The sequence below is a fragment of the Dipodomys spectabilis genome, unplaced genomic scaffold (genome assembly GCF_019054845.1).
Source record: "Dipodomys spectabilis isolate Male_0828 unplaced genomic scaffold, ASM1905484v1 ptg000007l, whole genome shotgun sequence".
NCBI classification, from domain to species: Eukaryota; Metazoa; Chordata; class Mammalia; order Rodentia; family Heteromyidae; genus Dipodomys; species Dipodomys spectabilis.
Window position 1 is genome coordinate 2,701,168 of NW_024870684.1, and position 70,994 is coordinate 2,772,161.

Consider the following 70,994-nt stretch of genomic DNA (forward strand, 5'->3'; position numbering starts at 1 on the left):
TAGAAAGTGGAGGGTCCTAGCACAATCCAGGAAGGACCCCAAACATATCTCCCAGGTCATCCATGGCCAAGATGCACGAGGGGACAAGGACCAATGCACTAATGTATAAGAAATCCTGCTAGCTAACTAGCTCAGCTCATACACAAAGGCCTCAGTAAGGCCTGCCAGGGTGTCAGAGGCCCTGGCCTGGCCTAGCTGGGTAGGAAGCAGCACTGGTCCTAATGTTGGGAGCTTCCATGTCTCTGACCAGAGCTGCTCAAGACTCAGTTCACTGCACCTGCTGCTCTTAGGGAGGTGTGATTCTGGACTCTGACTGGAATGAGCTCCCCTCCCCTCCAGCATCTCTGTCTGCTTTAATGAAGCTTTCCTCCAGTCTCCCCAAGTGTCTTATGCTTTGGTTTGCCTTCTCTGCAGCCTTCAGTAGCGTGCACATCCATCAGCATCAGATTTCGATCTGGTTATGGGGTGGAATAGTTAGCAGCTGTTGCAAAGAATGAAATAGCTGTTGAGCCGGGCGCTGGTGGCTCACGCCTGTAATCCTAGCTACTTAGGAGGCTGAGATCTGAGAATCGCAGTTCAAAGCCAGCCCGGGCAGAAAAGACCGTGAGACTCCTATCTCCAATAAACCACTAGAAAGTGGCGCTGTAGCTCAAGTGGTAGAGCGCTCGCCTTGAGCTGAAGAGCTGAGGGACAGCACCCAGGCCCAGAGTTCAAGCCCCATGACCGACAAAAAAAAAAAAAAAAGAAATAGCTGTTGATCTATTGGTATGAAATACATTTGATACCAATAGCTTTTGAACAGCATGTTTTGAGCTGGGCACTGGTGGTGCTAAATAAACATGTTTAGTGCTAGTTCCTCATGAGACTGAGATGTGAGGTTCAATGTCAGCACAGGAAGACAAATCATAGAACTCTGGGAGATGCTCAGACAATTCAAGATACTCACATGCTAGCACATGGGTATAGACAGTGTTCTCCTGTGCAGACAGATGAGGCAGAATGGGAGGCAGTCTCCTTGTCTGCGTTATACAGTTCTGACATGGGATGAACTGGGGTCAGGCAGCCCCTCCCCACTCCATGTTCATTGGCACCTTTGTCAGAACGTGTCTGCTCTTCTGAACCATTTAGTCCAACTGGAGGGGCACATTGAACAGATGAAGAAATTTAGGGCCAGAACGGGAAATACCTTATCAGCATCACAAGGCTAGAGGCAAAGCAGATCTGATTTTTCCAGCTGCTTCTTGGGAGCTCCATGGAGCAGGGGTTAAATGTATTTTGTCCCCAGAATCCCGAGGCTCCTCCTTGGGCTAATGGAGCTGGAAGAGGATGGACAGAGGAGTTGTGGCTCAGTGCCCAGGTTGAAAAGGGCTGGCAAATAGGAAAAACTGCCTGCACATCTAACTGTCAGAGAACTGTCTCCCTCATGAGGCTATGGACTTGATAGAAGAGGAACCCTGACTGGGTCACCTTGGTGTTCCCAGCACCTAGCCAGAGCTTGATAGGTACCTGAAGGACTGATTAGATTAGTGCCCAGCACTGTTCTGCATGCTGGGTTACAGCAGTAAAGGTGATAGGCAGACACAGAGTGTGGAGATGGTGTCATTGGACACCAGTGCTGAGGGGAGGGGACGCACATTGTGGGCAGGGAAGGAAGAGCTGGGCTTGGACGCAGGGCAGTGTGAAAAGCTCCTTTGAGGGAGGGAGCTGAGGAAATGGGCTGTGAGGACAATGTAGTGTGGCTCCCAGGGGCAGGGCTGCCCAGCAGGAAGGCAGTAGGATGGCCAATATGGGATACAGATCTAGAGAGGTTTGAGTCTCCTCTGGGAACAGGGTGTGTGACATCAAGTCTGCAGAGTGGACACAGATTCCAGAGGGACAAGGGCAGATGGGAGGAGAGTACATCTGAGCAAGGCCTCCTAGGTGCAAGGACTGAGTCCCCAGGGCCTGTGGTGAGGGCCCTCCCAGGCCTGCTGATCTCCCTACGGGAGACACTCTTCACAGACAGGGTTAGGGTAGCCCAGGGGGAATGTGATGTGTGTCAAGAACTTTGGAGGACACTGAGCTGGGAGAGGCAGCCCTCAGCATCAGGAGGAATGCTTCATGGCCTCTGGTGCTAGAGACAGGCAGATGTGGGGAAAGCAGATGCTCAGGACAGGGAGCTATAGAGCCATAGAGAAGGGTGTGTGGAGAGGGTGCTGAGGATGGGGGCTGCTAGGATAGGACCAGGAGGGCTAAAGCACAGAGGAGCTATGAGGAAGGGAGGAGGGACAGAGGGACAGGCTAAGAGCTTCTTTCTCCCCAGGAAGTTCTGGAGACTCTCTGGGAGCAGTGGCAGTGCCCAGCTGTACCAGCAGAGGAAACCCAGTGGCCAGAGTGAGGCCCTGCAGCCTGCAGCCTGACAGGCAGGCAGGGCAGGGCCCACCTCAGCCTGGGCAGCACCTGCTCCAGCCTTCCCACCAAAGCCCACAGGGAGGTGGTAAGAGCATGGTGGTAAGAGAGGCAAAGCACACAGGAAAGGCAGGTTAGGTGTGGGGGGAGCCCAGTCAGAGGGCAGTGTGTCCCAGCAGCCTTCCTGGAGGAGGCAGCTCAACATTGTGGTCCAGCTGTAACAGGCAGCACATCCACAGAGCACAGCTGGGTCCACTTGGAGATGCTGGGATTGGGGGTGCAGGGTCGATTTTAATTTTAATATTTCAGACCAAGACAAGACAGGGCACTTCCCGAGGGTAGAGGGATTCTGGAAGCTTCTAATCAGAAGAGAGGCTTGACTAGCTTTCTGCTATACATACTCATTCACACTCATGCATGAACTTCTCTAAGCTCAACACAGTTTGGGGGCCTCTCCCTGTTCCTGTCCTCCTGTTCTTGTCCCAGAAGCTCCTTGCAGGCACCTGTGAGGAGAAGATGGAGCCAGGGTCTTCACTCCCCATTTCCTGCTCACCTCTGAGCCTGTCCAAAAGTAAAGTGACCACAACAACCACTGCACGAGTCACAGACACTAGGTTGCATCAGCGAGCAAGGTAGATAGGGTCTCCTCTCCAGGTAGCCCCTACTCTTGAGGAGAGAACTGGTTTATAAACCAGTGCAGCAATGGTGCTCACTAGATACTATGTTGACATGAACTATGCACTTTGTGAGTGGGATGGGAGGGAAAAGTGAGAGAGGAGGGAAGGGTGACAATGTACAAACGAAATTTAGTTTCAGACAGCAAGGTCACTTCCTCCAGGCAGGCCTTCCGGACACTTCCTCAAGACTTAGACATGGTTGTGTTCCCCTCCCGCCATCTTCACTCCCTTCCATGCGGCTGTGGACAGGGTGGTTTCAGATCCCTAAAGAGGCTTCTGTGCTAAGGAAAAGTGACAGCTAGATGATGAGGGACATTTGTAGAGGGCTGCGGAGTCAGCAGAAAGGCCTTGGAACCTGTGTATGTATGTGTGTGTCTGTATCTATGTGTGTGTGTGGGTGTGTGTGTGTGTCTATGTGTGTGTGCGTGTGTGTGTGCATGTGTGTGTGTGTGCATGCGTGTGTGTCTATGTCTGTGTGTGTGCGTGTGTCTCTGTGTGTGTGTGCATGTGTGTGTGTGCACGTGTGTGTGTGTGACTGTCTGTGTGTCTGTATCTATGTGTGTGTGTGCATGTGTGTGTGTGTGTCTATGTCTGTGTGTGCGTGTGTCTCTGTGAGTGTGCATGCGTGCATGCGTGTGTGTGTGCATGTGTGTGTGTGTGTCTGTCTGTTTGTCTGTGTGTCTGTATCTATGTGTGTATGTGTGTGTGTGTGTGCGCGCGCATGCTGTGGCATGACTTTTCACTTAAGGCTGTGCTCTACCTCGTGAGCTACATGTCTACTTCCTAGAACAGTGGAAGGAACAGACATTGGATGAAATCTGCCTCTTCCCAGCCCTGCTGGCTGGGGTGATCCTTGCTGCCCATTTGCCTGCCATCCCAGGCTGCCCTTCCCTGGGTGACAGGATGCTCAGGTAGCTTATAACTAGGAACACTTTCAGCTGTGGGGCCTGTTACCTACCCCAGGGCTTCCCATTTCCAGGCCATTTGTCCCTCACTTGCTGTCATCCTAGATTGGAACTGAATTGAGCATTTTCAGGCTACCTGGCAGAGTCTCATGACAGCTGCTCAGCAGGATCCACCAAACCACACTTGGCAACTTCATGCGAGGATGCTGACCCGAGGTTAAGCTAGCTTGTCAGCTCTGGGTTTGATCCACACAGCTTCAGCTCAGCAATGATGAGGATAATGGTGACTGCGGGTCATTAGGGCTGGCTGGGCACTGTCTTCAGGCTGCACACCCAACACATATATCCTGTCTGATCTTCATAGCATGGACACCTTATACGAATCCATCTTCCATCCTTCCTTCCTTCCTTCCTTCCTTCTTTCCTTCCTTCCTTCCTTCCTTTCTTTCTTTCGTTCTTCTTTCCTTCCTTCCTTCCTTCTTTCCTTCCTTCCTTTCTTTCCTTCCTTCCTTCCTTCCTTCCTTTCCTTCCTTCCTTCTTTCTTTTTTTTTGCTGGATCTGGGGCTTGAACTCTGGTCCTGGGCATTGTCCCTGAGTTTTATTTTTATTCAAGGCTAGCATTCTACCACTTGAGCCACAACTCCACTTCTGTTTTTTCCCCAAATAGTTTATTGGAGATAAGAGTCCCATGGACTTTCTTGCCCAGGCTGGCTTTGAAACATGATCTCAGGTCTCAGCCTCCTGAGTTTCTACCAGTACCACTAGTGCCCGGGTCACATTTTCTTCCTTCCTTCCTTCCTTCCTTCCTTCCTTTGTTTATTCATGCCATCATACCATCACCCACTCTCAGGCCACACACTGTCATACTATCTTACTATCATACTGTCACACTACACACTGTCATACTATATATCACCACAGTGTATACCAACACACCACTGTACCATCACACCATACAATGTCACACTGCATACTCTAACATCACACACCATCACACCATAAACCTTTATAATATCACACCATTATACTGTCACACTGTACACATAACCATGAAACCAAGACACCACCACACCATCACACTAACACACTGTTACTCCACCACACCATCACACCATCATAACACCACACCATCACACCACCACACCATCACACCATCACACCATCACACCACCACACCATCACACCACCACACCATCACACCACCACACCATCACACAACCACACCATTACATCATCACACGACCACACCATCACACGGCCATACCATCACACCACCACACCATTACACCAGCACACCAGCACACCACCACACCTTCACACAACCATACCATCACACCACCACACCATTACACCAGCACACCACCACACCACCACACCATCACACCACCACACCATCACACCACCACACCATTACACCACCACACCATTACATCATCACACGACCACACCATCACACGGCCATACCATCACACCACCACACCATTACACCAGCACACCAGCACACCACCACACCTTCACACAACCATACCATCACACCACCACACCATTACACCAGCACACCAGCACACCACCACACCTTCACACAACCATACCATCACACCACCACACCATCACACCACCACACCATCACACCACCACACCATTACATCATCACACGACCACACCATCACACGGCCATACCATCACACCACCATACCATCACACCATTACACCATTACACCACCACACCATCACACTACCACACCATCACACCACCATACAATCACACCACCATACAATCACACCACCACACCATTACATCATCACACCACCACACAATCACACCACCATACCACCACACAATCACAACACCATACCACCACACGACCATACAAACAATCACACCACCATACAATCACACCATCATACCATCATACCACCATGCCATCACATCACCATACAATCACACCACCACACCATCACACGACCACACCATCACACTACCATACAAACAATCACACCACTATACCATCACATCATAACACCATATCATCACAGCACCACAGCCACACCATCACACCATCACACCTTACACCATCCCATTGCATATTGTCATCATATCACATACCTTTATACATCACACCTTCACACCACATAGCATCACGCTATACACTGTCAAACCACACTCCTACGCCACTACATTGTCATATCATACCATACACTGTCATAGTACATACCATAACACTGTCACAAAGTACCCTGTCACACTGAAGATGTTACATCACACAGTCATACCATTGTTCTCACACCATCGCAGGTCACACCATACACTGTCATCCTACACACTATCCCACCATCACACCACACAGTCACATCATAAAGCCATCACACCACACTCCATCACACCACACACTGTCACACATGACACCATCACAATACACACAGTCGTACCATCACACTTCACACCATACACTTCACACCACCACCACCCATACACCATCAGAGGACATACCATACACTGTCACACCACACACCATCACACTGGCATACCACTGTGGCTGTGGCTGCTGCCTCACAGGCATGCTGCCCTGAGAGCATGGGTGTTTCACAGAAAATAACTTGCAGTAAATAAAGGCGACTCTTTCCCTGTTGGCAAGGATTTCATTTCAGGCCTTGGAGCGGGCCTTCTCTGATGGGGTCACAGGTGCCCCACCTTGGCCAGCAGAGCACAGGAACAGGCTGCACCTCCCCTCACCATGACCTGGGCATGAGCAGGAACGTCCACCCTGGGTCTCATCAGTACAGAGGAGGCGCTGACCACAGCCACTGCAGAGGTAGAAATGGCCCGGGGAGAGGAAGGTGTGATCTAGGGGTCACAGGTCCTTTTGGACATATTACAGGGCATCTCCCTCCCTTGGTGGGGGCCCCATCCTCCATGCAGAGGCCCAGCCCAGGTAAAGGGCTCCACTCTGAGGCAGCCAGGGCAGAATGCTGAGTGTGCAGACCTGCTATGGGTCAGCAGCACCAGGCCCAGCTCAGGGCTGGCTGCCCAGGGCTTTGCCCAGTCCACAGGAAGCAGGGGCACTGGAAGGCCATGGACAGTGACAGTAAGACCTGCACCAGCTGCTCAGGCTCTTTGACCCCTCAATGACCCCAAGCATACGTGGTCTCAGGGAAGCTGTGATGTTGTCCTGAAGCCTTCTTGCCTGGCTTTGGGATGTCTGCAGGCCATTGAGTAATGTTAACATTCAGTCAGGTTCTGATGGCTCATAAATGTGATCCTAACTACTCAGAAGGCTGAGATCTGAGGGTCAAGGTTCAAAGCCAGCCTGAAAAGACATTTCTATGTGACACTTATCTCCAATTAACCAGAAAACTATTGATGTGGAGATGTGGCTCAAGTAGAAGCTATGAATGAAAAAGCCAAGTGAGGGCTGGGAAGGTGGCTCAGTGGTAGAGCGCTTGCCTTGCATGCATGAGGCCCTGGGTTCGATTCCTCAGCACCACATAAGCAAAAAGAAAGAAAAAAGCCGGAAGTGGCGCTGTGGCTCAAGTGGTAGAGCACCAGCCTTGACCTGAAGAGCTGAGGGACAGCGCCCAGGCCCAGAGTTCAGGCCCTACTACTGGACCCCCCCCCCCCCAAAAAAAAAGCCAAGTGAGAGCACAAGGTTCTGAGTTCAATCTTGTTACCAGCAAAAAAATAAAAAGGAAGGAAGAAAGGAAGGAAAGAGGAAAGTAAGGAGAAAGCAAAAAGAAAGAAAGAAGAAAACAAAGGAAGGAACAAAAGAAAGAAAGAAAGAGAGAGAAAGTAAGAAAGAGAGAACGAAATAGAGAGATGAGAGAAGGAAGGAGGGAGGAAAGGAAGGAAGGAAAGAAAGGAAAAAAGGAGAAGGAGGGAGGGAGGAAAGGAGAGAGGGAGGAAAACAGACAGGAAGGAAGGAAGGAGGGAAAGGAAGAAAGAAGGAAGAAAATATGAGACAAGACCTGTGTCTATAATCCTAGCAACTCAGGAGGCTGAGGTATGAGGATCATGGTTCAAAGCCAGCCCGTGCAGGAAAGTCTGTGAGACTTTTATCTCTAATTAACCACCAGAAAACTGCAAGTGGAGCTGTGGTTCAAAGTGGTAGAACTCTACATTGAGCAGAAAATTCAGGCAAAGGGCCCAGGCCCTGAATTCAAGCACTGCAAAAGACCAAAGAAAAATGAAAGGTGAATGCGGAGAGTCAAGGGGCTGTGAGTATAAAATTTGGGAACTCAAGGGGGTGGCATTGTCTGAGGGGTCTGGTGTGTTCTACACAAGTTCAGGGGCCACCTACACTAGGACTCTGGAACTCTGGAGACTGAGGTAAGTAAGGCTGAGGTGGCACCCTAGAGCAAGAGGCAGGAGGCAAGCCACAGTGAGAAACGGGCCTGTCCCCAGGGGAACTCAAGAAGTGAGGACTCCCTTATTCGAGGAAGCTGGGATACCAGAAATGCCTGGAGAGTGATCTCTGCCACTACTGGAAAAATGACATCTTGATAGAGAAGGGCAGCTAGGCCAGGGCATGGACAGCAGAATAAGGATAGAATGTTGTAGAATGAGTGTGTGTGTGTGGATTGGGGAGCGGGTTGTCCAAGGATGAAGTCGAGAGTCTGCAGAGGTCAGTCATGCATCCCAGTAGAGGATCATGGGAGCCCCAGAAGGGACAGGACCAGGAGGAAATGCAGTCAGCTCTGAGTGGGATGGATCACACCACCCACCACAGGATTGAAACGGATTAAGAGGGACCCTGTGAGGCCTTCATGAGGGACCAGGCCCTGATAGCACCACAGAGGGGACCCATCACAGGCCATCTTCAAGGAGACTAGAAAGGGTTTCTGAGAATTCAGCTGCTGAAAAATCTCAGAAAATCTCATTGGACCTTCAAGAGTGTGGAGGAAGAAGCTAACAACTGGAAGAGCAATGGTCCCCGAAGAGTCGAAGTCCCCCCAGCCCCGCCCCATGGAATCCTTTACAGTTCACAGAATTCTCCAGCCCATCATCTGTCTCCTTTGACCCTCCATCCATTCCCACTTGGCACATTGGGAAACTGAGGCTCTGTCAGGTCACTTAGGGTTAGCAGAGCTACCAGGCTGGAAATGGGGGAGCAGGATCACTGTAGCCCCATGTGTCAGGCTCAGAGCCACACTCCTTGTCAAAATGGGGGTTCTCCAGGCTGTCTGGCGGCCCATAGTACAAGTCTTCCTCTTGCTCCTCAGGCTCTAAGGGCATCCTTCTTCTCCTTTGTCCTCAGAGATGGCTGCTAGATTTGGAGTCAGGCTACATCCTGAACCTGCTTCTCTGGGACTGTGTCATCCAAGGTGGGGGTGTCATCGATTAGGGCAAAGTCATGGAAGCAGTACAGTAAGCCCATGTGGGCCTAGGACCACTGTGGCCCAGGGCACGGCTCCTCATCCTCATCCTTCATCAGCTGGAGATGAAGGAACTCTGCTGACTTCTCTGAAGTCAATGTCTAGGACATCTTTGAAGGAGGCCAAGGCTGCAGGGGCCAAGGGACAGGCCGGGGGGCTACAAAGGCAAAAAACAAGGAGGTCAAGAGCCCTGAGTCAGATTGCCTGGGTCCTGATTACAGCCACTAGCTGCAAGGCCTGAGGAGAGAAAATTCACATCTCCAAGACACAGTTCCCTTCCCCGGAAGGTGAGGAAAAATAAGTATATGCACTGCTGAGCCTGTTTCTGAGAGTCATAGCTGATAACAATGTGCAAAGCACATTGCACAATGCCCGGCATGTGGTAGGTGCTCACAACAGAGCTGTTAGATTACTGTGCACACTATACCTCCAGTCATCCATATCTCCAGCCATCCACCTTCTCTGGTCCCTCACAACACTTGTCACCCCAAAATCCCTCTGTAATCTCCTCTGTTTGCCTCCACAAGACTAGAGTCCCCAAAGCTTGGAGGCCAGGCGAGACTATAAGGGTTCTAACAGTGGAATGAGCAAACAAGTGGATGAGTCAGGAGCTCAGTCACAAGCAAGCAGACACAGGCGTGCAGGGGGACAGCCTGGCCTGTGGTCACTGGGAGGTTGACAGCAGTGGACTCACGTCCTCTGCTTCCTTGTCCTCAGCACTCATGACAAACATCCAGAGAAAGCAAGAACCTACTGTGTGCCAGGCATCAGACATGTATTGCCCCAAGCTTCACAACACAGCTGGGTATGTGGGAATGACTATTCTGCTGGGGAAACTGAGGCTCCAGAGAGTAAGAGAATTGCCAAGTTGACACAGCCAAAGAGCTGGTTTTGCAGCCAGGCCCCTCTGACCCATGAGTATGCTCATGTGTTTGCTGCTGCCTTCATGTCTCACATCCCCTGCTGCCTGCTCCTCACTCCCAAGTGCCTCTGACCCTCGGTGACCCAACAGGCCTCCCCTCCTTTGCACACTCACCTACCTTGAGTTTGAGTTCCTTCCGTTCCTTCTTGTCCAAACTCCTGTGGACAGCCATGGCAGCCTCCATTCAGCTCTGAGCATCGTGAGGGCCACACTCTCCTCCACCCCTGACTCCCAACTTCAGCTCAGGGGTCAGCAACGGGCGGGGTCTTCTCTGTAGCCCATGACCTTCATCTGGATGTGACCGAAGTTGGGTAGGCACTGGTCATAGGTTGCTTCCTCCCACAGCCCGACTTAGTGGGATGGGGGCAGAGGGCCAGGCTGGGCGGGTGGGGGTGGGGGGAGGACGGGAAAGAGGAGAGAAGAGAAGGGAATAGAAGAGAAGGGAAGGGAAGGGAAGAGAAGGGACAAGAGGGGAGGAGAGGGGAGGAGGGGGAGGAGAGGGGAGGAGAGGAGGGGAGAGGAGGGGAGGGGAGAGGAGGGGAGGGGAGTGGAGGGGAGGGAAGGGGAGGGGAAGAGAAGAGAGGAGAGGAGGGGAGAGGAGGGGAGGGGAGAGGAGGGGAGGGGAGTGGAGGGGAGGGAAGGGGAGGGGAAGAGAGGAGAGGAGAGGAGAGGAGGGGAGAGGAGGGGAGGGGAGGGGAGGGGAGGGGAGGGAAGGGAAGGCAAGGCAAGGCAAGGCAAGGGAAGGCAAGTGGGCCTCAATCCACTCAGCCACCTCAGTGTCCTCCCCTGGGCAGTGTGCCCTGGGTCTGCCCATGCATCTCACCAAGAGCCCTTCAGGGCATCTCCCTCTACCCATTCATAGAGAACAAGGCGGAGCTCTCACACCATAAATTCAGTAGCAGAGCTGGGGTCCAACCCCAAGTCTGTCTCTCAGTCCTGTGTTCCCTTCACTTTATGTCTAAAAAGGAAGCACAGGGTGTGAGGGCAAAATGGAGACCACTTCCATGGAGGGGCACAGGGTCTCAGACTCGTAAGCTGACCCTGACTCTAAGCTGAGGCTCCAGGCAAGCATTACCATTTTCCGTGTACACCTGGGCCATCCTGGTGGTCACTCCTCAGTTATTGTGGACTCCTGGCCTGCCAGGCTCCCCATGATGCCAGGAGGCATGGTGGGGAGACCTCGCCTCAGGGACTACAACTGGCCTGTTTTCATTACCTTTTAAGAGACATAGATTAAATGATTAGATGTGGACATATAGAACACAGATAAGGGACTTGGTGTAGAAAATCTCTCCCTTCATTTTCACTATAATAACCTTAATTTCTTGTTCTTTGCCTCAGGGATCAGAATTTCCCATGATGACTAATGAATTAAGAAATGGCCTTGATGATGTTGACCCTTAGAAGTCTGTGCCTAGATCCTGACAACACTGGGTGCTTAGCACCTCAAGAAACCAGAATCTCATCCTCAAAGCCCTTAGAGGAACCTGGAGAGCTGGGAAAGTGTGACTCTGGAGGGCCATGTGCTCTGAAGGAAAGCTTTCTTTGGCCCCTAAAGGGTTGGCAGATATCGGCAGACAAACTCCAGCAAGTGGACCTGAGTCCCGCATGTGGATTGACACTTGTGTGGAGACTAAGGAAACAGAGCTGCTGCCAAGCTCGTGTCCCATGAGCACACAAGAGAGGGGTAAGCGGTGGCTTTGTCTTCATTGCCACAAAAGAAACTCCTTTGTTTTTATATTTTATGGGAGAAAGACGAACTGCCTTTTGATGTGTAAGGAAAATCTTAATGTTCCAGTAATATTGAGTAGGACTATCCCATTTAAAATGATGTAAAGATATGTGGAAAAAATCCTTTTCACTGTAAAGTAGTGGCTGAAGAATTGCGTTTACATGGACCTTTGTATTTAATATGTTTCTCTCTCTCCATATACGTTGCCCATGGGTCTGGTTGAGATCTGGGCTTATTCTTGAACCTTGAGGAAAAGCTATCAGGATCAAAATTGGAATGTTTACTTTACTCTTGAAGGTATTTTCTGTAAACCCCATCCCAGAAAACCACACAGACACACCTACGATAAGGAGAACCAGTTTATTGCCAGCTGATGCTGACAAGGCCCCTCTCCCATGGGAGAGCAGAAAATGGAGCCTGTCCTTTGTTCAGGGCCAAATTTATAGTCAGGAGTTAGGGGTTGGAAGTCCTCTGCATGAGCTAAAGGTGAATGTTCTGAATTCTAAAGACGGCACAAAGTTTGGGTGGGGCAAGGTAACTGTAACAGTTACAGTTAGATGACAGGAAATATAATAGACCTCTCTACAGTAACCATAACTATCAATGGACTCAATCCACCAACCAAAAGAAAAAGAACAGTGGTGCTGTGGCTCAAGTGGTAGAGTGCTAGCCTTGAGTTGAAGAGCTGAGGGACAGCGCCCAGGCCCAGAGTTCAAGACCCATGACTGACAAAAGAAAAAAGAAAAAAGAACTGCAGATTGGATCAGAAAACAAGATCCATCAATTTGCTGTCTTCAAGAGACCTACCTAACAACCAAAGATAAAAGCAAACTCCAAGTGAAGGGATGGAGGAAGATCTACCGTGCAAATGCCCCCAGCAAGAAGGCAGGAGCTGCCATTATGATATCTGATAAAATAAACTTTACACTAAAATCACTAGGAAAAGACAAAGAAGGTCACTATATAATAATACAGGGAACAACCCAAGAAGAGCACATCACCATTGTCAATCTATACACCCCAAACAGTGGTGCACCCAAATATGTTAAGCAAATACTCTCCGATTTACAGGAAATGATGGATCCAAATACAATAATACCAGTAGACTTAAATACTCCACTCTCACCAAAGGACAGGACCACCAACCAAAGAACTGGCAAATAAGCCTCTGAATTAAATAAACTCATAGCTCAAACAGACTTAACTGACATATACCGCGTTTTCTGCCCAACAATAACTCAGTACACATTCTTCTCAGCAGCCCATGGAACTTTTTCTAAAATAGATCATATCTTACTTCATACAAAGAATTTCAGCAAATACAAGAAGATCCACATAATCCCCTGTATTTTATCTGACCATAGTGGAACCAAACTAGTTCTCAATAACCAGGCATTCAGTAGAAAAAACTCAAACACATGGAAATTAAATAGCACACTGCTGAGCAACACATGGGTCCCAGAAGAAATTAAAAAGTTCCTACAATTCAATGCAAATGAAGACACATCACAAAGAAACCTATGGGACACAGCGAAAGCAGTCCTGAGGGGCAAGTTTATTGCTCTGTGTGCACATCAAGAAAACAGAGACAGACCAAATAAACAATTTCGTGATGCAACTAAAACTGCTACAGACACAAGAAAAACTTGAACCTAAGGTCACTAGACGAGCGAGATAACCAAAATAAGAGCTGAAATTAATGAGACAGAGACTAAGAAAAGTGTAAATAAAATTAATAAAACAAAAACCTGGTTTTTTTTTTAAAGAAAAACAAGAAAATTGATGGACCACTGGCAAGATTAACTAAAAAAAGAAGAGACCCAAATCAATAAGATCAAAGATGCCACAGGAAAAATTACAACAAACATCCAAGACATCCAAACAATAATAAAGAAATATTTCCAGACTCTATACTCACAAAGGAAGGAAAACCTAGCAGAAATGGATGTATTCTTAGAGAAATACAAATTGCCCAAACTGAACCAAGAAGAAATAAATCAATTAAATATGCCAATAACCTACAACAAGATAGAGGAAGCAATCAGAAATCTTCCAACAAGGAAAAGCCCAGGACCAGATGGATTCACTACGGAATTCTACAAGACCTTTAAAGAGGAGCTAATACTCATACTCCTCAAGCTCTTCAGAGAATTAGAAGCAGAGGGAATAATCCCGAACTCATACTATGAAGCCATTATCACACTCATTCCCAAACCAGGCAAAGACCCAACAAAAAATAGAACTACAGACCAATCTCTTTGGTGAACATTTTCAAAGCTCCAAAATAAAATTCTAGCAAACAGAATCCAGAAACATATCAAAAAATTATACATTATGACCAAGTAGGCTTCATCCCAGAGATGCAGGGATGGTTTAACATACATAAGTCAATAAACATAATCCATCACATCAACAGATCCAAGGTCAAGAACTACATGATTATCTCCATTGACACAGAAAAGGCTTTTGATAAAATTCAACATTCATTTCTGTTAAAAGCTCTGGAAAAAATTGGAATAGAAGAAACATTCCTTAAAACAATAAAAGCTTTAAATGACAGACCAACAGCCAATATCATACTTAATGGGGAAAAACTACAACCAGTTCCCCTAAAAACAGGAACAAGGCAAGGATGCCCACTCCCTCCACTCCTATTCAATATAGTTCTGGAATCCTGAGCCAGAGCAATAAGGCAGGAAAAACACATTAAAGGGATCTGCATAGGAGAGGAAGAATTAAACTATCTCTTTTTGCAGATGACATGATTTGATACCTTAACGATCCCAAAGGCTCCATCCCCAAACTCTTTGAGCTTATAAACCACTTTGGCAAAGTAGCAGGATACAAATCTAACTCACAAAAATCAGGTGCCTTTCTGTACACCAACAATGTACAAGTAGAAAGGGAAATCAAGGAAACAACAACATTCCCAATAACCTCAAAACACAAAAAATAAAGTGTCTAAGAATTAACCTAACCAAAGATGTAAAGGATCTATTTCGTGAAAAGTATAAAAGTCCAAATAAAGGAATCCTAGAGGATACCAGGAAATGAAAAGATCTCCCATGTTCCTGGATAGGCAGAATTAACATAGTGAAAAGGCCACACTGCCAAAATTGATATACAGGTTCAATGTAATTCCCATTAAAATCCCAATGACATACTTTACTGAAATAGAGAAACCAGTCCAAAAGGTCATATGGAACAACAAAAGACCTAGAATAGCCAAAGCAATTCTAGGCAACAGAAACAATGAAGGAGGGATCACGATACCAGATTTCAAGCTCTACCACAGATCCATAATAATAAAGACAGCTTGGTGCTGGTACAAAAAGAGACCCGAAGACCAATGGAACAGACTAGAGGACCCAGAAATAAAGCCGCATATGTACAGTCAGCTGATATTTGACAAAGGAGCCAAAGACATACAGTGGAAGAATCATAACCTCTTCAACTACTGGTGCTGGGAAAACTGGATGGCCACCTGCAGAAAAATGAAAGTGGACCCTAGCCTATTACCATGCACTAACACAAACTCAAAATGTATTAAAGACCTTAACATCAAACCTGATACTCTGAAACTACTGCAGGACAGAGTAGGAGAGACACTTGAACTTAAAGGAACAGGCAGAAACTTCCTGAACAGACTCCCAGGGTCACAACAAATTGGAGAGACACTGAACAAATGGGACTACCTTAAAATAAAGTTTCTGCACACATAAAGAAATAACAACCAAACTAGAAAGACAGCCAACTCATTAGGAAAAAATATTTACCAGCAAAATATCAGACAAAGGTCTAATCTCCACTATATACAGGGAACTCAAGAAACTAACCCCTCACAAATCTAACAAACCAATCATGAAATGGGCAAGGGAACTAAAGAGAGACTTCTCAGAAGAAGAGCTAAAAATGGCAAAGAACAACAGGAACCAGGATACAAAGACACATGCACCTCCATGTTTATTGCAGCACTGTTCACAATAGCCAAGATTTGGAAACAAACCGGATGCCCCACTACTGATGAGTGGATCCAAAACTTGTCGTACCTATGTACAATGGAATATTACCCAGCCATTAGAAAGGACAAAATAATGGCATTTGCAGGGAAACGGATGGAACTAGAACAGATTATTTTGAGCGAAGTAATCCAAGAACAAAGAGACAAATGGCACATGGTCTCCCTGATATGTGGCTGCTAAAGCCAAAATACAAGAAGATATGGCAAAGTAACAGGACTCAAGAAACAAAGGACAGCCACCCATTTTGTCATAGCTTTGCTAAATGACTCCATGTTCTAGACCATCTAGATGGTAGATATAGGCATGCAACAGAGGGAAGCCAAGAGGGGGAATAGAATAAGTAGGAACAGCCTACACTAAGCTAAAGGAAAGAAATGTAAACATCCCCTGAAAAAAGAACTTGTATTGTCAAAGCTCATAGAAGTCACAAACTGTATAGACCATGATCATGGCAATTTGCCTCATGAAAGTCAAAATGTGTTTGTGACTCTAAGTATCACTATTCCACAACACTGTGAAATATGTGACATTTATGTAACCCCCTAATCTCAATTAAAGAAAAAAAGTGAGAGAAGGCATGGGTGAAGAAAAATGGGTGACAATGTTGTCCGACACTTTGTACTCATATACTGTTTTGTAGAATGGGAACTTCTTTGTAAAACTACTTAAAGATCATTTTAAAAAGTTACAGTTAGGTAGCATTCTCCTGATGCAGCTGGTTCAGAGGCCCAGGGCGGTAGGGAAGGAGTGGACACAGACTTTTCCTGTATTGTGTGCCTTTTGTGTGTTGAATGGCTCAGTTTCTGCCCTCTTTCAGCTTTAGATGCATGCTCTGCCATATTTCCCACTCACTGTGGGCAGAGCTCGGGAGCCTTGGGAAGTGCCAGATTACCACTTTCAGCCACAGTTGCCAAGGCAAAGAGGCCCAACCAGTCTCAAAGTGCCTTTCTGGTTGTTTAACATCTGTGGGGTCACAGGACAGAGGTGACAACTTCCCAGCTGTGCACTTAGAATAGCCCTTAGAATAGGAGACAGTGGGTCCCCTGCAAAAGTCCCTTGTGGTCCATGGGCTCTAGTTTAATTGTGTAAGCCCACACCCAGGGGATGGAAGACTAGCATTGAAGAGAACTATACCTCCAAAGCACACAGAGGAGGGAAGGATTTGGTGTGGTTCCAATGTTCTCATACTTTTGAATGTGACATTCTAAAGTTGATTTTGAATTCCTGAAGGCTCCATGCTCTCTACTATATCCCCCCGATCCCCGCCACTTCTCTGCACACCCATTTTTGCTGAAAGATTGTGTGAGACCATGCATTGAAATGCTGGTGATGGTATGTGTTGGGATATAGTTGCCAGCAACTGCACTCAGGAGCCAAATTCAGGAGTGAAATGGCCACTTCTAGTCCCTTATTTCCTATGGAAACGATGATGCCCTCCACCCCTGTACCCGCCGTCTCTCCACTTGGGAAGCTACACCAGGATCCGTATCCACTCTATGCTTTGATTCATTGTTATGTTGTTGCTGCAATGAGCATCATTTCTGCTTTACCAGCAACCACCCCATTTCCTGTGGCTGCAGTCAACAAACCTGCTGAGGACTGTTTTTAATGTCTTACCACAAAGTGGTAATTGTGACAGGCTTGCCTTGGAAGAGTTGTCATTTTTACTGCCAATTTTTTGGATGACGTTTTTATAATCTTTCACAAAGTCTGCAAATCAAGCAGGAATTGCACAACATACTCGAGAAGCGCCCTGAGTCCAGGCTGTTCGTGGGACCTGCAGGTACCGTGGGACAGATGAGCAAGCACCCTGGGAGCAGCTTGCGCACTGCTCTCCTGGCAGACTGGTGTGGCCACTGACAAAAGTTGAAAGACCTAGAGCAGGAGCCATCAGGCGCATGTGGCTCACTCTTCCCTCCCTGCGGACATGGAGGCCTGTGCAGACCTCTGAGCTTCTGAACCAGCAGACTGGAATTTTCCTCTGCTACCTCTGTGTATATAAGTCCAAAAGAAAGTAGTAAACTAAGGAGGAATCTTAATTCTAAGCTTCACTCATGTGAACAAGAGATCTTAGCTTGTAAGAGCATAAAATAAATTTTCCAAACCTGAGTGAGTTAGTCTCACAGACATTTTTCTCCAAATACCACAATAGGAGCATGTAGGGAGCCGGATCACAAGGGTCTGAGGCACGGCCTAGGTGGCGCTATGCTCCCTTCCCACACTCTGCTCTGGCTGGTGGTCAGGGCCACTCTGCAGTAAGGATCTGTGGGTGTCCTGGCCCCTCTGAGATCTTTCCTCTACCCCGAACTCCTTTATAAAGCTCGGGCAAGGATGCCAAACTCAGGCTAATCGTCTATAGACATCCTCCTGGAGCTTTGGCTCTCCCAAGGAGTTCACTACCCAGTAAAAATCCTGTCTTCCCCATTGCTTGCTCCTACAAAGTCTTCCTTCTGTTCTCATTCCTTGTGTCCTGGGTTGCTCACATGAGTCCTCTCCCTAGTGTTATTCGAGATCTTCCTTTCCCTGCAGGCCAGGCACTTCCTCCTGACTCATGGTGACCAAGTCTCTGTAGGAAGCTATTTCGGCACAGGTATCAAGCCACCTGGCTTGGGGTCATTCCTGGGCCTCCAAGAACAAGCAAGCAGAGGTGACAGTGGAACTGGAAGTAGAGATCTCACATTGGAGCCATGATTACCCCTTGACTATTGAGCACTTCCCACCTTTGGCTCTGAATTTTCAGAAGAGAGGTTGGGAGGAGTTTTGCACCATCATTTATACATTGGTTGAGTAGAGGTAGACATTGTCTAAAAACAGTGACACTTGCCAAAACTCGCTAGAGACAGGAGTTCCTACGCTGAATGTGATAACTATATCTTGTAAAATGGATAAAGATACCATGTGCTACAGGAATTCTATGAGGAGGCCTAGCAGAAGGGTTCTTCCAAACTACATAGAACCCACTGCCCAATAATAACTCAATTCCAGCTGAAATGAGTAGAATGAGTTTTGTAAGGCATCCCTTACACAGCAGTAGATAATTGTAGGGATTGTATTTCCCCAGCCTCTCCTAAACTCTTCTCACCTGGAGTCTCCCAAAAGCCAGAAACTTTCCTTTCCTCTAACTGGAAAGCTCTTAACTCATATGGCTCTAGATCTGGTGCAGAAACCTGCCTGAGAGTGCCACCTACTGCCAGAAGAGATCACTGCAGGCTAAAATAGAAGACATCCAGGAAGTTAGGTTTATCATGATTAGTCCTTGTTCTTCTCTGGGATCTTGTGGACCTGGCAGATACCATCCCACCATTGGCAGGGGACTTGTGCTGCAGTGTGGCACCAAGAGTAACTTCATGCCAGCATGATGGTTGGAAAGCTAGTCACATGCCAAGCTTGGTTCAAGTCAAGAACCGTAATCATGCAGGTACCCTGACTCAGAAGCATCTGCAGGTTTGTGAGCAGCAGTGCCATGACCATTCCCTGTGCTAGGCCCAGTGCTCTTGATGGGGCCTGGCATGGGAAAAGGGTTGGGAACTTGGGCTAGGAAGAGGCACCACAATTGTGTGTAGGTCTTGAGCTGGCTACATATCGACATTCACTGTGCTCCTGTAAGATGAGCACCAGAGGGAATTCCTGGTCTCCCTGCCACTCCCAGCGGAGCCAAGCATTCATCTTGTCACTCAAATACAACTAAAAATAAAAATGTTTACAAAACCTAGAGTAAATACCAAGTCACAAAAGCAAAACAGGTCAGAAAATTAATTTGCTATAAAAGGGCAACAGAAAACAGGGTGCCAATGGCTCATGCTTCTAAGCCTAGCTACTTAAGAGGCTGAGATCTGAGGATCTCAGTTCCAGCCCAGGCAGGAAGGTCTGTGAGACTCATATCTTTACTCAACTAGCTGGAACTAGAGCTGTGGCTCAAGGGGTAGAGTACGAGCCTTGAGTAAAAGAAAGGCTCAGGAACAGTGCTCAGGCCCTGAGTTCAAGCCCCAGAACTGACACACAAAGCCAACAGAGACCCAAAGGATAGACAAGTGTTGGTTCATTCTGATATTTATTCACATGTGGGCGGCTGATCCTTACACAGGCCCCCTGCACCCCTCACATATTCCCCCCAGACCCCAGGAGTGAGACCACCACAGGAGAAGGCCCATGCCCCCAGGGAGCAGCCCTAGAGCAAGTAGGCTCTGGCTGCCTTCACACCCTGCTCCCCGCAGAAATAAGGTGCCCAACCTGCCACCTCCCTTTATATCACCTCCCTTCCCACTGTATGCCTGCAGGCCCTCCCCTCTCTCGCCCTGTATCTTGCTCCATAAAGTATGGGTAACCAGTGCATATAGTGTAGAGCAGAACAGGGGTCAGGAGAAGTAGGGATGGGGATATGATCTGTCAGCCTCTACTGCAGGTGCTCCCATTCAGAGACATAGCTGGAGGTGGAGTACAGCAAGGATAGCAAGGAGAAATTGAGGCATGGCCCTATGGTCACCTGAGACACGCTTGTCCTAGCTGGGCTGGCTCTCTCAATCAGTAATTCCTAAGGAGTTTCTACAAAGTGAGAAGACCATGAGGGGTCCCCAGCACCAGTCCCCCTCATTTGTTCCTGCTAACACTGGCTCCTCTCCATCCAAGTGCCTCCTGCAGACTGGTATCAACTCCTGGAGGCAAATGCACATGAAAGGTGACTTTGCTCATAAGTCTGCCAGGAACCACGCTTGCTGTCAAACCACCCTTCCTTGCTCCTAATGGGAGCCCTTTCTGTAACTCTGGCAGGGAAGGGCACTCAGGTGAGAACAAGTTCTCTCAGGGCAAGAGTCTCCACTCCAGTCCTGCCCTGGTCAGCATCATCTGGCAGGTTGAGGTCTTTCCATCCACTCTATGCTTCTCCTGAAGGCTGGATGCGGCAGCAGATGGCGATGACTATTACAAACTCCTCACTGGTCCTTCCTGTTTCGTCAGGATCCTGGTGCTTCGCCACACATGTGTTGTCCACAGGGAAAGCTCCCAGGGTGACTGAGGTCTCAGGATGGGCATTGCAGCTGGTCAGGGTCCAGCCTGCGTCACAGCTCACGGTGACCTGCCAGAGTCCAGAGAGGACAAGTAAGGACAGGTCCAGCATCCATGGTCAGGTCTCTAAGCCAGCTGCTACACTGTCCCTCCCAGCAACCCTCAGTGGGGACCAAACTGTCAACACCTGGCTTGGTTCTGCCGCTCACACCCCAAAGGGGCTGTGTCCAACGCTGCCCACCACTCCCTCAGGGTGCTTCAGCCCCAGCCTACCAGGACACTGGGGTCCAGACAGACATCTTAACAAACCAAAGCCCCTCCCACTTCCCACTTCCCTACAAGCCACCCCTCCCACAGCCTTCCCCACCCAGTGATGGCAACTCCATCCCCCCAGCAGCTCCACAAGACCTTACAACAGCCCTCCACTCCTTGTTGCAGCTCATCCCAGACCAGAGCCACCACCCTCAGGTCCCAAACTCCTCCTGCCATGGCCTCTAGAGGCTAGCTCTCAGACTCCAAGAGGCCAAGTGTGACCTGCCCTCCCTTCAGGGATCTTCCTTCTCCTCCAACCTTCCATGGTTGCTCAGCCATTCCAGCCCTGAACAACTCCCACTCGCTGTGTTAAGTGCACAGGTGATAATGTGTGTGTGTGTGTGTGTGTGTGTGTGTGTGTGTGTGTAAGAGAGAGAGACAGAAAGAGAGAGAGACAGAGAGACAGAGACAGAGAGACAGAGACAGAGCAACAGATAGACAGAGAGACAGGGAGACAGGAGACAGGGGGAGAGAGAGAGAGAGAGAGAGAGAGAGAGAGAGCGCAAGCTGCTAGTCCAATTGTACCAGCATACGCAGCTTAATTGTTTAGACATTATTTCTCTACTTTTTGTCCAGGTGGGTCTCAAACTGAGATCCTACTTCTTCCTTAAAAGTAGCAGGTATAACAAGCACAGCATTACATTACTGTTTTGAGACTCAGCAATGCATTTCTTGTTTCTCAGTCTCTCTGTCTCTCTCTGTCTTTCTGTTTACCTCTGTCTCTGTCTCTGTCTCTCTGTCCCTCTCTCTCTCTCTCTCTCTCTCTCTCTCTCTGTCTCTGTCTGTGTGTCTGTGTGTCTGTCTGTGTGTCTATCTGTCTCTCTCTCTCTCTGCCAATCCTGGGGCTTGAATTTAGGGCCTGGGCACTGTCCTTGAGCTTCTTTTCCTCAAGACTCTACCACTTGAGCGATAGCACCACTTTTGGCTTTTTCTGTTTACCTTGTACTGAGAAAATTGAAACCAGAACTTCGTGTGTGCGAGGCAAGCACTCTACCACTGAGCCACATTCTCAGCCCAGCACTGCATTTCTTTATGCCCTGTTTATGTGTGCTATCCTTAAAGTGGGACAGAGCACCTGGAGAGCAAACCTTACCAATCTGGACAGAAACAAAATCAAGCCACAACACTCACACACACATACACACAGCACAGGTGCATAGATCCTCCACTGTGCACTGACCACCCCAAGAGGATACAGCCCCAGCCATCTCCACCCCACCTCCCACAATCTCAACCCTTCACCTTCTCCAAGGGGCTTAAAGGCCTGTACTTCTTCGTTGTACACTGCAGGCCCGGAGCATGGCAGCAGGAAGCATGGACACTGGCCTCCTTGTGTCCCGCACACCGTCTGGGCAGATTAGTACCTCTCTTAGGTGTGGTATGTGGGAAGACACCAAGATTCTCCACCTCCCAATGGGAGCTGCAGCCTGGAACAGAAGAGGGCCAGCTCACACACTGGGATGCCGGACACGCTTTCCCTCAATCACGTACTTTATTTTTAGATCCAAACCCAGGGAAACCCAGGAGCAGCTCTGAGTAGAAGAGACATTGCCTGAGCAGCAGGACTTTTGGCTTAGCTCTGACTTGTAGGACCTTGGGAGAGCAGCTCAACTGCTCTGAGCCATAGGTTCCTGGGAGTCACATGGTCTCCTCTCCACCAAAGAAGGGGAGCCCTGGGACAGGATCTCCAGGCCAGAAATGTTCAGCTACCTCTCACCACAACCCCCCTCCCACCTCAGGTCCCTTCCCCATCCATCACCAGCTAGAAGATCAGCCTGAGCTTGGATCTGTGGGCTTGGAAATCAGGGGCACCTGGTTGTAAAATTGTGGATGCCTTGATGGAATTCATCAAGGCTCAGTTTCCCTATTTGCTAAAACAGCCAGAGCAATACCATCGACTCACAGAGTTCCTGCTTAGCTGAAGCAGGAAATGCCTGGGAAGTCCCCGTACTGCCCATGCAGGACCCGGGCTCTGCCCACATTAGCGTTATGGTAGCCAGGACCAGAGCCCCTCGCCCGGCTGCGTGGCTTTAAGAAATGAATTCAGCCACTTTACCTGCAAATGGAACTTGGCAAAGGCTACTTAGTGAGTGCCTGTGGCTCTGTCAGCTTTGCCAAAGGCCAGGCTTCCTGCCAGGCCAGCAGCCACATGGAGCTTTTGTCCTGGACAAGGCTCTAGCCACTGGGCTCATCTGACTGCTGTGAATCCTAATCCAGCCAGCTTTTAACCCCACCTGACCCTTACTATTCCAGAGCCTTTAGACTCCCCTGTGCTTAGCTGCCAAGGTCAGCTCCTGACTTAGTGATTCAAGATAATTCCTAGAGCCCCTGAAGCCCCACCTGGTACCAAGCACCTTCTGAGCATGGCTGTAGCCCAAGATCCACAGTGCCCAGCTCCTAAGTCCAGCCCTCACCCATGACGTCCAGACACATTCCTGGGCAAGTTTTGACAGAAGGTCCTTAGCCCAAAGAAAGGACTTTAGAGTGATAGCTGATAACCGTGGCCACCAGAAAGCATACTGTCCCAGGATTAGAGCTGAGCATTCACGATGAGGACACTAGGGCACAGGGCTGAGAAGGAACTTGCCAGCTACTGAGTGGCAGTTGGAATCAACCTGAGCTGTGCCCCACTTCTGACAGGCCTGAACTATGGCTCCCCACCACACAGCTGGTAAACAGCTCCCAGTGCCCAAGCCGGAGCCCATCTGCCATCCCTCTCATCGCTACCACTGAGGCAGGGGAGGAAGAGAGAGGTAAACAGAGCGAGAGGTGAACCTACCCAAGGCCACATGGCATGCAAGTTGCACATCTGGCTTAGCTATGAATCCTGAGGCTCCTAAATCTGCTGCTCACACTCATGGGGACCAAGTGTGGGACAAGGCTCCTGACCAGCAGGAGGTAGTGCCTCTGACTCACCCTGGCGGGACCAGCCCCTACCTGTGAGGACTTGGTCAGGATCCGGGCAGTGGGTGTAGGTCTTCAGCCCCACCAAGGCTGGAGGAGCTGTGTGGACGCTGCAGTTGGCTCGGGGGAGCAGGCAGCATCTGGCCACCGCAGAAACCTGACTATCTCCAAATGCCAGGCAAACGCGTCTGTTTCCTAGGATCTGAGAGTCCAAGAGAAGAATGGGAACTTGTTGTGAAGAGGTTTGGGGACTGGGGAATCTGGTCTGAGAGGGACCCAGTCTGCAAGTTCTGGTTCCTGAATCCTCAGCACTGGTTGGGCCTAGGCAGTCTCTGCTGCCATGTGCAGCTCAGATGAATCTTCCCAACACTGAGAATGGCTTCCAAGTGGAGACAAGGTGACCTGAGACCGCAGCGCAGGGCCTGTGGGCTCCCTGACGCACCAGGCCTCTCCTGAGAAACCTCCCTAACATTGACTTCTGCACAGAAATGTTCACCCACCTCGCCTTCATGGCCCGCTACCCTTCCCAGGGCCACCTAGGGTCTGGGAACTCCATCAGCTACTTCTGCACCTATGAAGTCTCAGCTCACAGAGCCTCTGTCATCCCAACCTGGGGGTCCTGGTTGTGGATGTTCTTGGTTGGCAAGGAGAAGGAAGGGGTGTGTCAGTACTGGGACTTGAACTCAGGGCCTAGGTGCTGTCCCTCAGCTTTATTATGCAAGCCTGGCACTCTACCAGCAGAGCTGCAAGTCCCATTCACGCTTCATTGGAAATAAGAACCACATGACATTTCCTGACTGGGCTGGCTTTTGAACCACAATCCTCAGAGCTAAGCCTCCTGAGTCATTAGAACAACAGGCATGAGAAAAAAACACCCAGCACAGAGATGGCTTTAGGCAAGGCAGAGAGCCGAAGCCACCGCTGTCCTTTCCCTCCTGTGCCCATGAGGGTGCTGTCTGTCCCGAGTCCCCCAGGAGCACCTGGCCCTGCCCAGGCCTTTGAAGTCGAGACAGGGATTGGAATCCAGAGGACAGAGGACTGGACACACAGAGTGTGCAGCTCACCCTCACACGCTCGCCCTGCCGCTTCCCACTCTGGGAGAAACTGGAGCAGCCCAGCAGCTCCTCCTCCGGGTCACAGTGAGCCTCAGCAGCGTGTGTCAGCCTGAAGTCCCAGGGTTCTGACCACACAGTCCTGCAGAACAGCTGCCCACCTGCAACAAGAACAGGATAAGGAGGCTCTTGGGAGACTCCAGAAAAAGCTTCAACCCGAGGTGAGGGAGAGAAACTAAGACACCACATGAAACTTTGAGGTAAACTATAGAGTTACAACAATGCCGTGGAGCCTGGAGTCCTATCTGAGGAGGACAGTCCTTCTGTCAACCAGGTTGGGGACTGTCACCATCTCATGGGCCTCTCACACCCCAGGTTGGCCTCTGCCTACCCACCTGCCCTGCTCACCTGTTTCCTGGGTGCTTGGGGGCAGTGCAGCCACCAGGTTGGGGGTCTTGACTCGCTGGTCTACAGGGAACCAGGTGTCATTGATAGCATTTCTGATAGAGTAGTGGATCAGCCTCTGCCTCAGCTCAGCCACAGTGAGGTTTGGCTGGGCAGTGAGCATCAGGGCTGCAATGCCTGATGGGGAAGGGAGAGGTCAGACAAGGTGATGGGCTGGCCTCTGACCTAGCTGGGAACTCCTTTTAGGACACAAATGCACACACATGCACACATCATGTGCTCTTCCCAAAATGAAGCCACCTGCAATCCCTTGCTTAGTGAAAGCTTGTCCTATTACCTCCAGGCCTTGGTACTGGCGATTTTGTTCACCAGGTGAGCTCCTGTTTACCCTCCAAACCCCCGCGATGCAAAGTGCACCATCACCATCAGGTCTGCCCATTTGGTCCTCCTGCGCAGAGCCTGGTATATGGAGGATCTGGCCAAAGGGGCCACTGGAATCCTGGTGGCCAAGACAGTGGCGTAGTGGCTCACCAGTCACATGTGCAGCCGCCTGTGCGGTCCCACTCTCTCTTACATAACAAATGGTACAGTCTTTGTTAGCACTGACAATGCTTTTCCCAGGAGCAAAGATGTCCACACAGGATCCATAGTTGGTCCCCAGAGGTCCCTGGGTGAAAGGCTGGTCCTGGGAATCGACAGCTCCAACAGTGATGACCTGGAATGTGGCAAAGAGTTGAGGAAGAGGCTTCATGGGCACATGGATCGACTCCTATACTACCTGTTTAAGCCCCATGCACATGTCCCCTTCGGAGAAAAATCTGGCTCATGAGCACAGCTGATACCCTGTCCTGTTCCGGGACTTCCACAGGATATAGAAAGTGCTCCCCATGCTTAATGTACATAATAGGGAGACAAGTACTAAACATATAATGTTGTCATCAAGAAGGCAGAGTGCTGTGGGGCAACCCCTAATCAGCCAGGCTGGGTACAGGTGGTTTTAAGTTCAGCACCTCTGTAGCCCTGTTGGGCCAGTCTCAGGGGAAGAGGGAGAGTGAAGCAGCTTCCCCACATTTCAGGGCCCAGAAATCTGGGAAGTGGGACAGGTGTCCTCCTCCTGGTACTGCCAGACAAGCCCCACACAAGGCAAGGGCTCTGCAAATGTCAATCAGGAGGAGAGGCATGACACAGGTGGAGGATTCCATGCGGGGGGCGGGGTTAATGTAGGGATGTGGTTTAAAGGAAGGGCAGGACTAGCCCCAACCCTTGTCACACTGGGGGTGGAGGCTGGGCCTCTGACAACCTGCAAGGCAGGACATGAGCAGGAAGCCCTGCTGGCACCTACCTCAGGAGAGGATGCTGGAGAGTAGGCACAGGCATTGCTCTGAAAGTTGCCCGCAGCGGCCACCAGCACTGCTCCAGCCCTTGCCAGGCGCTTGCAGGCATCGTTGATGCTCTGACTGTACCCACTCACCATTGGCAGCAGCACTACCATGCGCTTAGAGGGATTGGAGACCAGCTGTTTCCAAAGAAACTCCAAGCCTGACAGAACAAAGCCAAGATGACTGTCTGGAGAGGGATACGCTTCCTTCCTCCAACCCCTTCCCTACAAAACAGCAGTGATGCTCATTATTGACAACTCGATGATCCTGTGTTATGTGAAATGCATCTTAGTGTGTGTGTGTACACACACACACACACACACAACACACACACATGACATGGTTAACATCTATATCCATTATTCTTTTTGTTGTAATGACTTATGTTAAGGTAGTGAGCCTTGCTCACTGTGATGGCTCAATCACATGATGGCTCAAAGGAAGCAGGAATTCTGCCTGCACACAACCTTCTGACTCAAGACTGCAGGCATTTCTGGGGCTGGGAAGGTGGCTCAGTGGTAGAGCGCTTGTCTTCCATGCCTGAGGCCCTGGGTTTGATTTCTCAGCACCACATAAACAAAAAGAAATAAAAAAAGCTGGAAGTGGCACTGTGGCTCCAGTGGTAGAGCACTAGCCTTGAGCTGAAGAGCTGACAGACAGCACCCAGGCCCAGAGTTCAGGCCCCACAACTGGACCCAAAAAAAACCTACAGGCATTTCTAGCCTGCCTGGCCTGGCCTGCAGATTGGAGGCTCAACCACCAGATGGCAAGAGTCAGTCCTCAGATCTTGACCACACACACACACACACACACACACACACACACACACACACACACACACACACACGAACACACACACACATTTCCCATGTGTACACATGGGAGTCATTAATCACGACTGCAGCTGCAAACTGGCCAGTCCCCAGGACTTCCCCTGCTCACCTCTCTAGGTGACTGGTTTACAAGATGCTCACAACAACCTGTCCTTACACTTTTCCAGGACACAGGTCTTGAGGTGGAAGCTTGGTGTTCTGAGAATGAAGGCAGACTTCACGATCACTCACCACACTCTAGGCCTGGCTCCAGTGTCTCTTAGAGCATCCCACCCACAGGAACCTGAGCCTGTCCTGGCTGCCTGCTGCCAGCTGTCAACCCCATTATAAAACAGGCACAGTACTCTGGAGGTCTCCAGGGTTCCAAGGGCAGCTGGCTGCCATCCTAGGGAAATGGGGCTCCCTCACAACTATGATCTGCCTCTGGCCATTCAGCATGACCTGGAGTCCTGGTCTAAACCTGCCTAGGGCAGGCACCTGCAGCAAACAACCCTATATGCTTAGCTCCTGGCAACACACTAGTGTCCCTACACTGACCCCTCAACCACTCCTGGATCTGGGCCTCGGTGGCCAAGGGAGGAGTTGGAATCTTACTGCCACGTGCCTAGAGGACAGCCGCTGAGGAGGGAGGGGGAGGGGCATGGCAGTGGGGGTGGCAAGTGCAGTCACAGCTGTAGTTATTAGACCGCTGCGGTGTGCAAAGCTCTGTGCTCAGTCACACCTCATTCCAGTCACTGTGCACAGAGGAACTGCTGATTGCGGTGGAGGTGACAGCTCCTATGTGTGAGCCCTGCTCTGGCCAGGTGATGCCATGACTGAGACCCCAAAGAGGGTTGCTGTTCCCTGGGCCAGGCCCAGCATCAAAGCCTTCCCTCCACTCATCACCTTTGGGAATCAAAGGTCAAGGCCAAGGTCAATCAGCAGAGGCATGAGGCAGGCACAGGGGTCACTGTGATGAGCCAGGGTCTCTTGATCCCTGCCTGCAATGGAACACAAAGCTGGAGCCTCTGTGAATAAGATTTGGGGCAGTGTGTAAATCTGGACTCCATGCAGTTGAGCATCGACCAGGGACCTGGGCTCTTGGGGAAGGTCAGTCAGCCTCCACCCAGTATCTTCTCTGTGAGCCAGTTTCTTCTCTGTGAGCCTGGACAAGTCGCCCTCTCTAGCTGGCTTCACTAACTGTTAATGGATGTCACCTGCCAGCCCCAGGTGTGGCGTCCAGAGCCCTTGGTTCAGCCTTTGGCCACCGCAGCTCTGTGCAGAGCTCCCTCCTTGTTCCCTGTCCATGGCCACGACAGGCCTGGCTCTCAGCAGGACCTCTCAGACCCGGGCCCCACCTCTCCTATCCATGCAGTGGATGAAGAAACCTGGGACAGTCTGGACAAGGGGTTGCCGGTTCCTCCACCAAGTCTGCTCAGCCAAGGTGACACATGGAGCCAAACTAAGAGAAATGAGCCCCACCATGATTGGAGGGGAAACTGGCTTTCTCTCTGTCTCCTGGGTCTGTGGAGATCTAAATCCACATGACAAATGACACAGAATTCTGAAAGCACAGAGCACATGGAATGGAGAAGGAGCATGGAACAGGGGTTCACTTGGGCTGGGTCTCTGCTCCCTTGAGCCCAGCACTGGCAACTTTGAAGGTTCTGCCGCTCCACTACTGGTACTCTGTGGCAGAGGCTACCATGCCCTCTTGAGTCTGGAGACATTGCTCCTCCCTGGCTGAAGCCCCTGCCCCCACGGCCAGATGGAAAGACAACAGAATGGGAGCTGCCACTCACCCATGACGATGCCGCTGACGGTGCCCATCTCTTGGCAGTTGAGCACACGCAGGCTGTGTATCTTGATGTCCTTGGCCACGCCAACAATCTGGCCGCTGACCAGAGCTGCCAGGTGGGTACCATGGCCTACACAATTGACCTCCTGCTCCACCAAAACAAAGACCAGATGAGAAAGCCATCTACCCCATGATTTCCCAACAGACCCCGGATGGACTGCAATGCCCACCCTCCCTGCCTACAGCTGAGGACTGGGGATGGACCGTGATGGCTGGGGAGGGTGGCCATGATGCTCCAGGTCTGGTGGTCCTCATCTTCCTCTGGGATAGGCTGGGGAAGGATGGCTCACCTGTGTCCTGGGCGCACTGGTGCTCTGCCACTCCTCCTCAGGCACTCTCTCAAAGTTAGAGATGATGATCCTGCCCTTAATTTCCAGGTGATTAGGCTGGATGCTAGTGCCCAAGAGATACACCTCCACGGGGTTGTCCCTCTCTTCCCACAGTGACAGTTGTGCGAGATGAGGAAAAGGAGAACCGGAAGGATGATGTTACAGGTGGTCATGTGTATCAATGATGGCATGCTCTGCTTACCAATTATGCACACTGTTTCAAGGACTGTACATGAACTTAATCTTCGAAAATTCCTCCCACTCCCTCCTATTGGGAATATTTTACTGACCAGGCCAGTGAGACAAGAGATGTGCAAGCCATTATGTTGGAAACGAACTTTACAACTTTGATGGGATGGGGAGGATTGGGTGGGGGATGGGATGGGGGAAGTATGTGAAGGCATGGGAAGGGGAAACAAAGGAGGAGGCTATAATGCTTGATAAGAAATGTACTCATTATCTTGCCCATGTAATTGTAACCCCTCTGTACAGTATTTTCACAATAAAAAAAGAGATAGGAAACTGTCCAAAACCATGTAGGTGGCCAATTCGAGAGAATCAGGAAACTCCCCAATAGCATGCTGCCTGGGTCTTGTTATCAACTCAAATGGCCCAGCTCCACCTTGAGCTCTGTCATTGGCTGGGAGCAGCCAGGAGGCAGGGCCTCAGGGACCTGCTCTTACTACTGGTTCTCTTGAGGCAGGATTACAGCAGCACAAGCTCTATGGTTGTCCTGCTGACCAACTCCAACTACAGTTTGTGAAACCAGAAATTCAAGATAAAATGATCAGCCATGCCACTCTCCCTCTGAAGCTTCTGAATAACAAGCCTCCATGACCTTGTCCTCTTTTTTCTGCTGGTTGCTGGCTTTCCATGATTTAGAGCCACCTCACTCCAAGTTCTACACATCTCCACAGAACCTCCTCCTCTAATCTCCATTCTCTTACAAGGTTTAGGTTTGAGAATAACAAACAGGCTGGTCACTTGTGCTCTTGGTCTCTCTATTAATGAAGGACAGCACTGATACTCCCAGCCTACATTATAGCTGACCATATGGTACTTCCCCTATCCTGTCCCAGCCCAACCGCTTCTAAATGGCCTCTTCTAGCCAAGTCCTTGAGAAGACTCTAGAAGACTCTAGCCCTGTGCCCCACTCCTCCAGGGAGGGACAAGGTCATCATGGGCATCCCTAGGGGACAGGAAACAGACTGTCTACTCCAATCCTGCAGGAGAGGTGGTCACTAGTGGCCCCAGAACAGATCATTTTAGACCTATCTGGAGGCTAGAGGTGTAGCTCAGTGGTAACCTCATAAATGTGAGGCCCTGGATTCTAATTCCAGTACCACCACCAGACCTTTTCTGGATAAGAGATCTTTCCAGTAAAAGATCATCCAGGATGAACCAGTGGCCCTACATTCAATTCAAAGTGGACTCACACAAGAAGGAAGGGAAGGCTCAGCATAGTGGCTCACATCAATAATACCTGCTTTCTGTGAGTCAGAGACCAGTGCATCAAGGTACAAGGCCACCCCAGACAAATAGTTCCCAAGACCTCATCTCAACCGATGGCTAGCAGTTACTCAGCAACCAAACCAAGGAGGATTGTGGCATAGGTCTCATATTTCTCGCCTAAACATGAGAACTTATCTGAAAATAACTACTATGTGAATGGCTCAACTGGTAAAGGACCTGCCTCCCCAGCAGGAGGCCCTGAGTGTAAACTCCAAGACTGTAAAGGAGGAAATAAATTAATAAAGTTGGGCAGCAGTGTCTCAAGCCTCTTATGTACTTGGGAAGGTGAGATCTAGGACATTAAAGGTCAGCCTGGGCAGACACGTCCTCTAGACTCCATCTCCAATTATCTAGCAAAGTCGTTTCCAAGCATCTGTGTCAGGCTTGTCTAACACTGAAGAGTCCAGTCAGAACCTCTGATCCTCTCCCAAGCAGGTGCCCTTACTGCCTTCCCCAGCTCAGTGTCACTGGGACGCCACACCCACCCCCCATACAGTTATTTTCCTGGTCTCCTCCTCTGCCTCTCTCTGCACAGGCAGAAGGAAATGTGGGCAGAGAGGCCTGGAGGCCGGGGGAGACCAGAGACCTACATGGGGGAAGCTCTGGAGATCTGGTCTTATTTTGAGGACTGAAAGCTATAGAGATTAGAGACTGTAAGTCACAGTCAATCCAGCCTCTTCCTTTGGCAAGAGTGGCCTGCAGGAGAGAAGATGAGAGAAGGAATTATGAAGGTGGTTATTCAGGCACCAGTGGCTCAGGCCTGTAATCCTAGCTACTCAGGAAGCTGAGATCTGAGGGTGGCAGTTCAAAACCTACCCTACAGAAAAGTCTGTGAGGTTGTTATCTCTAATTAACCACCAAAAAGTTGGAAGTAGAGGTGTGACTCTCGTGGTAGAGCACTACCTTTGAGCTGAAAAAAAAAATGAAGGAACATCACCCAGGCCCTGAGTTCAAGGCCCCAAATTTTACAAAATTCAGGTACAATAAGAATCTTGTGCACTGAGTACCAGCAGGGGGCGCAGTCCCAAGTGGGGTTTGGAGAGGACAGAGAGAAAACAGGCAGGGGGCCAGGTGCCAGGACAGGGAGGAGATGTGGGCCATGGCAGCTGTGGTCTTACTGCTGTGGTTGAAGCTATGAGACTGGTTCCACTCAGGAGAAATCCGCCGCAGGTTACACAGGATGCTCCGAATGTGGTTCCGGTGACAGAGTATCAGATGCGGGGTCCACAGGAGGCTCTGTGCAAAGGCAAAGGAATCCTCCTCGATGAACTTGACCTGCCTCAGACTCAGGACCTGCGGATGCCAAGGACACAGGATCTCAATTTCATGAGTCACTTAGCCAGCAGCACCCAGCACTTGCCGCACCTGATCCCACCAGTGCCCCCAGCATGGCCACCCACAGTCCCCCTCCCACTGACCTGAAGACAAACCAGGGTCCTCACTGCTCTCCTAAACTTGGGAGTGGAGGAAGCTGGGACCATGCCCCCACAACTGATAGCTGAGCCCACATGAGTGGCAGGAGGGTTTCAGCTTCCACATCTCATCAGGGAGCCAGGCAGTGCCAGTTCTAGGCAGGCTGGACAGTGGGGGAAATCCCTTGGGCCAGGACTTCATGTGCACATCAGGAAGTCAGCGCTGGCCATCCTGGGTGTCACTCCCTTCCCCTGTATTTCCTTCTTTAGACCACAGTGTTATGAACCCTAATGGTGGCAACTGGGTGCTGAGCCAATGCGGAAGGTGGGGGATATGGGAGAGGGTAGAGACACCAGCAGGAATTGAGGGCATAGTGTGAGTGTGTGTGTGTGTGTGTGTGTGTGTGTGTGTGTGTGTGTTCATCCCTCTCCCTGCTCTGGAGCATACCCCACTTGCACACCCTCCTGGGCTCTCCCTAACCTTTCTCTCACCTTAGCTGCGGGCACAGGCTGCAATGCACCAACACAAAGACAATGGCCAGGTGAGCCAGAAGCTGAGGGTCCAGCTCTACCCTCTGAGGCCATATGGTCCCTCTGCACTGAGATCCCTCCTGCTTTGATGAGGGTGAATGGACAAAGTACTATTAGGGTAATTGGCCAGGTTAACAAAGAAGCTGCCTGAGGAGGCTGGCATCACCTGCATCACTGAACTAGAGATGCACCAGTACTCAATAAGTGTCTGCAGTCTCCTGAGTGTCCACCAGAGGGTGAGTGCAGGCCTTCCCCCCCACCCCCATGCAGAGGGAAGTGCATGCCTGAGCAGGGACTCACCAGGTCCAGTGCGCTCACTTTGTCAGATTTCATCAGGATGCCAGGAAAGAGGTCTTTGAAGATATGCAGCACTTTGAACATAAAGCCCTGGCTGGCAGCCTTGCTCTGAAGGTGGTGGACAATACTCTCCATCTGCTGCCTCTCGGATTCTGTGAACACCACCAGGTAGGTGTTGGGCACCTTCCAAGCACTCTGGCCCCAAGAGAGGAAAAGGAGCATGAGGACATCAAAAGAAAGACCCCGTCCCTGTCTACAGATCAACGTAGAGCCCAAGAGACCAGGGACATAGAGAGACTACAGATACCAGCTGACTCGGTGAGGCTTAACCCTCTCCACAACACAAACAGTGACATCACCCACAAACAGACCCACACACTTCTAAACAAGGCATCCATTTCCTAGTGAAACCGTAGGCCACCCGTCAGCCCAGTGTCCCAACCTCTTTCACAGTCTAACATATCTCCATTTCTCCCCACCAGAAGCAGCCCAAGAAGCCTCACATATTTCAGAGCCAGGAAAATATGGATCTGAGCCCCTACCACGCCCAACAGTTATTGGTCAAGAGCAAGCCACTTAACTATCATGTGCCTCAGAGTCTCTGTATTCCAGAGACTACACTACCCACATCACACCAAGTGCAGGGAATAAGAGCAAGGCTGCGTCCACAGGGAGAGAAGAGGCTCTGTGGGCCGTGGTTTCTCATTACTGTAATGGAAGGATAGGTTGGAAATGATTTTCCACTTGTAAAACACAAAGAAGTCTTCATTCTGGGCCAGTGTGGCCTCTCTGTGAGTGAAGGGACTGCTGTGTACCGTCCATATGGTACCTGCTCTACCCTGTCCAACAGCTCCTAATGGGCCCCATCTCAGCCAATAGGTAGACATGTAGTGGGCACCTACCATCCCAGCTCCATTGACCTTAAAGGAGAAATAGCCAGAACAAGATAGAGGCAGTAGATTGGATCCAAGCACATCGTATGCATGTATGTAAATACCACAATGAAACCCCTTTAGACAACTCATGTGTGCTAATAAGAAATTGAGAGCAACAAGGGGCTGGAGGGATGCTCAAGTGGTGGATGACTGCCTAGCAAGGACGATGCCCCCAGTTCCATCCCAACACACTTCACACATGCATTCTAAATCTGACTCCACAAAAGTGCTCATGAGATGTACATGTGGACCTGAGGACCTTCCTGGAACAAACTCCCACCAGGGATGAACACCCTCTGCTACCTGGTCTCGGTGGCTGTCCAGCCTCTGCTCCTGCACCTCTTAGGATAGGACACTCAGCCTTGTATAATAGATATGGGGGGGGGGCGACAGAAGATGTGTAGTGATGACTCGAAATGCCCTCTTTATGATCTATCTACTTATTTTAATTAATTTTTTGAGACACAGTCTCGCTTTGAAGCCAGGCTGGCCTCAAACTCACAGTCGTCCTGCCTCAGCCTTCCTAACACTGGGATGACTGGAGTGCACCACGCTGAGCTCATGGCTTATTATCTGTACCACAGCCCCACAAGATCCCTGGAAAGGTGGAAAAAGACCCAGGGATTAAGGCAAAAAGTGCTCTGAAGCAGATCAAGGGCCTGGCAGCCTGTGGCCCAGCACAGGCCCCTTGGGTCTCTCCACTCCATCCCAGAGGCCGAGCAGGTCAGGTGTGGTAGGAAGAGACAGCAGCTGCCTGACTGTGACAAACCATCTCTCTGGGGCCTTGCAAGCTGTGATCAACCAGTCTCCTTCCCCCCTTCACCCCCTCTGAGCAGCCAGACACATCACCAGTACCTGCTTACACCATGCCTGCTGCTGGCGCCCACCCCGGCCACCATGCGACCGCAGCCAGACCTCAGGCAGGCGGTCTGAGTGCACTACAAGCCCTAGCCCCACCCCACCGCTCCCCGACCCTCTGCCTCCAGGCGCAGCCATGCACTGCTGCCAGTTCTGGCAGATTCTGCTAACCTATATCCCCATCTGGTGCCTACAGTTCCCGCACCGCACTAAGCAAGTGGCCAAATGAGCAAAAGGCTCTCTGCGATCTTTGCTTTAGATTTTCCCTTACACTGGGGAAACTGAGGACAGAAAAGTAATGACATCCATGCGGCTCCTCACTACCCCCGCCCTCCGCACCTCAGAGCTCCGGTATATGATGGTTGTGGGCTCATGCTGGTTCTCCAATGGTGGGGTGAGCCCCAAGCTCTCCCTGTCTCTGTCCAGCTGCTCCTGGGCTCTGGACCTCGCAGGGCTCAGCAGCAGCAGCAGGACCAGCGGCAGGGCCCGCAGCAGCCACCGCAGCCTCCCGTAGCCGTCGGTACCCATGGGGCAAGAGGAGAGATGTGCACCTGGCACTGAGGTCCAGATCCAGGACCCGAGAAGGGACAAGCACAGGGCCACGCAGGGCAGCCGGGCTGTCAGGCTCACGATGTGGGGCCCACCTGCAGCCCAGTGTCTCCAAGTCGGGGGAAAGAGACCTAGGTGCCCAGGGCTGTACACCTGGAACCCGGACGGTCCCATCTGATTAAATACTAGTGAGCCCATCCCCTTCCACACACCCCCGCAGGCCTGGAGCATCCGGTTTCAGTCTCATCCTGCCCTCCACACTCTGTCAGATGGCCCTTGCCCAAGAAGCCAGTGGGCAGGTGTCGAAAAAAAGGCCCAAATCCTAATGGAACTGGACACGAGTCCTGCCCTCAGGTCTCTGTCTCTCACCTTGAGTTGTCACCGTCCCCTCAGGGTTCCCCTCGACTGTGACTGTGGTGACTCCACTCAGTGTCATGGAGGAGTCCTCACTTCCCACCCATCTCCTCCCAGCACTCTAAACTTAGCCTGGATCCCTCTCTGCCCTCCCCCTCTTCCTTCTGTGCCCTGCATCCCAACCTACCTAGACCTCCACACAGAGAGATAGCCTGGATTCTCAGTTCCAGTCTACAGAAGCTAGATCTTAGAATCTGGGAAGATGACGCAGAGATGCAGTCACATCTCAGTGTTGCAAACAACTGAGTTTGTAAAGATTTCTTAGCACATGGCTAAGAACCCAAAGGGACAAGCATCCAGAAAGCACCAGGCAGAAGGGTGAAAGGGGGGACCGGCAGCCCAGCCCATGGGGGCTCTCCCCAGTGGCTTTAGCATGTTTGGCAGATAGAAGATTCTCAGTACTGAGCTGAGACCTTGGGGGTTCACAGCTGCTGCCCTTCCCACCTGTTTGCAGAGCCTCCGAAGAACCACAGGACCAGCACTGGACCAGCCATGGACCAGCAGGGTCCTCAGTGACATGGAGAGGAGGGAGGTGCGCTCCTTCGCTCCTTTCCATGAAGCACCACCTTTTTGTCACAAAAAGAGCAGCTGTGTTCAATTGTTGGCTAAGAGCGTCAGGTGGAAGTTCTCTTTCCTGTGGCCTGTTGGCAACTCAAGTGTGTCTGCAACTCCCCTTTGGGCAGCTTCCTCCACAAAGCTCCCTCCTCTAGCAAGAATGTCTGTGAGTGCCTGGGCAAAAAGTGATCAAGACCGCATCACAACCAGCAGGTTTGGTGGTTCACAGCTGTAATCCCAAATACATGGGAGCAATCATGTGAAGGCTCAGTGGAAATATAACTAAAGCAAAAAGGGCTGAGGTGGTGGTTCAAGGGGTCAAGCACCAGCCAAGCTTAATCCCTGAGCTTTACCTCAAGTATAGGAGAGGAGGACGAGGAGGAGGAGGAGGAGGACCAGGATGAGGCCGAGGAGGGAGAGAGCTGAGAAAAAAGGAAAGAAGGATTCTCTCTCCCTGGGAGGTTTGGCAAGGTGGGCCTGTCAGTCCTCATTGACTTGAACACAGGACTTTGAACTTGAACTTTTAGTGTTTTTTGTGCAGGTTTTCTGCCACTTGGGCTACCACATCTAGGCAGATGTCTGCTGGTTATTTTGGAAATAGAGCCTGCTGCTCAGGCTGGCTTCAAGCCATGATCCTCAGAGCCCAGCCTCCTCAGTAGATAGGGTTACAGGAGCAAGGTACTCACTAAGTTGTCTAACTACAATAACATTTTAAATGGAACTTTTCTTTAACATTTCTTTTGCCCACCAGTAGAGCTTCAAGTGTCCTGACCTGAAACACCCTGAATGCTTTGTCCCCTGCATCAGGCAGGTTTTCCCCACAATGGCCGCCCACTGCTCCAATCCCATTCATTCAGCTGCCCATCTTTACTCTTCTTAGTAGAACTGGTATTTCATTAATAAATCCTCCAAGACTTTGTGTGTATGTGTGTGCACGCATGCATGTGCACCAGTACTGAGACTTGAACACAGGAACTGGGCGTTGGCCCTCAGTTCAAAGATAGCTTTACCACTTGAGTCACAACTTCACTTCCTAGTATTTACTGATTAACTGGAGAAAAGAGTGTTATGGACTTTCCTGCCCAGACTGGATTTGAACGGGGATCCCTAGATCTCAGCCTCCTGAGAAGCTGGGATTACAGTGGTGAGCCACAAGGACCTGGCTTCTCCAAGACTTGGTATCCATTTAGAGCTCTTCATTGGGCCCTGTTAGTAGCTCTGTCAGTAACAAACTAAACATGTGTCTGCATTCACACTTAGCCATTTCATTCCCTAGGAAGTGATCCCAAAGAAATAAGCAGTCAAGGGTACAAAACAACCATTGTGATAATGCAGTGTAGAAAGTGGAGGGTCCTAGCACAATCCAGGAAGGACCCCAAACATATCTCCCAGGTCATCCATGGCCAAGATGCACGAGGGGACAAGGACCAATGCACTAATGCATAAGAAATCCTGCTAGCTAACTAGCTCAGCTCATACACAAAGGCCTCACTAAGGCCTGCCAGGGTGTCAGAGGCCCTGGCCTGGCCTGGCTGAGTAGGAAGCAGCACTGGTGTGATGTTGGGAGCTTCCATGTCTCTGGCCAGAGCTGCTCAGGACTCAGTTCACTGCACCTGCTGCTCTTAGGGAGGTGTGATTCTGGACTCTGACTGCAATGAGCTCCCCTCCCCTCCAGCATCGCTGTCTGCTTTAATGAAGCTTTCCTCCAGTTTCTCCAAGTGTCTTATACTTTCATTTGCCTTCCCTGCAGCCTTCAGTAGCCTACACATCCATCAGCATCAGATTTCGATCTGGTTATGGGGTGGAATAGTTAGCAGCTGTTGCAAAGAATGAAATAGCTGTTTATCTATTGGTATGAAATACATTTGATACCAATAGCTTTTGAACAGCATGTTTTGAGCTGGGCACTGGTGGTGCTAAATAAACATGTTTAGTGCTAGTTCCTCATGAGACTGAGATATGAGGTTCAATGTCAGCACAGGAAGACAAATCATAGAACTTTGGAGATGCTCAGACAATTCAAGATACTCACATGCTAGCACATGGGTATAGACAGTGTTCTCCTGTGCAGACAGATGAGGCAGAATGGGAGGCAGTCTCCTTGTCTGCGTTATACAGTTCTGACATGGGATGAACTGGGGTCAGGCAGCCGCTCCCCACTCCACGTTCATTGGCACCTTTGTCAGAACGTGTCTGCTCTTCTGAACCATTTAGTCCAACTGGAGGGGCACATTGAACAGATGAAGAAATTTAGGGCCAGAAAGGGAAATACCTTATCAGCATCACAAGGCTAGAGGCAAAGCAGATCTGATTTTTCCAGCTGTTTCTTGGGAGCTCCATGGGGCAGGGGTTAAATGTTGTATTTTGTCTCCAGAAGCCCGAGGCTCCTCCTTGGGCTAATGGAGCTGGAAGAGGATGCACAGAGGAGTTGTGGCTCAGTGCCCAGTTTGAAAAGGCCTGGCAAATAGGAAAAACTGCCTGCACATCTAACTGTCAGAGAATTGTCTCCCTCATGAGGCTATGGACTTGATAGAAGAGGAACCCTGACTGGGTCACCTTGGTGTGCCCAGCACCTAGCCAGAGCTTGATAGGTACCTGAAGGACTGATTAGATTAGTGCCCAGCACTGTTCTGCATGCTGGGTTACAGCAGTGAAGGTGATGGGCAGACACAGAGTGTGGAGATGGTGTCACTGGACACCAGTGCTGAGGGGAGGGGATGCGCATTGTGGGAAGGGAAAGAAGAGCTGGGCTTGGACGCAGGGCAGTGTGAAAAGCTCCTTTGAGGGAGGGAGCTGAGGAAATGGGCTGTGAGGACAATGTAGTGTGGCCCCGGGGGCAGGGCTGCCCAGCAGGAAGGCAGTAGGATGGCCAATGTGGGATACAGATCTAGAGAGGTTTGAGTCCCCTCTGGGAACAGGGTGTGTGACATCAAGTCTGCAGAGTGGACACAGGTTCCAGAGGGACAAGGGCAGATGGGAGGAGAGTGCATCTGAGCAAGGCCTCCTAGGTGCAAGGACTGAGTCTCCAGGGCCTGGGGTGAGTGCCCTCCCAGGCTTGCTGGACTCCCCAAGGGAGACAGTGGTCACAGACAGGGTTAGGGTAGCCCAGGGATAATGTGAGGTGTGTCAAGGACTTTGGAGGACACTGAGCAGGGAGAGGCAGCCCTCAGCATCAGGAGGAATGCCTCATGGCCTCCGGTGCTAGAGACAGGCAGATGTGAGGAAAGCAGATACTCAGGACATGGAGCTATAGAGCCATGGGGAAGGGTGTGTGGAGAGACGGTGCTGAGGATGGGGGCTGCTAGCATAGGATCAGGAGGGCTAGAGCACAGAGGAGCTGTGAGGAAGGGAGGAGGGACAGAGGGACAGGCTAAGAGCTTCTTTCTCCCCAGGAAGTTCTGGAGACTCTCTGGGAGCAGTGGCAGTGGCCAGCTGAACCAGCAGAGGACACCCAGTGGCCAGAGTGAGGCCCTGCAGCCTGCAGCCTGACAGGCAGGCAGGGCAGGGCCCACCTCAGCCTGGGCAATACCTGCTCCAGCCTTCCCACCAAAGCCCACAGGGAGGTGGTAAGAGCATGGTGGTAAGAGAGGCAAAGCACACAGGAAAGGCAGGTTAGGTGTGGTGGGAGCCCAGTCAGAGGGCAGTGCGTCCCAGCAGCCTTCCTGTAGGAGGCAGCTCAACATTGTGGTCCAGCTGTAACAGGCAGCACACCCACAGAGCACAGCTGGGTCCACTTGGAGATGCTGGGATTGGGGGTGCAGGGTCGATTTTAATTTTAATATTTCAGACCAAGACAAGACAGGGCACTTCCCGAGGGTAGGGGGATTCTGGAAGCTTCTAATCAGAAGAGAGGCTTGACTAGCTTTCTGCTATACATACTCATTCACACTCATGCCAGAACTTCTCTAAGCTCAACACAGTTTGGGGGCCTCTCCCTGTCCCTATCCTCCTGTTCTTGTCCCAGAAGCTCCTTGCAGACACCTGTGAGGAGAAGATGGAGCCAGGGTCTTCACTCCCCATTTCCTGCTCACCTCTGAGCCTGTCCAAAAGTAAAGTGACCACAACAACCACTGCACGAGTCACAGACACTAGGTTGCATCAGCGAGCAAGGTAGATAGGGTCTCCTCTCCAGGTAGCCCCTACTTTGAGGAGAGAACTGGTTTATAAACCAGTGCAGCAATGGTGCTCACTAGATACTATGTTGACATGAACTATGCACTTTGTGAGTGGGATGGGAGGGAAAAGTGAGAGAGGAGGGAAGGGTGACAATGTACAAACGAAATTTAGTTTCAGACAGCAAGGTCACTTCCTCCAGGCAGGCCTCTCCGGACACTTCCTCAAGACATAGACATGGTTGTGTTCCCCTCCCGCCATCTTCATTCCCTTCCATGCGGCTGTGGACAGGGTGGTTTCAGATCCCTAAAGAGGCTTCTGTGCTAAGGAAAAGTGACAGCTAGATGATGAGGGACATTTGTAGAGGGCTGCGGAGTCAGCAGACAGGCCTTGGAACCTGTGTATGTGTGTCTGTGTCTGTATCTATGTGTGTGTGTGTGTGTGTGTGTGTGTCTATGTGTGTGTGCGTGTGTGTGTGCATGTGTGTGTGTGTGCATGCGTGTGTGTCTATGTCTGTGTGTGTGCGTGTGTCTCTGTGTGTGTGTGTGCATGTGTGTGTGTGCACGTGTGTGTGTGTGTCTGTCTGTGTGTCTGTATCTATGTGTGTGTGTGCATGTGCGTGTGTGTGTCTATGTCTGTGTGTGCATGTGTCTCTGTGAGTGTGCATGCGTGCATGCGTGTGTGTGTGCATGTGTGTGTGTGTGTCTGTCTGTCTGTCTGTGTGTCTGTATCTATGTGTGTGTGTGTGTGTGTGCGCGCGCGCATGCTGTGGCATGACTTTTCACTTAAGGCTGTGCTCTACCTCGTGAGCTACATGTCTACTTCCTAGAACAGTGGAAGGAACAGACATTGGATGAAATCTGCCTCTTCCCAGCCCTGCTGGCTGGGGTGATCCTTGCTGCCCATTTGCCTGCCATCCCAGGCTGCCCTTCCCTGGGTGACAGGATGCTCAGGTAGCTTATAACTAGGAACACTTTCAGCTGTGGGGCCTGTTACCTACCCCAGGGCTTCCCATTTCCAGGCCATTTGTCCCTCACTTGCTGTCATCCTAGATTGGAACTGAATTGAGCATTTTCAGGCTACCTGGCAGAGTCTCATGACAGCTGCTCAGCAGGATCCACCAAACCACATTTGGCAACTTCATGCGAGGATGCTGACCCGAGGTCAAGCTTGCTTGTCAGCTCTGGGTTTGATCCACACAGCTTCAGCTCAGCAATGATGAGGATAATGGTGACCGCGGGTCATTAGGGCTGGCTGGGCACTGTCTTCAGGCTGCACACCCAACACATATATCCTGTCTGATCTTCATAGCATGGACACCTTATACGAATCCATCTTCCTTCCTTCCTTCCTTCCTTCTTTCCTTCCTTCCTTCCTTCCTTCCTTTCTTTGCTTCGTTCCTTCTTTCTTTTTTTTTCTGGATCTGGGGCTTGAACTCTGGTCCTGGGCATTGTCCCTGAATTTTATTTTCATTCAAGGCTAGCATTCTACCACTTGAGCCACAACTCCACTTCTGTTTTTTTCCCCAAATAGTTTATTGGAGATAAGAGTGCCATGGACTTTCTTGCCCAGGCTGGCTTTGAAACATGATCTCAGGTCTCAGCCTCCTGAGTTGCTACTAGTACCACTAGTGCCAGGTCACATTTTCTTCCTTCCTTCCTTCCTTCCTTCCTTCCTTCCTTCCTTCCTTCCTTCCTTCCTTCCTTCCTTCCTTCCTTTGTTTATTCATGCCATCATACCATCACCCACTCTCAGGCCACACACTGTCATACTATCTTACTATCATACTGTCACACTACACACTGTCATACTATATGTCATCACAGTGTATAGCAGCACACCACTGTACCATCACACCATACAATGTCACACTGCATACTCTAACATCACACACCATCACACCATAAACCTTTATAATATCACACCATTATACTGTCACACTGTACACATAACCATGAAACCATGACACCACCACACCATCACACTAACACACTGTTACTCCACCACACCATCACACCATCACACCATTACACCAGCACACCATCACACCACCACACCATCACACCACCACACCATTACATCATCACACGACCACACCATCACACGGCCATACCATCACACCACCACACCATTACACCAGCACACCATCACACCACCACACCACCACACTACCATACAGTCAATCACACCACCATACCATCACATCATAACACCATATCATCACAGCACCACAGCCACACCATCACACCATCACACCTTACACCATCCCATTGCATATTGTCACATCATATCACATACCTTTATACATCACACCTTCACACCACATAGCATCACGCTATACACTGTCAAACCACACTCCTACGCCACTACATTGTCATATCATACCATACACTGTCATAGTACATACCATAACACTGTCACAAAGTACCCTGTCACACTGAACATGTTACATCACACAGTTATACCATTGTTCTCAACCATCGCAGGTCACACCATACACTGTCATCCTACACACTATCCCACCATCACCCCACACAGTCACATCATAAAGCCATCACACCACACTCCATCACACCACACACTGTCACACATGACACCATCACAATACACACAGTCGTACCATCACACTTCACACCATACACTTCCCACCACCACCACTCATACACCATCAGAGGACATACCATACACTGTCACACCACACACCATCACACTGGCATACCACTGTGGCTGTGGCTGCTGCCTTACAGGCATGCTGCCATGAGAGCATGGGTGTTTAACAGAAAATAACTTGCAGTAAATAGCGGTGACTCTTTCCCTGTTGGCAAGGATTTCATTTCAGGCCTTGGAGCGGGCCTTCTCTGATGGGGTCACAGGTGCCCCACCTTGGCCAGCAGAGCACAGGAACAGGCTGCACCTCCCCTCACCATGACCTGGGCATGAGCAGGAACGTCCACCCTGGGTCTCATTAGTACAGAGGAGGCGCTGACCACAGCCACTGCAGAGGTAGAAATGTCCCGGGGAGGGGAGGGTGTGATCTAGGGGTCACAGGTCCTTTTGGACATATTACAGGGCATCTCCCTCCCTTGGTGGGGCCCCACCCTCCATGCAGAGGCCCAGCCCAGGTAAAGGGCTCCACTCTGAGGCAGCCAGGGCAGAATGCTGAGTGTGCAGACCTGCTATGGGTCAGCAGCACCAGGCCCAGCTCAGGGCTGGCTGCCCAGGGCTTTGCCCAGTCCACAGGAAGCAGGGGGACTGGAAGGCCATGGACAGTGACAGCAAGACCTGCACCAGCTGCTCAGGCTTTTGTCCCATCAATGGACTCAGGCATACGTGGTCTCAGGGAAGCTGTGATGTTGTCCTGAAGCCTTCTTGCCTGGCTTTGGGATGTCTGCAGGCCATTGAGTAATGTTAACATTCAGTCAGGTTCTGATGGCTCATAAATGTAATCCTAACTACTCAGAAGGCTGAAATCTGAGGGCCAAGGTTCAAAGCCAGCCTGAAAAGACATTTCTATGTGACTCTTATCTCCAATTAACCAGAAAACTATTGATGTGGAGATGTGGCTCCAGTAGAAGCTATGAATGAAAAAGCCAAGTGAGGGCTGGGAAGGTGGCTCAGTGGTAGAGCGCTTGCCTTGCATGCATGAGACCCTGGGTTCGATTCTTCAGCACCACATAAGCAAAAAGAAAGAAAAAGCCGGAAGCGGCACTGTGGCTCAAGTGGTAGAGCACTAGCCTTGAGCTGAAGAGCTGAGGGACAGCGCCCAGGCCCAGAGTTCAGGCCCCACTACCGGACCCCTCCCCCCCCCCAAAAAAAAACAAGTGAGAGCACAAGGTTCTGAGTTCAATCTTTGTTACCAGCAAAAAAATAAAAAGGAAGGAAGAAAGGAAGGAAAGAAGGAAGGAGGGAAGTAAGGAGAAAGCAAAAAGAAAGAGAGAAGAAAACAAAGGAAGGAAGGAAAGAAAGAAAGAGAGAGAGAGAGACGAGAGAAGGAGGGAGGGAGGGAAGGAAGGAAGGAAAGAAAGGAAAAAAGGAGGAAGGAAGGAGGGAGGAAAGGAGAGAGGGAGGAAAAAAGACCAGAAGGAAGGAAGAAAGGAAGGAAGGAGGTAAAGAAAGAAAGAAGGAAGAAAAATGTGAGGCAAGCCCTGGTGGCTTGTGTCTACAATCCTAGCAACTCAGGAGGCTGAGGTATGAGGATCATGGTTCAAAGCCAGCCCGTGCAGGAAAGTCTGTGAGACTTTTATCTCTAATTAACCACCAGAAAACTGCAAGTGGAGCTGTGGTTCAAAGTGGTAGAACTCTACATTGAGCAGAAAATTCAGGCAAAGGGCCCAGGCCCTGAATTCAAGCACTGCAAAAGACCAAAGAAAAATGAAAGGTGAATGCGGAGAGTCAAGGGGCTGTGAGTATAAAATTTGGGAACTCAAGGGGGTGGCATTGTCTGAGGGGTCTGGTGTGTTCTACACATGCTCAGGGGCCACCTACTCTAGGACACTGGAACTATGGAGACTGAGGTAAGTAAGGCTGAGGTGGCACCCTAGAGCAAGAGGCAGGAGGCAAGCCACAGTGAGAAACGGGCCTGTCCCCAGGGGAACTCAAGAAGTGAGGACTCCCTTATTCGAGGAAGCTGGGATACCAGAAATGCCTGGAGAGTGATCTCGGCCACTACTGGAAAAATGACATCTTGATAGAGAAGGGCAGCTAGGCCAGGGCATGGACAGCAGAATAAGGATAGAATGTTGTAGAATGAGTGTGTGTGTGTGGATTGGGGAGCGGGTTGTCCAAGGATGAAGTCGAGAGTCTGCAGAGGTCAGTCATGCATCCCAGTAGAGGATCATGGGAGCCCCAGAAGGGACAGGACCAGGAGGAAATGCAGTCAGCTCTGAGTGGGATGGATCACACCACCCACCACAGGATTGAAACGGATTAAGAGGGACCCTGTGAGGCCTTCATGAGGGACCAGGCCCTGATAGCACCACAGAGGGGACCCATCACAGGCCATCTTCAAGGAGACTAGAAAGGGTTTCTGAGAATTCAGCTGCTGAAAAATCTCAGAAAATCTCATTGGACCTTCAAGAGTGTGGAGGAAGAAGCTAACAACTGGAAGAGCAATGGTCCCCGAAGAGTCGACGTCCCCCCAGCCCCGCCCCATGGAATCCTTTACAGTTCACAGAATTCTCCAGCCCATCATCTGTCTCCTTTGACCCTCCATCCATTCCCACTTGGCACATTGGGAAACTGAGGCTCTGTCAGGTCACTTAGGGTTAGCAGAGCTACCAGGCTGGAAATGGGGGAGCAGGATCACTGTAGCCCCATGTGTCAGGCTCAGAGCCACACTCCTTGTCAAAATGGGGGTTCTCCAGGCTGTCTGGCGGCCCATAGTACAAGTCTTCCTCTTGCTCCTCAGGCTCTAAGGGGCCTGGGACTAGAGCATCCTCTTCTCCTTTGTCCTCAGAGATGGCTGCCAGATTTGGGGCCAGGCTGCATCCTGAACCTGCTTCTCTGGGACTGTGTCATCCAAGGTGGTGGTGTCATCGATTAGGGCAAAGTCATGGAAGCAGTACAGTAAGCCCATGTGGGCCTAGGACCACTGTGGCCCAGGGCACGGCTCCTCATCCTCATCCTTCAACAGCTGGAGATGAAGGAACTCTGCTGACTTCTCTGAAGTCAATGTCTAGGACATCTTTGAAGGAGGCCAAGGCTGCAGGGGCCAAGGGACAGGCCGGGGGGCTACAAAGGCAAAAAACAAGGAGGTCAAGAGCCCTGAGTCAGATTGCCTGGGTCCTGATTACAGCCACTAGCTGCAAGGCCTGAAGAGAGAAAATTCACATCTCCAAGACATAGATCCCTTCCCCGGAAGGTGAGGAAAAATAAGTATATGCACTGCTGAGCCTGTTTCTGAGAGTCATAGCTGATAACAATGTGCAAAGCACATTGCACAATGCCCGGCATGTGGTAGGTGCTCACAACAGAGCTGTTAGATTAATGTGCAGACACCACCTCCAGTCATCCATATCTCCAGCCATCCACCTTCTCTGGTCCCTCACAACACTTGTCACCCCAAGAATCCCTCTGTTATCTCCTTTGTTTGCCTCCACAAGACTAGAGTCCCCAAAGCTTGGAGCCCAGGCAGGCCTAGAAGGGAGCTTGTGCCAGGTTCTAACAGTGGAATGAGCAAACAAGTGGATGAGTCAGGAGCTCAGTCACAAGCAAGCAGACACAGGCGAGCAGGGGGACAGCCTGGCCTGTGGTCACTGGGAGGTTGACAGCAGTGGACTCACGTCCTCTGCTTCCTTGTCCTCCAGCACTCATGACAAACATCCAGAGAAAGCAAGGACCTACTGTGTGCCAGGCATCAGACATGTATTACTCCAAGCTTCACAACACAGCTGGGTATGTGGGAATGACTATTCTGCTGGAGAAACGGAGGCTCCAGAGAGTAAGAGAATTGCCAAGTTGACACAGCCAAAGAGCTGGTTTTGCAGCCAGGCCCCTCTGACCCATGAGTATGCTCATGTGTTTGCTGCTGCCTTCATGTCTCACATCCCCTGCTGCCTGCTCCTCACTCCCAAGTGCCTCTGACCCTCGGTGACCCAACAGGCCTCCCCTCCTTTGCACACTCACCTACCTTGAGTTTGAGTTCCTTCCGTTCCTTCTTGTCCAAACTCCTGTGGACAGCCATGGCAGCCTCCATTCAGCTCTGAGCATCGTGAGGGCCACACTCTTCTCCACCCCTGACTCCCAACTTCAGCTCAGGGGTCAGCAACGGGCGGGGTCTTCGCTGTAGCCCATGACCTTCATCTGGATGTGACTGAAGTTGGGTAGGCACTGGTCATAGGTTGCTTCCTCCCACAGCCCGACTTAGTGGGATGGGGGCAGAGGACCAGGCTGGGCGGGTGGGGGTGGGGGGAGGACGGGAAAGAGGAGAGAAGAGAAGGGAATAGAAGAGAAGGGAAGGGAAGGGAAGAGAAGGGACAAGAGGGGAGGAGAGGGGAGGAGAGGAGAGGAGAGGAGAGGAGGGGAGAGGAGGGGAGGGGAGAGGAGGGGAGGGAAGGGGAGGGGAAGAGAAGAGAGGAGAGGAGAGGAGGGAAGGCAAGGGAAAGGAAGGGAAGGGAAGGGGAGGAAAGGGAAGGGAAGGGAAGGGAAGGGAGAAGAGGGGAAGAGAGGAGAGGAGAGGAAAGGGGAAGGGAAGGGAAAGGAGGGGAGGGGAGGGAAGGAGAGGAGAGGAGAGGAGAGAAGAGAAGTGAAAAGAAGAGAAGAGAAGAGAAGAGAAGAGAAGAGAAGAGAAGAGAAGAGAAGAGAAGAGAAGAGAAGAGAAGGGAGGGAAGGGAAGGGAAGGGAAGGCAAGTGGGCCTCAATCCACTCAGCCAGCCTCAGTGTCCTCCCCTGGGCAGTGTGCCCTGGGTCTGCCCATGCATCTCACCAAGAGCCCTTCAGGGCATCTCCCTCTACCCATTCATAGAGAACAAGGCGGAGCTCTCACACCATAAATTCAGTAGCAGAGCTGGGGTCCAACCCCAAGTCTGCCTCTCAGTCCTGTGTTCCCTTCACTTTATGTCTAAAAAGGAAGCACAGGGCGTGAGGGCAAAATGGAGACCACTTCCATGGAGGGGCACAGGGTCTCAGACTCGTAAGCTGACCCTGACTCTAAGCTGAGGCTCCAGGCAAGCATGACCATTTTCCGTGTACACGTGGGCCATCCTGGTGGTCACTCCTCAGTTATTGTGGGCTCCTGGCCTGCCAGGCTCCCCATGATGCCAGGAGGCATGGTGGTGAGACCTCGCCTCAGGGACTACAACTGGCCTGTTTTCATTCCCTTTTAAGAGACATAGATTTAATGATTAGATGTGGACATATAGAACACAGATAAGAGACTTGGTGTAGAAAATCTCTCCCTTCATTTTCACTATAATATCCTTAATTTCTTGTTCTTTGCCTCAGGGATCAGAATTTCCCATGATGACTAATGAATTAAGAAATGGCCTTGATGATGTTGACCCTTAGAAGTCTGTGCCTAGATCCTGACAACACTGGGTGCTTAGCACGTCAAGAAACCAGAATCTCATCCTCAAAGCCCTTAGAGGAACCTGGAGAACTGGGAAAGTGTGACTCTGGAGGGCCATGTGCTCTGAAGGAAAGCTTTCTTTGGCCCCTAAAGGGTTGGCAGATATCGGCAGACAAACTCCAGCAAGTGGACCCCAGTCCCGCATGTGGATTGACACTTGTGTGGAGACTAAGGAAACAGAGCTGTTGCCAAGCTCGTGTCCCATGAGCACACAAGAGAGGGGTAAGCGGTGGCTTTGTCTTCATTGCCACAAAAGAAACTCCTTTGTTTTTATATTTTATGGGAGAAAGACGAACTGCCTTTTGATGTGTGAGGAAAATTTTAATGTTCCACTAATATTGAGTAGGACTATCCCATTTAAAATGATGTAAAGATATGTGGAAAAAATCCTTTTCACTGTAAAGTAGTGGCTGAAGAATTGCGTTTACATGGACCTTTGTATGTAATATGTTTCTCTCTCTCCATATACGTTGCCCATGGGTCTGGTTGAGATCTGGGCTTAGTCTTGAACCTTGAGGAAAAGCTATCAGGATCAAAATTGGAATGTTTACTTTACTCTTGAAGGTATTTTCTGTAAACCCCATCCCAGAAAACCACACAGACACACCTACGATAAGGAGAACCAGTTTATTGCCAGCTGATGCTGACAAGGCCCCTCTCCCATGGGAGAGCAGAAAATGGAGCCTGTCCTTTGTTCAGGGCCAAATTTATAGTCAGGAGTTAGGGGTTGGAAGTCCTCTGCATGAGCTAAAGGTGAATGTTCTGAATTCTAAAGACGGCACAAAGTTTGGGTGGGGCAAGGTAACTGTAACAGTTACAGTTAGATGACAGGAAATATAATAGACCTATCTATAATAACCATAACTATCAATGGACTCAATCCACCAACCAAAAGAAAAAGAACAGTGGTGCTGTGGCTCAAGTGGTAGACTGCTAGCCTTGAGCTGAAGAGCTGAGGGACAGCGCGCAGGCCCAGAGTTCAAGCCCCATGACTGACAAAAAAAAAAAAAAAAAGAAAAAAGGAAAAAGAACTGCAGATTGGATCAGAAAACAAGATCCATCAATTTGCTGTTTTCAAGAGACCTACCTAAGCTGGGCGCTGGTGGCTCACGCCTGTAATCCTAGCTGCTCAGGAGGCTGAGATCTGAGGATCGAGGTTCAAAGCCAGCCCGGGCAGGAAAGACCGTGAGACTCCTATCTCCAATAAACCACTAGAAAACTGGAAGTGGCGCTGTAGCTCAAGTGGTAGAGCGCTCGCCTTGAGCTGAAGAGCTGAGGGACAGCGCCCAGGCCCAGAGTTCAAGGCCCATGACCGACCAAAAAAAAAAAAAGAGACCTACCTAACAACCAAAGATAAAAGCAAACTCCAAGTGAAGGGTTGGAGGAAGATCTACCGTGCAAATGCCCCCACCAAGAAGGCAGGAGCTGCCATTATGATATCTGATAAAATAAACTGACAAAAAAAAAAAAAAAGAAAGAAAGAAAGAAAAAGAACTGCAGATTGGATCAGAAAACAAGATCCATCAATTTGCTGTCTTCAAGAGACCCACCTAACAACCAAAGATAAAAGCCAACTCCAAGTGAAGGGTTGGAGGAAGATCTACCGTGCAAATGCACCCAGCAAGAAGGCAGGAGCTGCCATTATGATATCTGATAAAATAAACTTTACACTAAAATCACTAGGAAAAGACAAAGAAGGTCACTATATAATAATACAGGGAACAACCCAAGAAGAGCACATCACCATTGTCAATCTATACACCCCAAACAGTGGTGCACCCAAATATGTTAAGCAAATACTCTCCGATTTACAGGAAATGATGGATCCAAATACAATAATACCAGTAGACTTAAATACTCCACTCTCACCAAAGGACAGGACCACCAACCAAAGAACTGGCAAATAAGTCTCTGAATTAAATAAACTCATAGCTCAAACAGACTTAACTGACATATACCGCGTTTTCTGACCAACAATAACTCAGTACACATTCTTCTCAGCAGCCCATGGAACTTTTTCTAAAATAGATCATATCTTACTTCATACAAAGAATTTCAGCAAATACAAGAAGATCGACATAATCCCCTGTATTTTATCTGACCATAGTGGAATCAAACTAGTTCTCAATAACCAGGCATTCAGTAGAAAAAACTCAAACACATGGAAATTAAATAGCACACTGCTGAGCAACACATGGGTCCCAGAAGAAATTAAAAAGTTCCTACAATTCAATGCAAATGAAGACACATCACAAAGAAACCTATGGGACACAGCGAAAGCAGTCCTGAGGGGCAAGTTTATTGCTCTGTGTGCACATCAAGAAAACAGAGACAGACCAAATAAACAATTTCATGATGCAACTAAAACTGCTACAGACACAAGAAAAACTTGAACCTAAGGTCACTAGACGAGCGAGATAACCAAAATAAGAGCTGAATTAATGAGACAGAGACTAAGAAAAGTGTAAATAAAATTAATAAAACAAAAACCTGGTTTTTTTTTTAAAGAAAAACAAGAAAATTGATGGACCACTGGCAAGATTAACTAAAAAAAGAAGAGACCCAAATCAATAAGATCAAAGATGCCACAGGAAAAATTACAACAAACATCCAAGACATCCAAACAATAATAAAGAAATATTTCCAGACTCTATACTCACAAAGGAAGGAAAACCTAGCAGAAATGGATGAATTCTTAGAGAAATACAAATTGCCCAAACTGAACCAAGAAGAAATAAATCAATTAAATATGCCAATAACCTACAACAAGATAGAGGAAGCAATCAGAAATCTTCCAACAAGGAAAAGCCCAGGACCAGACGGATTCACTACGGAATTCTACAAGACCTTTAAAGAGGAGCTAATACTCATACTCCTCAAGCTCTTCAGAGAAATAGAAGCAGAGGGAATAATCCCGAACTCATACTATGAAGCCATTATCACACTCATTCCCAAACCAGGCAAAGACCCAACAAAAAATAGAACTACAGACCAATCTCTTTGGTGAACATTTTCAAAGCTCCAAAATAAAATTGTAGCAAACAGAATCCAGAAACATATCAAAAAATTATACATTATGACCAAGTAGGCTTCATCCCAGAGATGCAGGGATGGTTTAACATAGGTAAGTCAATAAACATAACCCATCACATCAACAGATCCAAGGTCAAGAACTACATGATTATCTCCATTGACACAGAAAAGGCTTTTGATAAAATTCAACATTCATTCGTGTTAAAAGCTCTGGAAAAAATTGGAATAGAAGAAACATTCCTTAAAACAATAAAAGCTTTAAATGATAGACCAACAGCCAATATCATACTTAATGGGGAAAAACTACAACCAGTTCCCCTAAAAACAGGAACAAGGCAAGGATGCCCACTCCCTCCACTCCTATTCAATAAAGTTCTGGAATCCTGAGCCAGAGCAATAAGGCAGGAAAAAGACATTAAAGGGATCTGCATAGGAAAGGAAGAATTAAACTATCTCTTTTTGCAGATGACATGATTTGATACCTTAACGATCCCAAAGGCTCCATCCCCAAACTCTTTGAGCTTATAAACCACTTTGGCAAAGTAGCAGGATACAAATCTAACTCACAAAAATCAGGTGCCTTTCTGTACACCAACAATGTACAAGTAGAAAGGGAAATCAAGGAAACAACCCCATTCCCAATAACCTCAAAACACAAAAAATAAAGTGTCTAAGAATTAACCTAACCAAAGATGTAAAGGATCTATTTCGTGAAAAGTATAAAAGCCCAAATAAAGGAATCCTAGAGGATACCAGGAAATGAAAAGATCTCCCATGTTCCTGGATAGGCAGAATTAACATAGTGAAAAGGCCACACTGCCAAAATTGATATACAGATTCAATGCAATTCCCATTAAAATCCCAATGACATACTTTACTGAAATAGAGAAACCAGTCCAAAAGGTCATATGGAACAACAAAAGACCTAGAATAGCCAAAGCAATTCTAGGCAACAGAAACAATGAAGGAGGGATCACGATACCAGATTTCAAGCTCTACTACAGAGCCATAATAATAAAGACAGCTTGGTACTGGTACAAAAAGAGACCCGAAGACCAATGGAACAGACTTGAGGACCCAGAAATAAAGCCGCATATGTACAGTCAGCTGATATTTGACAAAGGAGCCAAAGACATACAGTGGAAGAATCATAACCTCTTCAAATACTGGTGCTGGGAAAACTGGATGGCCACCTGCAGAAAAATGAAAGTGGACCCTAGCCTATTACCATGCACTAACACAAACTCAAAATGTATTAAAGACCTTAACATCAAACCTGATACTCTGAAACTACTGCAGGACAGAGTAGGAGAGACACTTGAACTTAAAGGAACAGGCAGAAACTTCCTGAACAGACTCCCAGGGTCACAACAAGTTGGAGAGACACTGAACAAATGGGACTACCTTAAAATAAAGTTTCTGCACACATAAAGAAATAACAACCAAACTAGAAAGACAGCCAACTCATTAGGAAAAAATATTTACCAGCAAAATATCAGACAAAGGTCTAATATCCACTATATACAGGGAACTCAAGAAACTAACCCCTCACAAATCTAACAAACCAATCATGAAATGGGCAAGGGAACTAAAGAGAGACTTCTCAGAAGAAGAGCTAAAAATGGCAAAGAACAACAGGAACCAGGATACAAAGACACATGCACCTCCATGTTTATTGCAGCACTGTTCACAATAGCCAAGATTTGGAAACAAACCGGATGCCCCACTACTGATGAGTGGATCCAAAACTGGTCGTACCTATGTACAATGGAATATTACCCAGCCATTAGAAAGGACAAAATAATGGCATTTGCAGGGAAACGGATGGAACTAGAACAGATTATTTTGAGCGAAGTAATCCAAGAACAAAGAGACAAATGGCACATGGTCTACCTGATATGTGGCTGCTAAAGCCAAAATACAAGAAGATATGGCAAAGTAACAGGACTCAAGAAACAAAAGACAGCCACCCATTTTGTCATAGCTTTGCTAAATGACTCCATGTTCTAGACCATCTAGATGGTAGATATAGGCATGCAACAGAGGGAAGCCAAGAGGGGGAATAGAATAAGTAGGAACAGCCTACACTAAGCTAAAGGAAAGAAATGTAAACATCCCCTGAAAAAAGAACTTGTATTGTCAAAGCTCATAGAAGTCACAAACTGTATAGACCATGATCATGGCAATTTGCCTCATGAAAGTCAAAATGTGTTTGTGACTCTAAGTATCACTATTCCACAACACTGTGAAATATGTGACATTTATGTAACCCCCTAATCTCAATTAAAGAAAAAAAGTGAGAGAAGGCATGGGTGAAGAAAAATGGGTGACAATGTTGTCCGACACTTTGTACTCATATACTGTTTTGTAGAATGGGAACTTCTTTGTAAAACTACTTAAAAATCATTTTAAAAAGTTACAGTTAGGTAGCATTCTCCTGAAGCAGCTGGTTCAGAGGCCCAGGGCGGTAGGGAAGGAGTGGACACAGACTTTTCCTGTATTGTGTACCTTTTGTGTGTTGAATGGCTCAGTTTCAGTCCTCTTTCAGCTTTAGATGCATGCTCTGCCATATTTCCCACTCACTGTGGGCAGAGCTCGGGAGTCTTGGGAAGTGCCAGATTACCACTGTCAGCCACAGTTGCCAAGGCAAAGAGGCCCAACCAGTCTCAAAGTGCCTTTCTGGTTGTTTTACATCTGTGGGGTCACAGGACAGAGGTGACAACTTCCCTGCTGTGCACTTAGAATAGCCCTTAGAATAGGAGACAGTGGGTCCCCTGCAAAAGTCCCTTGTGGTCCATGGGCTCTAGTTTAATTGTGTAAGCACACACCCAGGGGATGGAAGACTAGCATTGAAGAGAACTATACCTCCAAAGCACACAGAGGAGTGAAGGATTTGGTGTGGTTCCAATGTTCTTATACTTTTGAATGTGACATTCTAAAGTTGATTTTGAATTCCTGAAGGCTCCATGCTCTCTACTATATCCCCCCGATCCCCGCCACTTCTCTGCACACTCATTTTTGCTGAAAGATTGTGTGAGACCATGCATTGAAATGCTGGTGATGGTATGTGTTGGGATATAGTTGCCAGCAACTGCACTCAGGAGCCCAAATTCAGGAGTGAAATGGCCACTTCTAGTCCCTTATTTCCTATGGAAATGATGATGCCCTCCACCCCTGTACCTGCCGTCTCTCCACTTGGGAAGCTACATCAGGATCCCTATCCACTCTATGATTTGATTCATTGTTATGTTGTTGCTGCAATGAGCATCATTTCTGCTTTACCAGCAACCACCCCATTTCCTGTGGCTGCAGTCAACAAACCTGCTGAGGACTGTTTTTAATGTGTTACCACAAAGTGACAATTGTGACAGGTTTGCCTTGGAAGAGTTGTCATTTTTACTGCCAATTTTTTGGATGACGTTTTTATAATCTTTCACAAAGTCTGCAAATCAAGCAGGAATTGCACAACATACTCGAGAAGCGCCCTGAGTCCAGGCTGTTCGTGGGACCTGCAGGTACCCTGGGACAGATGAGCAAGCACCCTGGGAGCAGCTTGCCCACTGCTCTCCTGGCAGACTGGTGTGGCCACTGACAAAAGTTGAAAGACCTAGAGCACGAGCCATCAGGCGCATGTGGCTCACTCTTCCCTCCCTGCGGACATGGAGGCCTGTGCAGACCTCTGAGCTTCTGAACCAGCAGACTGGAATTTTCCTCTGCTACCTCTGTGTATAAAAGTCCAAAAGAAAGTAGTAAACTAAGGAGGAATCTTAATTCTAAGCTTGGGTCATGTGTACAAGAGATCTTAGCTTGTAAGAGCATAAAATAAATTTTCCAAACCTGAGTGAGTTAGTCTCACAGACATTTTTCTCCAAATACCACAATAGGAGCATGTGAGGAGCCGGATCACAAGGGTCTGAGGCACGGCCTAGGTGGCGCTATGCTCCCTTCCCACACTCTGCTCTGACTGGTGGTCAGGGCCACTCTGCAGTAAGGATCTGTGGGTGTCCTGGCCCCTCTGAGATCTTTCCTCTACCCCGGACTCCTTTATAAAGCTCGGGCAAGGATACCAAACTCAGGCTAATCGTCTATAGACATCCTCCTGGAGCTTTGGCTCTCCCAAGGAGTTCACTACCCAGTAAAAATCCTGTCTTCCCCATTGCTTGCTCCTACAAAGTCTTCCTTCTGTTCTCATTCCTTGTGTCCTGGGTTGCTCACATGAGTCCTCTCCCTAGTGTTATTCGAGATCTTCCTTTCCCTGCAGGCCAGGCACTTCCTCCTGACTCATGGTGGCCAAGTCTCTGTAGGAAGCTATTTAGGCACAGGTATCAAGCCACCTGGCTTGGGGTCAGTCCTGGGCCTCCAAGAACAAGCAAGCAGAGGTGACAGTGGAACTGGAAGTAGAGATCTCACATTGGAGCCATGATTACCCCTTGACTATTGAGCACTTGCCACCTTTGGCTCTGAATTTTCAGAAGAGAGGTTGGGAGGAGTTTTGCACCATCATTTATACATTGGTTGAGTAGAGGTAGACATTATCTAAAAACAGTGACACTTGCCAAAACTCGCTAGAGACAAGAGTTCCTACGCTGAATGGGATAACTATATCTTGTAAAATGGATAAAGATACCATGTGCTACAGGAATTCTATGAGGAGGCCTAGCAGAAGGGTTCTTCCAAACTACATAGAACCCACTGCCCAATAATAACTCAATTCCAGCTGAAATGAGTAGAATGAGTTTTGTAAGGCATCCCTTACACAGCAGTAGATAATTGTAGGGATTGTATTTCCCCAGCCTCTCCTAAACTCTTCTCACCTGGAGTCTCCCAAAAGCCAGAAACTTTCCTTTCCTCTAACTGGAAAGCTCTTAACTCATATGGCTCTAGATCTGGTGCAGAAACCTGCCTGAGAGTGCCACCTACTGCCAGAAGAGATCACTGCAGGCTAAAATAGAAGACATCCAGGAAGTTAGGTTTATCATGATTAGTCCTTGTTCTTCTCTGGGATCTTGTGGACCTGGCAGATACCATCCCACCATTGGCAGGGGACTTGTGCTGCAGTGTGGCACCAAGAGTAACTTCATGCCAGCATGATGGTTGGAAAGCTAGTCACATGCCAAGCTTGGTTCAAGTCAAGAACCGTAATCATGCAGGTACCCTGACTCAGAAGCATCTGCAGGTTTGTGAGCAGCAGTGCCATGACCATTCCCTGTGCTAGGCCCAGTGCTCTTGATGGGGCCTGGCATGGGAAAAGGGTTGGGAACTTGGGCTAGGAAGAGGCACCACAATTGTGTGTAGGTCTTGAGCTGGCTACATATCGACATTCACTGTGCTCCTGTAAGATGAGCACCAGAGGGAGTTCCTGGTCTGCCTGCCAGTCCCAGCGGAGCCAAGCATTCTCCTTGTCACTCAAATACAACTAAAAATAAAAATGTTTACAAAACCTAGAGTAAATATCAAGTCACAAAAGCAAAACAGGTCAGAAAATTGATTTGCTATAAAAGGGCAACAGAAAACAGGGTGCCAATGGCTCATGCTTCTAAGCCTAGCTTACTCAAGAGGCTGAGATCTGAGGATCTCAGTTCCAGCCCAGGCAGGAAGGTCTGTGAGACTCATATCTTTACTCAACTAGCTGGAACTAGAGCTGTGGCTCAAGGGGTAGAGTACGAGCCTTGAGTAAAAGAAAGGCTCAGGAACAGTGCTCAGGCCCTGAGTTCAAGCCCCAGAACTGACACACAAAGCCAACAGAGACCCAAAGGATAGACAAGTGTTGGTTCATTCTGATATTTATTCACATGTGGGCGGCTGATCCTTACACAGGCCCCCTGCACCCTCACATATTCCCCCAGACCCCAGGAGTGAGACCACCACAGAAGAAGGCCCATGCCCCCAGGGACAAGCCCTAGAGCAAGTAGGCTCTGGCTGCCTTCACACCCTGCTCCCCGCAGAAATAAGGTGCCCAACCTGCCACCTCCCTTTATATCACCTCCCTTCCCACTGTATGCCTGCAGGCCCTCCCCTCTCTCGCCCTGTATCTTGCTCCATAAAGTATGGGTAACCAGTGCATATAATGTAGGGCAGAACAGGGATAAGGAGAAGTAGGGATGGGGATATGATCTGTCAGCCTCTACTGCAGGTGCTCCCAGTCGGAGACATAGCTGGAGGTGGAGTACAGCAAGGACAGCAAGGAGAAATTGAGGCATGGCCCTATGGTCACCTGAGACACGCTTGTCCTAGCTGGGCTGGCTCTCTCAATCAGTAATTCCTAAGGATTTTCTACAAAGTGAGAAGACCATGAGGGGTCCCCAGCACCAGTCCCCCTCATTTGTTCCTGCTAACACTGGCTCCTCTCAATCCAAGTGCCTCCTGCAGACTGTTATCAACTCCTGGAGGCAAATGCACATGAAAGGTGACTTTGCTCATAAGTCTGCCAGGAACCATGCTTGCTGTCAAACCACCCTTCCTTGCTCCTAATGGGAGCCCTTTCTGTAACTCTGGCAGAGAAGGGCACTCAGGTGAGAACAAGTTCTCTCAGGGCAAGAGTCTCCACCCCAGTCCTGCCCTGGTCAGCACCATCTGGCAGGTTGAGGTCTTTCCATCCACTCTATGCTTGTCCTGAAGACTGGATGCGGCAGCAGATGGCGATGACTATTACAAACTCCTCACTGGTCCTTCCTGTTTCGTCAGGATCCTGGTGCTTCGCCACACATGTGTTGTCCACAGGGAAAGCTCCCAGGGTGACTGAGTTCTCAGGATGGGCATTGCAGCTGGTCAGGGTCCAGCCTGCATCACAGCTCACGGTGACCTGCCAGAGTCCAGAGAGGACAAGTAAGGCCAGGTCCTGCATGCATGGTCAGGTCTCTAAACCAGCTGCTACACTGTCCCTCCCAGCAACCCTCAGTGGGGACCAAACTGTCAACACCTGGCTTGGTTCTGCCGCTCACACCCCAAAGGGGCTGTGTCCAACACTGCCCACCACTCCCTCAGGGTGCTTCAGCTCCAGCCTACCAGGACACTGGGGTCCAGACAGACATCTTAACAAACCAAAGCCCCTCCCACTTCCCACTTCCCTACAAGCCACCCCTCCCACAGCCTTCCCCACCCAGTGATGGCAACTCCATCCCCCCAGCAGCTCCACAAGACCTTGCAACAGCCCTCCACTCCTTGTTGCAGCTCATCCCAGACCAGAGCCACCACCCTCAGGTCCCAAACTCCTCCTGCCATGGCCTCTAGAGGCTAGCTCTCAGACTCCAAGAGGCCAAGTGTGACCTGCCCTCCCTTCAGGGATCTTCCTTCTCCTCCAACCTTCCATGGTTGCTCAGCCATTCCAGCCCTGAACAACTCCCATTCAGTGGGTTAAGTGCACAGGTGTTAATGTGTGTGTGTGTTTGTGTGTGTGTGTGTGTGTGTAAGAGAGAGAGAGAGAAAGAGAGAGAGAGAAAGAGAGAGAGAGAAAGAGAGACAGTGAGAGGGAGCGAGAGAGAGAAAGAGACAGAGAGAGAGAGACACAGAGAGAGACAGAGAGAGACAGAGAGAGAGCACCAATCCTGGGGTTAGAAATCTAGACTTAAGCCACAGCTCCACTTCTGGCTTCTTGAGGCTGTTAATTGGAGGTAAGAGTTTCTTAGACTTTCCTGCCTTGGCAGGCTTTGAACCCCAATCCTCAGATCTCGTCTCCCTGAGTAGCTCGACATACAGGTATGAGAACAGACTACTGGGTTGCTAAGCAGGTTCTCTAGCACTTGAGTCACAGCTCTGGCCCTTTTTTTCTATAGTTCTTTGCAATCCTCCTATTTATGCTACTTACAGAGAGCAAGAGAGAGAGAGACAGAGAGACAGAGACAGAGAGACAGACAGAGCAACAGAGAGACAGGGAGACAGAAAGACAGGGGGAGAGAGAGAGAGAGAGAGAGAGAGAGAGAGAGAGAGAGAGAGAGCGCAAGCTGCTAGTCCAATTGTACCAGCATACGCAGCTTAATTGTTTAGACATTATTTCTTTACTTTTTGTCCAGGTGGGTCTCAAACTGAGATCCTACTTCTTCCTTAAAAGTAGCAGGTATAACAAGCACAGCATTACATTACTGTTTTGAGACTCAGCAATGCATTTCTTGTTTCTCTGTCTCTCTGTCTCTCTCTGTTTTCTGTTTCCCTCTGTCTCTGTGTCTCTGTCTCTGTCTCTGTCTCTCTGTCTCTCTCTGTCTCTGTCCCTCTCTCTCTCTCTCTTTGTCTCTGTGTCTGTGTGTCTGTGTGTCTGTGTGTCTGTGTGTCTCTCTCTCTCTCTTTCTCTCTCTCTGCCAATCCTGGGGCTTGAATTTAGGGCCTGGGCACTGTCCTTGAGCTTCTTTTGCTCAAGACTCTACCACTTGAGCCATAGCACCACTTTTGGCTTTTTCTGTTTACTTTGTACTGAGAAAATTGAAACCAGAGCTTCGTGTGTGCGAGGCAAGCACTCTACCACTGAGCCACATTCTCAGCCCAGCACTGCATTTCTTTATGCCCTGTTTATGTGTGCTATCCTTAAAGTGGGACAGAGCACCTGGAGAGCAAACCTTACCAATCTGGACAGAAACAAAATCAAGCCACAACACTCACACACACATACACACAGCACAGGTGCATAGATCCTCCACTGTGCACTGACCACCCCAAGAGGATACAGCCCCAGCCATCTCCACCCCACCTCCCACAATCTCAACCCTTCACCTTCTCCAAGGGGCTTAAAGGCCTGTACTTCTTCGTTGTACACTGCAGGCCCGGAGCATGGCAGCAGGAAGCATGGACACTGGCCTCCTTGTGTCCCGCACACCGTCTGGGCAGATTAGTACCTCTCTTAGGTGTGGTATGTGGGAAGACACCAAGATTCTCCACCTCCCAATGGGAGCTGCAGCCTGGAACAGAAGAGGGCCAGCTCACACACTGGGATGCCGGACACCCTTTCCCTCAATCACGTACTTTATTTTTAGATCCAAACCCAGGGAAACCCAGGAGCAGCTCTGAGTAGAAGAGACATTGCCTGAGCAGCAGGACTTTTGGCTTAGCTCTGACTTGTAGGACCTTGGGAGAGCAGCTCAACTGCTCTGAGCCATAGGTTCCTGGGAGTCACATGGTCTCCTCTACACCAAAGAAGGGGAGCCCTGGGACAGGATCCCCAGGCCAGAAATGTTCAGCTACCTCTCACCACAACCCCCCTCCCACCTCAGGTCCCCTCCTCATCCATTACCAGCTAGAAGATCAGCCTGAGCTTGGATCTGTGGGCTTGGAAATCAGGGGCACCTGGCTGTAAAATTGTGGATGGCTTGATGGAATTCATCAAGGCTCAGTTTCCCTATTTGCTAAAACAGCCAGAGCAATAGCATCGACTCACAGAGTTCTTGCTTAGCTGAAGCAGGAAATGCCTGGGAAGTCCCCGTACTATCCATGCAGGACCCGGGCTCTGCCCACATTAGGGTTATGGTAGCCAGGACCAGAGCCCCTCGCCCGGCTGCGTGGCTTTAAGAAATGAATTCAGCCACTTTACCTGCAAATGGAACTTGGCATGGGCTACCCAGTGAGTGCCTGAGGCTCTGCCACCTTTGCCAAAGGCCAGGCTTCCTGCCAGGCCAGCAGCCACATGGAGCTCTTGTCCTGGACAAGGCTCTAGCCACTTGGTTCATCTGACTGCTGTGAATCCTAATCCAGCCAGCTTTTAACCCCACCTGACCCTTACTATTCCAGAGCCTTTAGACTCCCCTGTGCTTAGCTGTCCAAGGCCAGCTCCTGACCTAGTGACTCAAAATAATTCCTAGAGCCCCTTAAGCCCCACCTGGTCCCAAGCACCTTCTGAGCATGGCTGTAGCCCAAGATCCACAGTGCCCAGCTCCTAAGTCCAGCCCTCACCCACGACGTCCAGACACTTTCCTGGGCAAGATTTGACAGAAGGTCCTTAGCCCAAAGAAAGGACTTCAGAGTGATAGCTGATAACCGTGGCCACCAGAAAGCATACTGTCCCAGGATTAGAGCTGAGCATTCACGATGAGGACACTAGGGCACAGGGCTGAGAAGGAACTTGCCAGCTACTGAGTGGCAGTTGGAATCAACCTGAGCTGTGCCCCACTTCTGACAGGCCTGAACTATGGCTCCCCACCACACAGCTGGTAAACAGCTCCCAGTGCCCAAGCCGGAGCCCATCTGCCATCCCTCTCATCGCTACCACTGAGGCAGGGGAGGAAGAGAGAGGTAAACAGAGAGAGAGGTGAACCTAACCAAGGCCACATGGCATGCAAGTTGCACATATGGCTTAGCTATGAATCCTGAGGCTCCTAAATCTGCTGCTCACACTCATGGGGACCAAGTGTGGGACAAGGCTTCTGACCAGCAGGAGGTAGAGCCTCTGACTCACCCTGGCGGGACCAGCCCCTACCTGTGAGGACTTGGTCAGGATCCGGGCAGTGGGTGTAGGTCTTCAGCCCCACCAAGGCTGGAGGAGCTGTGTGGACGCTGCAGTTGGCTCGGGGGAGCAGGCAGCATCTGGCCACCGCAGAAACCTGACTATCTCCAAATGCCAGGCAAACACGTCTGTTTCCTAGGATCTGAGAGTCCAAGAGAAGAATAGGAACTTGTTGTGAAGAGGTTTGGGGACTGGGGAATCTGGTCTGAGAGGGACCCAGTCTGCAAGTTCTGGTCCCTGAATCCTCAGCACTGGTTGGGCCCAGGCAGTCTCTGGTGCCATGTGCAGCTCAGATGAATCTTCCCAACACTGACAATGGCTTCCAAGTGGAGACAAGGTGACCTGAGACCGCAGCGCAGGGCCTGTGGGCTCCCTGACGCACCAGGCCTCTCCTGAGAAACCTCCCTAACATTGACTTCTGCACAGAAATGTTCACCCACCTCGCCTTCATGGCCCCCTACCCTTCCCAGGGCCACCTAGGGTCTGGGAACTCCATCAGCTGCTTCTGCACCTTTGAAGTTCTCAGCTCACAGAGCCTCTGTCATCCCAACCTGAGGGTCCTGGTTGTGGATGTTCTTGGTTGGCAAGGAGAAGGAAGGGGTGTGTCAGTACTGGGACTTGAACTCAGGGCCTAGGTGCTGTCCCTCAGCTTTATTATGCAAGCCTGGCACTCTACCAGCAGAGCTGCAACTCCCCTTCACACATAATTGGAGGTAAGAACCACATGACATTTCCTGACTGGGCTGGCTTTTGAACCACGATCCTCAGATCTAAGCCTCCTGAGTCATTAGAACAACAGGCATGAGACAAAAACACCCAGCACAGAGATGGCTTTAGGCAAGGCAGAGAGCCGAAGCCACCGCTGTCCTTTCCCTCCTGTGCCCATGAGGGGGCTGTCTGTCCTGAGTCCCCCAGGAGCACCTGGCCCTGCCCAGGCCTTTGAAGTCGAGACAGGTATTGGAATCCAGAGGACAGAGGACTGGACACACAGAGTGTGCAGCTCACCCTCACACGCTCGCCCTGCCGCTTCCCACTCTGGGAGAAACTGGAGCAGCCCAGCAGCTCCTCCTCCGGGTCACAGTGAGCCTCAGCAGCGTGTGTCAGCCTGAGGCCCCTGGATTCTGACCACACAGTCCTGCAGAACAGCTGTCCACCTGCAACAAGAACAGGATAAGGAGGCTCTTGGGGAACACCAGAAGACGGCAGAAAAAGCTTCAACCCGAGGTGAGGGAGAGAAACTAAGACACCACATGAAACTTTGAGGTAAAACTATAGAGTTACAACAATGCCGTGGAGCCTGGAGTCCTATCTGAGGAGGACAGTCCTGTCAACCAGGTTGGGGCCTATCACCATCTCATGGGCCTCTCACAGCTCAGGTTGGCCTCTGCCTACCCACCTGCCCTGCTCACCTGTTTCCTGGGTGCTTGGGGGCAGTGCAGCCACCAGGTTGGGGGTCTTGACTCGCTGTTCTACTGGGAACCAGGTGTCATCGATAGCATTGCTGATAGCGTAGTGGAGCAGCCTCTGCTTCAGCTCAGCCACAGTGAGGTTTGGCTGGGCAGTGAGCATCAGGGCTGCAATGCCTGATGGGGAAGGGAGAGGTCAGACAAGGTGATGGGCTGGCCTCTGACCTAGCTGGGAACTCCTTTTAGGACACAAATGCACACACATGCACACATCATGTGCTCTTCCCAAAATTAAGCCACCTGCAATCCCTTGCTTAGTGAAAGCTTGTCCTATTACCTCCAGGCCTTGGTACTGGCCATTTTGTTCACCAGGTGTGCTCCTGTTTACCCTCCAAACCCCCGCGATGCAAAGTGCACCATCACCATCAGGTCTGCCCATTTGGTCCTCCTGCGCAGAGCCTGGCATATGGAGGATCTGGCCAAAGGGGTCGCTGGAATCCTGGTGGTCAGGACAGTGGATTGGTGACTCACCAGCCACATGGGCAGCGGCCTGCGCGGTCCCACTCTTTCTTACATAACAAATGGTACAGTCTTTGTCAGCACTGACAATGCTTTTCCCAGGAGCAAAGATGTCCACACAGGATCCATAGTTGGTCCCCAGAGGTCCCTGGGTGAAAGGCTGGTCCAGGAAATTGACAGCTCCAACAGTGATGACCTGGAATGTGGCAAAGAGCTGAGGAAGAGGCTTCAGAGGCAGACTGATCGACTCCTATACTACCTGTTTAAGCCCCATGCACATGTCCCCTTCAGAGGAAAATCTGGCTCATGAGCACAGCTGATACCCTATCCTGTTCCGGGATTTCCACAGGATATAGACAGTGCTCCCCATGCTTAATGTACATAATAGGGAGACAAATACTAAACATATAATGTTGTCATCAAGAAGGCAGAGTGCTGTGGAGCAACCCCTAATCAGCCAGGCTGGGTACAGGTGGTTTTAAGTTCAGCATCTCTGTAGCCCTGTTGGGCCAGTCTCAGGGGAAGAGGGAGAGTGAAGCAGCTTCCCCACATTTCAGGGCCCAGAAATCTGGGAAGTGGGACAGGTGTCCTCCTCCTGGTACTGCCAGACAAGCCCCACACAAGGCAAGGGCTCTGCAAATGTCAATCAGGAGGGGAGGCATGACACAGGTGGAGGATTCCATGCGGGGGGCGGGGTTAATGTAGGGATGTGGTTTAAAGGAAGGGCAGGACTAGCCCCAACCCTTGTCACACTGGGGGTGGAGGCTGGGCCTCTGACAACCTGCAAGGCAGGACATGAGCAGGAAGCCCTGCTGGCACCTACCTCAGGAGACGAGGCTGGAGAGTAGGCACAGGCATTGCTCTGAAAGTTGCCCGCAGCGGCCACCAGCACTGCTCCAGCCCTTGCCAGGCGCTTGCAGGCATCGTTGATGCTCTGACTGTACCCACTCACCATTGGCAGCAGCACTACCATGCGCTTGGAGGGATTGGAGACCAGCTGTTTCCAAAGAAACTCCAAGCCTGACAGAACAAAGCCAAGATGACTGTCTGGAGGGGACACGCTTCCTTCCTCCAACCCCTTCCCTCCAAAACAGCAGTGATGCTCATTATTGACAACTAGATGATCCTGTGTTGTATGAAATGCATCTTAGTTCACACACACACACATTACATGGCTAACATCTATATCCATTATTCTTTTTGTTTTAATGACTTCTGTTAAGGTATTGAGCCTTGCTCGCTATGATGGCTCAATCACATGATGGCTCAAAGGAAGTAGGAATTCTGCCTGCCCACAACCTTCTGACTCAAGACTGCAGGCATTTCTAGCCTGCCTGGCCTGGCCTGCAGATTGGAGGCTCAACCACCAGATGGCAAGAGTCAGTCCTCAGATCTTGACCACACACACACACACAAACACACACACACACACACACACACACACACACAAACACACACACACACGAACACACACACACATTTCCCATGTGTACACATGGGAGTCATTAATCATGACTGCAGCTGCAAACTGACCAGTCCAAGGTCTTCCCCTGCTCGCCTCTCTAGATGACTTGTTTACAAGATGCTCAAAATAACCTGTCCGTACACTTTTCCAGGACACAGGTCTTGAAGTGGAAGCTTGGTGTTCTGAGAACGAAGGCAGACTTCACGATCACTCACCACACTCTAGGCCTGGCTCCAGTGTCTCTTAGAGCATCCCACCCACAGGAACCTGAGCCTGTCCTGGCTGCCTGCTGCCAGCTGTCAACCCCATTATAAAACAGGCATAGGTACTCTGGAGGTCTCCAGGGTTCCAAGGGCAGCTGGCTGCCATCCTAGGGAAATGGGGCTCCCTCACAACTATGATCTGCCTCTGGCCATCCAGCATGACCTGGAGTCCTGGGGTCTAAACCTGCCTAGGGCAGGCACCTGCAGCAAACAACCCTATATGCTTAGCTCCTGGCAACACACTAGTGTCCCTACACTGACCCCTCAACCACTCCTGGATCTGGGCCTCTGTGGCCAAGGGAGGAGTTGGAATCTTACTGCCACGTGCCTAGAGGACAGCCGCTGAGGAGGGAGGGGGAGGGGCATGGCAGTGGGGGTGGCCAGTGCAGTCACAGCTGTAGTTATTAGACCGCTGCGGTGTGCAAAGCTCTGTGCTCAGTCACACCTCATTCCAGTCACTGTGCACAGAGGAACTGCTGATTGCGGTGGAGGTGACAGCTCCTCTGTGTGAGCCCTGCTCTGGCCAGGTGATGCCATGACTGAGACCCCAAAGAGGGCTGCTGTTCCCTGGGCCAGGCCCAGCATCAAAGCCTTCCCTCCACTCATCACCTTTGGGAATCAAAGGTCAAGGCCAAGGTCAATCAGCAGAGGCATGAGGCAAGCACAGGGGTCACTGTGATGAGCCAGGGTCTCTTGATCCCTGCCTGCAATGGAACACAAAGCTGGAGCCTCTGTGAATAAGATTTGGGGCAGTGTGTAAATCTGGACTCCATGCAGTTGAGCATCGACCAGGGACCTGGGCTCTTGGGGAAGGTGAGTCAGCCTCCACCCAGTATCTTCTCTATGAGCCAGTTTCTTCTCTGTGAGCCTGGACAAGTCGCCCTCTCTAGCTGGCTTCACTAACTGTTAATGGATGTCACCTGCCAGCCCCAGGTGTGGCGTCCAGAGCCCTTGGCTCAACCTTTGGCCACCGCAGCTCTGAGCAGAGCTCCCTCCTTGTTCCCTGTCCATGGCCACGACAGGCCTGGCTCTCAGCAGGACCTCTCAGGCCCGGGCCCCAACTCTCCTCTCCATGCAGTGGATGAAGAAACCTGGGACAGTCTGGACAAGGGGTTGCGGGTTCCTCCAACAAGTCTGCTCAGCCAAGGTGACATATGGAGGCAAACTAAGAGAAATGAGCCCCACAATGCTTGGAGGGGAAACTGGCTTTCTTTCTGTCTCCTGGGTCTGTGGAGATCTAAATCCACATGACAAATGACACAGAATTCTGAAAGCACAGAGCACATGGAATGTAGAAGGAGCATGGAACAGGGGCTCACTTGGGCTGGGTCTCTGCTCCCTTGAGCCCAGCACTGGCAACTTTGAAGGTTCTGCCGCTGCACCACTGGTACTCTGTGGCAGAGGCTACCATGCCCTCTTGGGTCTGGAGACATTGCTCCTCCCTGGCTGAAGCCCCTGCCCCCACGGCCAGATGGAAAGACAACAGAATGGGAGCTGCCACTCACCCATGACGATGCTGCTGACGGTGCCCTTCCCTTGGCAGTTGAGCACACGCAGGCTGTGTATCTTGATGTCCTTGGCCACGCCAACATTCTGACCGCTGACCAGGGCTGCCAGGTGGGTGCCATGGCTTTCACAATTGTCCTCCTGCTCCACCAACACAAGGACCAGATGAGAAAGCCATCTACCCCATGATTTCCCAACAGACCCCGGATGGACTGCAATGCCCACCCTCCCTGCCTACAACTGAGGACTGGGGATGGATGGTGATGGCTGGGGAGGGTGGCCATGATGCTCCAGGTCTGGGGTCCTCATCTTCCTCTGGGATGGGCTGGGGAAGGATGTCTCACCTGTGTCCTGGGCGCACTGGTGCTCTGCCACTCCTCCTCAGGCACTCTCTCAAAGTTAGAGATGTTGATCCTGCCCTTAATTTCCATGTGATTAGGCTGGATGCTAGTGCCCAAGAGATACACCTCCACGGGGTTGTCCCTCTCTTCCCACAGTGACATTTGTGCGAGATGAGGAAAAGGAGAACCGGAAAGATGATGTTACAGGTGGTCATGTGTATCAATGATGGCATGCTCTGCTTACCAATTATGCACACTGTTTCAAGGACTGTACATGAACTTAATCTTCGAAAAGTCCTCCCACTACCTCCTATTGGGAATATTTTACTGACCAGGCCAGTGAGACAAGAGATGTACAAGTCGTTATGTTCAAAAGGAACTTTATAACTTTGATGGGGTGGGGAAGATTGGGTGGGGGATGGGATGGGGGAAGTATGGGAAGGCATGGGAAGGGGAAACAAAGGAGGAGGCTATAATGCTTGATAAGAAATGTACTCATTATCTTGACCATGTAATTGTAACCCCTCTGTACATTATTTTCACAATAAAAAAAAGAGATAGGAAACTGTCCAAAACCATGTAGGTGGCCAATTCGAGAGAATCAGGAAACTCCCCAATAGCATGCTGCCTGGGTCTTGTTATCAACTCAAATGGCCCAGCTCCACCTTGAGTTCTGTCATTGGCTGGGATCAGCCCAGGAGGCAGGGCCTCAGTGACCTGCTCTTACTACTGGTTCTCTTGAGGCAGGATTACAGCAGCACAAGCTCTATGGTTGTCCTTGTGACCAACTCCAACTACAGTTAGTGAAACCAGAAATTCAAGATAAAATGATCAGCCATGCCACACTCCCTCTGAAGCTTCTGAATAACAAGCTTCCATGACCTTGTCCTCTTTTTTCTGCTGGTTGCTGGCTTTCCATGATTTAGAGCCACCTCACACCAAGTTCTACCCATCTCCACAGAACCTCCTCCTCTAATCTCCATTCTCTTACAAGGTTTAGATTTGAGAATAACAAGCAGGCTGGTCACCTGTGCTCTTTTTCTCTCTATTAATGAAGGACAGCACTGATACTCCCAGCCTACATTATAGCTGACCATATGGTACTTCCCCTATCCTGTCCCAGCCCAACAGCTTCTAAATGGCCTCTTCTAGCCAAGCCCTTGAGAAGACTCTAGAAGATTGTAGCCCTGTGTCCCACTCCTCCAGGGAGTGACAAGGTCATCATGGGCATCCCTACGGGATAGGAAATAGACTGTCTACTTCAAACCTGCAGGAGTGGTGGTAACTAGTGGCCCAGAACAGATCCTTTTAGACCTATCTGGAGGCTAGAGGTGTTAGCTCAGTGGTAACCTCATAAATGTGAGGCCTTGGATTCCAATTCCAGTACCACCACCAGACCTTATCTGGATAAGAGGTCTTTCCAGTCAAAGATCATCCAGGATGAACCACTGGTGCTAAATTCAATTCAAAGTGGACTCACACAAGAAGGAAGGGAAGGCTCGGCATAGTGGCTCACATCAATAATACCTGCTATCTGTGAGTCAGAGACCAGTGCATCAAGGTACAAGGCCACCCCAGGCAAACAGTTCACAAGACCTCATCTCAACCGATAGCTAGCAGTTACTCAGCAACCAAACCAAGGAGGATTGTGGCATAAGTCTCATATTTCTCGCCTAAACATGAGAACTTATCTGAAAATAACTACTATGTAAATGGCTCAACTGGTAAGGACCTGTCTCCCAAACAGGAGGCCCTGAGTGTACACTCAAAGACGGTAAAGGAGGAAAAAAATGAATAAAGTTGAGCATCAGTGTCTCAAGCCTCTTATCTATTTGGGAAGGTGAGATCTAGGACATTAAAGGTGTGAAGCCAGCCTGGGCAGAGAAATCCTCTAGACTCCATCTCCAATTATCTAGCAAAGTCGTTTCCAAGCATCTGTGTCAGGCTTGTCTAACACTGAAGGGTCCAGTCAGAACCTCTGATCCTCTCCCAAGCAGGTGCCCTTACTGCCTTCCCCAGCTCAGTGTCACTGGGACGCCACACCCACCCCCCATACAGTTATTTTCCTGGTCTCCTCCTCTGCCTCTCTCTGCACAGGCCGAAGGAAATGTGGGCAGAGAGGCTTGGAGGCCGGGGGAGACCAGAGACCTACATGGGGGAAGCTCTGGAGATCTGGTCTTATTTTGAGGACTGAAAGCTATAGAGATTAGAGACTGTAAGTCACAGTCAATCCAGCCTCCTCCTCTGGCAAGAGTGGCCTGCAGGAGAGAAGATGAGAGAAGGAATTATGAAGGTGGTTATTCAGGCACCAGTGGCTCAGGCCTGTAATCCTAGCTACTCAGGAAGCTGAGATCTGAGGGTGGCAGTGCAAAACCTACCCTACAGAAAAGTCTGTGAGGTTGTTATCTCTAATTAACCACCAAAAAGTTGGAAGTAGAGGTGTGACTCACGTGGTAGAGCACTACTTTTGAGCTGAAAAAAAATGAAGGGACATCACCCAGGCCCTGAGGTCAAGGCCCCAAATTTTACAAAATTCAGGTACAATAAGAATCATGTGCACTGAGTACCAGCAGGGGGCGCAGTCCCAAGTGGGGTTTGGAGAGGACAGAGAGAAAACAGGCAGGGGGCCAGGTGCCAGGACAGGGAGGAGATGTGGGCCATGGCAGCTGTGGTCTTACTGCTGTGGTTGAAGCTATGAGACTGGTTCCACTCAGGAGAAATCCGCCGCA

The 70,994-nt window shown here is 49.9% G+C and overlaps 3 protein-coding genes across 3 annotated transcripts in view; 1 reads left to right on the forward strand and 2 right to left on the reverse strand.

Annotated features, from left to right (window-relative positions):
- Nucleotides 1-5,019: 5,019 nt before the first annotated feature.
- Nucleotides 5,020-5,991, forward strand: LOC122124646 (histidine-rich glycoprotein-like). Its single transcript, XM_042699323.1, has one exon. It carries the CDS (start codon nt 5,020-5,022, stop codon nt 5,989-5,991), a length of 972 nt encoding a protein of 323 aa, XP_042555257.1.
- A 14,895-nt stretch (nt 5,992-20,886) lies between these two features.
- LOC122124652 (proprotein convertase subtilisin/kexin type 9-like) lies at nt 20,887-36,141 on the reverse strand. The gene is made up of 14 exons (XM_042699337.1): nt 35,953-36,141; nt 34,723-34,740; nt 33,824-34,015; nt 33,485-33,502; nt 32,699-32,873; nt 30,030-30,172; nt 29,684-29,822; nt 27,033-27,229; nt 26,222-26,405; nt 25,694-25,867; nt 25,298-25,446; nt 24,267-24,435; nt 22,572-22,756; nt 20,887-21,087 (listed from the first exon to the last, which is right to left on the reverse strand). The coding sequence occupies exons 1-14, from the start codon at nt 36,139-36,141 to the stop codon at nt 20,887-20,889; spliced, it is 2,133 nt and encodes a 710-aa protein (XP_042555271.1).
- Nucleotides 36,142-58,943: 22,802 nt separating this feature from the next.
- Nucleotides 58,944-70,994, reverse strand: part of LOC122124658 (proprotein convertase subtilisin/kexin type 9-like) — a 15,418-nt gene continuing 3,367 nt past the window's right edge. Inside the window, exons 5-14 of the mRNA XM_042699350.1 lie at nt 70,944-70,994; nt 68,269-68,411; nt 67,924-68,062; nt 65,514-65,710; nt 64,703-64,886; nt 64,175-64,348; nt 63,771-63,919; nt 62,739-62,907; nt 61,043-61,227; nt 58,944-59,144 (exon numbers count right to left, since the gene is read on the reverse strand). The exon at nt 70,944-70,994 is cut by the window's right edge and continues 124 nt beyond it. Of these exons, the coding sequence (XP_042555284.1) occupies nt 58,944-59,144; nt 61,043-61,227; nt 62,739-62,907; nt 63,771-63,919; nt 64,175-64,348; nt 64,703-64,886; nt 65,514-65,710; nt 67,924-68,062; nt 68,269-68,411; nt 70,944-70,994 (1,592 nt within the window). The remainder of the gene's footprint in view (nt 59,145-61,042; nt 61,228-62,738; nt 62,908-63,770; nt 63,920-64,174; nt 64,349-64,702; nt 64,887-65,513; nt 65,711-67,923; nt 68,063-68,268; nt 68,412-70,943) is intronic.

What these genes read in the sequence shown, in the direction of transcription:
- LOC122124646 (XM_042699323.1), top strand. Translation starts at nt 5,020, where the DNA reads ATGAAACCAAGACACCACCACACCATCACACTAACACACTGTTACTCC.
- LOC122124652 (XM_042699337.1), bottom strand. Translation starts at nt 36,141, where the DNA reads ATGGGTACCGACGGCTACGGGAGGCTGCGGTGGCTGCTGCGGGCCCTG. An exon ending in CCCAAGCACCCAGGAAACAG is followed by an intron (nt 25,447 to 25,693) that starts GTGAGCAGGGCA and finishes TTCTTGTTGCAG; the next exon opens with GTGGGCAGCTGTTCTGCAGG. An exon ending in TCCTGACCAAGTCCTCACAG is followed by an intron (nt 22,757 to 24,266) that starts GTAGGGGCTGGT and finishes CTTCTGTTCCAG; the next exon opens with GCTGCAGCTCCCATTGGGAG.